The 65,971-nt window shown below is 33.0% G+C and overlaps 6 protein-coding genes across 7 annotated transcripts; 4 read left to right on the plus strand and 2 right to left on the minus strand.

Moving 5' to 3' along the window:
* Positions 1 to 632: 632 nt before the first annotated feature.
* On the plus strand, positions 633 to 4,550 carry LOC134235122 (uncharacterized). Its single transcript, XM_062717232.1, has 7 exons — positions 633 to 672; positions 799 to 849; positions 944 to 1,026; positions 2,491 to 2,553; positions 3,311 to 3,410; positions 3,714 to 3,857; positions 3,999 to 4,550. Exons 1-7 carry the CDS (start codon positions 660 to 662, stop codon positions 4,514 to 4,516), a joined length of 972 nt encoding a protein of 323 aa, XP_062573216.1. The 5' UTR covers positions 633 to 659; the 3' UTR covers positions 4,517 to 4,550.
* A 3,416-nt stretch (positions 4,551 to 7,966) lies between these two features.
* LOC134235124 (uncharacterized) lies at positions 7,967 to 13,734 on the plus strand. The gene is made up of 7 exons (XM_062717233.1): positions 7,967 to 8,034; positions 8,135 to 8,194; positions 8,356 to 8,441; positions 9,627 to 9,689; positions 11,758 to 11,851; positions 12,505 to 12,648; positions 13,133 to 13,734. The coding sequence occupies exons 1-7, from the start codon at positions 8,013 to 8,015 to the stop codon at positions 13,654 to 13,656; spliced, it is 993 nt and encodes a 330-aa protein (XP_062573217.1). The 5' UTR covers positions 7,967 to 8,012; the 3' UTR covers positions 13,657 to 13,734.
* A 1,445-nt stretch (positions 13,735 to 15,179) lies between these two features.
* On the minus strand, positions 15,180 to 18,967 carry LOC134235094 (protein FAM8A1-like). The gene is made up of 5 exons (XM_062717183.1): positions 18,556 to 18,967; positions 17,520 to 17,643; positions 16,519 to 16,672; positions 16,138 to 16,292; positions 15,180 to 15,762 (listed from the first exon to the last, which is right to left on the minus strand). Exons 1-5 carry the CDS (start codon positions 18,875 to 18,877, stop codon positions 15,609 to 15,611), a joined length of 909 nt encoding a protein of 302 aa, XP_062573167.1. The 5' UTR covers positions 18,878 to 18,967; the 3' UTR covers positions 15,180 to 15,608.
* Positions 18,968 to 28,595: 9,628 nt separating this feature from the next.
* LOC134235095 (uncharacterized) lies at positions 28,596 to 32,125 on the minus strand. 2 transcript variants are annotated; one of them, XM_062717184.1, is made up of 2 exons: positions 32,008 to 32,125; positions 28,596 to 29,581 (listed from the first exon to the last, which is right to left on the minus strand). In XM_062717184.1, exons 1-2 carry the CDS (start codon positions 32,035 to 32,037, stop codon positions 28,973 to 28,975), a joined length of 639 nt encoding a protein of 212 aa, XP_062573168.1. In that variant the 5' UTR covers positions 32,038 to 32,125; the 3' UTR covers positions 28,596 to 28,972. The 2 variants fall into 2 exon arrangements, with proteins under 2 accessions (XP_062573168.1, XP_062573169.1); XM_062717185.1 differs by lacking the exon at positions 32,008 to 32,125 and adding an exon at positions 30,289 to 30,371.
* An 8,981-nt stretch (positions 32,126 to 41,106) lies between these two features.
* On the plus strand, positions 41,107 to 43,932 carry LOC134235125 (alpha-(1,3)-fucosyltransferase C-like). The gene is made up of 2 exons (XM_062717234.1): positions 41,107 to 41,354; positions 42,117 to 43,932. The coding sequence occupies exons 1-2, from the start codon at positions 41,301 to 41,303 to the stop codon at positions 43,347 to 43,349; spliced, it is 1,287 nt and encodes a 428-aa protein (XP_062573218.1). The 5' UTR covers positions 41,107 to 41,300; the 3' UTR covers positions 43,350 to 43,932.
* Positions 43,933 to 48,548: 4,616 nt separating this feature from the next.
* On the plus strand, positions 48,549 to 50,207 carry LOC134235116 (alpha-(1,3)-fucosyltransferase C-like; the record flags this gene model as incomplete). Its single annotated transcript, XM_062717226.1, has 1 exon — positions 48,549 to 50,207. A coding segment is annotated over one exon (1,116 nt), but the record flags the coding sequence as incomplete, so codon positions are not given.
* Between the last annotated feature and the right edge of the window lie 15,764 nt (positions 50,208 to 65,971).

Genomic DNA, 65,971 nt, shown 5'->3' on the forward strand with positions numbered 1-65,971 from the left:
TTGTAAATACAGAGATAAATGTACAATTAGTAATTGTAAGTACAGATATAGATGTACAATTAGTAATTGTAAGTACAGATATAGATGTACAATTAGTAATTGTAAGTACAGATATAGATGTACAATTTGTAATTGTAAGTACAGATATAGATGTACAATTAGTAATTGTAAGTACAGATATAGATGTACAATTAGTAATTGTAAGTACAGATATAAATGTATATACCATTAGTAATTATAAGTACAGATATAGATGTACAATTTGTAATTGTAAGTACAGATATAGATGTACAATTAGTAATTGTAAGTACAGATATAGATGTACAATTAGTAATTGTAAGTACAGATATAGATGTACAATTTGTAATTGTAAGTACAGAGATAAATGTACAATTAGTAATCATAAGTACAGATATAGATGTACAATTAGTAATTGTAAGTACATATATAGATGTACAATTTGTAATTGTAGGTACAGATATAGATGTACAATTTGTAATTGTAGGTACAGAAAATTCTAATATATGTTTTTTCCCATCTTTTGATAAAAAAGTTCCATACATTTGACAAATACTAGTAATTTTCATGACCTGGTTAGCCCTGATTGGAACTACATGACTTTTGTAGTATCTTATCAGTTGCTATTGAGTAACTCAAAAATGGTCGGAATCAGTAAGGGTCTATTATTGTTCCATATATTTTTTTCTGACAGCTTTATATAGAATCTTGCTTAGGAAATTTTTGTTTAGTTTTCATGAATTTCGCTCATTGAATTTTATTATTTATATAAATACACAGACTGTCTAATTGTGATTGGTACAATATGGACCCTGACATTGGCAGATCCAGGTGATTATTTTTTTTTCCTTCAATTAAAATTGAATGATAGCGATTTAAACATCACAAATGAGTCAAGATTCTCTTTATTTTTTCGATTACTTAGATCCAATTCTTCACTGTTTGCTGTGCAGAAATGTAAAGAATGGCATGGATCCTTGTGTTTATCTAAGTGAATGTTCCAGTGAGGTTCGTGAAGATATTTTTAAATGTGAACAGTAATTTGTTGTCAGGGGCGGATCCCGAATTTGTCTTTGGGCTTGTTTTCCAGAAGCAATGGGAAGCTTAGTTGTAAATTCTTAGCAATGGGAGAAGCTCAATTTATATGAGGCAATTTATTAACAATTTTATACATGAGAAGAAAACAATTGCTGTGACTTTCAACTCGACATTTTGATAATTATATCGACGACATATTATCAATAAACAAAAGTTATTTCCATTCATATATTGAGATATTATAGCCGAGTGAGCTTGAAATTAAAAACACCACAGAGTCTGACACAACTGGTTCATAGCTTGAAATTAAAAACACCACAGAGTCTGACACAACTGGTTCATATTTGGACGTTAATAGCAACATAACAATGAAGTTTTATGATGGCTTTAACTTTAATTTGTTAACTTATGCAGCAATATACCCTTTCGCCCTACATAAGGGGTCTATATCTCTCATTTATTTCGATATGCAAGAGCATGTCCTGAGTCTGATAATTTTTAAAACGTGGTAAGTTATTGACAAATAAGTTGACTAAACAAGAATATCAACAGTCTCATTTAAAGTCATTATTCCGCAATTTCTATGGTCGATACAATGACCTTGTCAGCAAATACAATCTATCATTAAGCCAAATGCTGACTGAGTTTTTTGTGCGTTTTTAGTCCAATATTTACAGACTGAATTGTCAACGGGTATTTCTGTTTTCTCCCGATAATAACAAGGAGCACACGGCGAGTGTACCATCGACAGGGGATGCTCAATCCTCCATGGCACCTGATCCCATCTTTAATGTTCATAGGGCCGTGTTTGCTCTGCTCGTTATGAATATTGTATTAATGGACTTTTGAACTTGAATACCGTTTGTTATCTCCATACATATTTCACAAATACTATTTGTTTGTCCATTATTAAATTCAGAAAACTTTTTTCTAGAGATACACGTCATAGTTACATTGGTAAACTAAAGTTTAATAGTAATAATATACACAGTTTTTATTCTTAAATGTGCTGTAGGCATTATTTTTTGAATTTTGGAAATTAATTCTTTTATTCACTGAAAAATACTTTGATTGACGCATTGTAGCAACGACTTTGAAATTTTTAATACTATTAAATATTGAATGATTAATATTATGAAACTTTCGGGAAAAGTTAAATATGCTTTAGTTAACAATGTTATTTACAGTATTTTTGTTGGGAAAGTTCTAGGGAAGAGCTCTGGTTTATAAACTTCATGCATGTCTACGGCATGATTACCCAACAGATACAATTTATTTTTTACATCTGAGACTGATTTAAAATATATTTATTCAACATCATTAAAAAAAATTTAACATTATTTTCAAAAGTATTTTTAAAATAGCAGAACCGCATGTAAATTTGAACATTTGATAATAATGAGGTTGCGTGTGTATGTAATATTTATGTTCCAGTGTTACGTGTCGACAACAACTTCGACGGACGGCTCAGTGGTTAGGAATTTTGGATGCGCCCCAGTAAGTATAAAACTTTACCAGATGTCAAACAACTCTAAAGAACAGTATTCCAGTGTTCCCTTTAGAAATTGATACTCTCTATTTGTAAAAATTATATAAAAAAGTCTATATCAGAGTATAAGTTTTACAAATTCTTGGTCAAAGTTAAATAACTTAAAGATGTACCTAATTACTAATTTTGGTGGAGTTTAAGGTTCATCGATACTCTGATAAGAGAGATAACTCTAAATGACAAAAATGTCTATTATTCCATTATAGATTTGCCATGTTCAAGTATCTTTTTTGTTGAATTTTGCCCCGCAAGCTATGTTATAATTGTTTGTATTTTACTTATAAAATATATTTCTTTTGGAAAATCATTAAGGTCCCAGCAACTTTTTATATAAGTGAACAGAGGGTTTACGAACCTTATATTGTTTTCGAGGAACAAGAAATAGATTAATTCATTTTTATCATGGAATGTCAGGTCTCAAATACATACAACTCAAACTTCTCAAACGATGAAATTAAATCCCCATAAACGATCCCATCCCTCCCCTCCCCATCCCACCCCCAAATGGGTCCCATCCCTCCCCCAAAGCTCGGAAATGCAGTTAGTGTATGATCATCATTATTGCCTGCTTAGTGTATAGAATTTGAGGAAATGAGCTATGTCAGAGCAATGACAAGGCAATTACGATATCAAATTATAATATCCAGTTACCCCATTAGTTAATGAGTTTTTTATTCTCACTCTAAAGATTATTTTTACTTCTAGAGACAAGATTGTATGCTGCCGCCCTCTGCTGTGGGAAGAAGACAAGCGACAACCCAAACAACACGGACCACATTCTGTAAAAAGGAACTATGTAACTCAGGTGATACCAGCATTTCTCTCTAAGCACTAGTTTGTAGACATCTGTAGTAACGAGCATCGCTTCAGAAGAACTAAAAAATTCTTAGGAAGGCAAAAGGAAAATGTTATTTTTAACATTTTTAACATGTATTACTTTTAATTAATACCATACGCGAATGTGACTAGTTATTTAAGGTTAAATGGGAAAATATGAAATTTACAGTAGTTAAAATTGGGATACACAGTTGCCTTAAACATCCAGAAGACATAATGTATATCATTTTATAGAGCTCACATTGAGTAGTCAGTATATATAACATTACAGATTTAAGCCGCTTCCAGGAACCCAGCACAGATCCGTGTGTGGATGCTACACCCACGGAGTGTCACGATCATTCCAAGCTCTCAGTCCTTTGTAGTGACTGCGAATATGCTCAGTACTGCAGGAAATCATGCGGAATCTGCCAAAGTAAGAGATGTGGCTTTTTACTGAACATATCTGTGCTATCCATAGTTAATATATGTCTATATCATTACATTGACTGACTAGACATTAAAATATACTTTTTAAAACCAATTTCGTTTATGTTAACTTTCTTCCTTTTTACAGATAATGCACACAATGGCGTGTGGTACGAGAATGTCGTCCTGTTTGATTATGACCCAGTCCACAGGACTTGTCGACACAGTTCTTCAGTTGACCCTACCATCTGCCGAAGCATCACACAAAGTAACCATAAAATAGTACCAGTGATGGAAAATAACACGACCCTGAATCACGCGCACGCCAAACACGACTACCTAATCCTACCCTACCACGACAGTTATATCAATCTCAACTTCCGGACAAATGGAGAACCTCTCACGAGTATTCAGCTCAGTGCATGTCAAACAACTGGACATGGGCGAGTCGACATCTTGCTGAATAACAACGCGATTAAGCAATCATACACGGGGACAGATGTATGGAATCTGAGATGGCAAATCCACAAGCTGAATACATTCAATTTAAATAATACAAGTACCTTCGACTTGAAAATCCAAAAAGACAGCGTTACTCACAGCTATGGTCATTACTGGATAAGCCGTATCAGAGTTGAGAGCATCGTTGCACATCATATTCATTAATTTCAATAAAATTTTATGAAAACTTCATAACAGGTGTTTATTTCATCGCTTTTAATTTTTAATGAGAAAGCAGTGTACATCTCACTGTTGATCTTGCGTCAGGAATAACAGCCACTCTATTAACAAGTACAAAAATAAAAAGATGCTTGTAAGAAACAGTAAAAACACTCCTAAATATACGATATATATAAATCTAAATAAAGAACAATGACATGGAACTACGGAAACACCAGATATAGGATCAGATTCTGGGAGCAGTAAGCATCCCTTCCTTTGAGAAGCTCTTGATTTGCTAAAGTAAGCAAAGTAATCTGCTGTCAAAATTAGTATGAATTAGAATTACCATACCTATACTAACAGAAAAGAGAAAACTGCTAAATTTAGCATAAAATACATGTGTGTTGCCTTCACACACGAATGTAAACCAATTATTTTGATTCGTGATTTGGCAGTTTCAAATCAATCCGCTACGATTATTTTTAGCGACCTAGAGAGAATTCTGTAAAATACTAGTAATACAACAAAATTAATGATCCGTGGGGATTAATATTCACGAGCAAAAGAAAGTCGCAGAACTCGCGAATATTGCTCACAGGCGAATAAAACTGGATTTACAGTACTCTAAAGATTATCTTTAAAAGATGGTTGAGTTTCTGTTTGACTTTTGGTTTTGTTAAGGAGCATTTTAGAATACCTTAATTTTACTCTGACTTCTACAACATATTAATGCAACATACAGACTTGAGCTTAAGATGTTTCATGATCCTGAAGCCAGGTCTTTCGACAATCTGCTAGAATTCACATGGGTATCAATTGCTATCCGTTATTACATGTAGCAGACCTGTTTTTGTTTTCACATGAAGCAGACTTTATTCTAAATCTTAAATATGAGAAGAAAAACTCTTGCTATGACCTTCAACTCAACATTGTATTATAAGTTAACAGTCTGACACACCTGTTTCATAGTTGGAAATTTTACTGGAAAAGAACGTTAATGGTAACTTAACAGCATTTATGATAAACGTGATGACTAACTTTTCAATCGTCAACTCTCTTTACTTATGCAGCAATATACCCTTATCACTTGCACACGGGGTTGATATCTCATTTAATTCGAAACGCAAGAGCATGCTATACGTACGAACAGTTGGAAAAAATATCAACAGTCTCGATTAAATTCATCATTTCGTAAGTTCTATGGTTGAAACACTGAACTTGTCAGCAAATACAATTCTATAAAAGGTCAAATGCTGACTGAATATTTTCAATCTAATTGTCAGTCTTTAACAACATACTGAATTGTCGACGGATTTTTCCTTATTTTCCGACCATAGCAAGAGGCACACAACGGATGTGACCGGTCTGCAGGGTATGCTCACTCTTCTATGGCTGCTGAACCCACCTGTGATGTTTTAGGTGTCTATGTTTGTTATGCTCCTGATTTATGTATTGAAATCGACTTTAGAGTTTGAATGCTGTTCGTTATCTCCATATATTTCATTCCACGGAATAATAACTGGTACGAATCATGACCCAACGCTGGACTGTATTTCGAACAAAGTCATTATTTAATAAACAACCATAAAATTTACCGCGGAAACCCTCCTGATATCCACCATAAGTCTGTAGCATGTCTTGGTTTTGAATGTTCTAATGGAAAGACTATAGATGCTCAAATGCAGATGATAATTGAATGTTGCTGCATCAGGTATAAGAATTGACTATAGAAAAGCTGATGTCAATATTCGATGTTCATTTAATTTGGTTGTTAATTTGCAATTAAGTAATTAATATCAAGTAAAAGATACAAATATGAAACAGACAAATATTTGTGGCAGAATCTGTACATTTGTGATCTTATTTCGAAATCAATGGAAAAATTTTCATCTTCTAATAAAGAAACATATTTTTGCCCATGGACATCCCTATGGATTGCTGAAAGACCTGCTCTCCGAAAACAGTTTGAAACAATTGCGTCCTTCGTCTTTAAATCCATCTTGTTCACGTGTTAACTCATTATTGAAATAAGGCATATACGACCTAACCTTTCAGAGAACACGTCTTTCTTACATATACACATGTACGTATTACTTATATTTTTAGTCAGTTTGAAGGACCTGTCTTAGAGGTATTAATTTCATATATTTAAATGAGTCGTCTTCAGCGATCATCACGTATGTGCAACTAATATCTTTATGTTCTGAGAAACACGACCTTGTTGTCGGCAATAAAAGGACATATCTATCAAACAAAGTCAAATCTATTTCTGACTCATCACGTTTAACATGTTTCAATATCTCTTATTGTGGCAATTTTAGGTATTTACGGTGAGTAAATGTTTCATATTTTCCACATGTCTTATTTTGCAATTGAGGAAAGCAATACCTTTTAATCAAAGTCCATCCTGCATTAATTATTTCGGGAAAATTATTCTGGGGGATCTTTAAAAAATAAACTACAGTAGTATTAAGGTAGGATTCTTCTATGGTTTCTGTTCGGTGAAATATTCAAAGTACATTTGCTGATATGTTTTATATATTTAGGTGTAAGAGATTTAAAAGACCCTACTTCTCTTTCTTCATCACAATTGTACAACTTTAAATAGAAATGGAAAACCGCGTTTGAAAACTTGCAGGGACTATATTTTTGGCGGAAGGGTGGCGTATGAAAATATCTTCTTTTCTCCTCTCAAAATTATTATACAACAATGAATTTAGTTATGATTTTTACACAAAGACTTCAAGAACTTTTCAAATGTAAGTTTAATTAATAATAAGGGACTAAATTTCCTAAACATATCAAATAAATATGATTTTTCAAACAAACTAGAACTGTGTAAGCTTTTACAAGCTTCCAATCTGAGACAAGATTTGAGCCAAAAATCCATAAAAAATATTTTTCTCTCTTAGTAAACGATCAAAACTTTTTGTTTTTGTATCATTTTGTATCTTTATGTGACAACTTTACCATATGTGAAAATCAGAAAAATTGAAATAGAAAAAGCAACTCATTTATTCTAAAAATTTAAGAAAAGTAGAGAAAATTCGGATTAGCCAACAATTTTACTTAAATTATTTATGTCAATTTGGTTAAATCATCTAATAGGCCCTTTATGATGGCATCTTTTCATGCAAAAAATCAATCTTTTGAAATACAGGTAGGGATCGCATAATTGGCAACAGTAATTTTTTACTGAAAATGTCCAGGAAAAAGGTAATGACCTTGACCTGACCTTGTCTCTAATATAAAATAGTTAAATTTAATTTCACTGATACCATCACTAAGTAATATTGTCTTCTTGATTTAAAGAAATGTGTAAATAAGAAATCCAAATATTAATGACCCGTCCTTTGATGAAAAACGAAATAAATGTAAATCTAGAGCAATACTACTTTGTAAGATTTATTTCATCAAGTACTGGTTCCCAAAATAATTATCTTCGACAGGTAACTTTATAGATTAAGTGAACCTGATTCTCGCACTCTTGTGTGGATTTATGAACAGACTGGCTATGAAATGTAAGCTAAATGTTATTTTCCTTTTAATCATCAAATTTGGAGAAAAAATAAAGTAAATGAGAGTTAATGATTGTTTTAAATGTCTAAATTTTCAAACTAGACTGGAGTTACCTTTCCTTGCCTTGCTTTCTTTGGTCAATTGTTTGTGGACAAAACACATGTGAGTAGTTGTTGTTTTTTTTTTCGAACTGCTCTGATCATTCTAGGAAATATACTTAGTAACTTCTTGCATGCATGGACGTACGTTTATTCAGAATTAACGAATACTATACTCCCTTCATATTTATAAAAGTAATGAATTAAAATATATTTTAAATTCAGCTCCCATTCTTCATTGTCTCCGTTGTTCTGGAGTTACACAATCAAACATTGACCGATGTATCAACCTTGTGGAATGCGCACATGAGGTTACTAGTATTTTACTCTCTTATCATTTTCTACAATTAATATAACTACATTAGATAGGGAATTAGAACAATTTAGACAATTTATTTCTTTAACATGCGCGGATCTAGAGGGGGGGGGGGGTCAGGACCCCCCGTGGAATTTACAAGGTTAAAAAATGTATATACTAAAGCAAGGAAAAAGTTACCATGGACCCCCCTTGGAAAACGCTGACCCCCTGGTAAACGGGAATAGGTGTGAAATCGATATGAAAAGTGAAAGATTTGAGGCAATAGAAGTCATAGACTATCCCCACCCCACCCCACCCAACCCCCACGAAATAGGTTTTTGACTTTTGGGCGAGTTTAGATGTTTTTTTTTTGTTTTTTTTTTTTTGTTTTTTTTGGCTTGTCAAGAAATATTGGGATTGGATTTTTTTTTTGACTGGGGTGGACCCCCCCCCTGGAAAAAATTTCTGGATCCGCGCCTGTTTTATATAAACAATTTAAGAGCCTCATGGGCCACATCGCTCAAACTTTATTTTTTACCAGATTTTCTACCTTGTAAAATCTATTGTGGCCCGTCCTACCCGTGAGGATCATGATTTAAACAATTTGAATCTACACTACTCAAGAATGCTTCCACATAAGTTTCAGCTTTTTTGTCACAGCGGCACTTGAGAAGAAGATTTTTATACATTTTTTTCTATATATCTCAATGTAAAGCTTGCATTTCCTACTGAGGTCCTCCTTACGACCGGGGTCATGATTTGAACAATTTTGAACTACCCCAATATGCTTATACATAAGTTTCAGCTTTTCTGGCCCAATGAGATTCTTGAGAAGATTTTTACCCCACTCTATCTTTTATTGATGGATTCCCCTTGTCAGGAGACATGACCCTTCACTTTTATAATTTAAACTCCCCTTCACCCAAGGATGCTTTGTACAAGTTTGGTTATAATTGGCCCAGTGGTTCTTGAGATGTTGAAAATGTGAAAACGTTACAGACGGACGGACACACGACGGGCAATGGGTGATCAGAAAAGCTCACTTGAGCTCTCAGCTCAGGTGAGCTAAAATTCACATTCAGTCAGAATTCAGCTTGGCCATTAAACGATATCTGAAACATGACTTTCTCATTTGATATTTAAATGAACATAGATATTCAAGACTGGCTGTGCGATGAATGAAACTTGTTTATTTTAGTGCTACGTGAATACTACAACTCTTTCAACAGGATCTAAAGTGAAGAACTTTGGCTGTGCTAAGGTATTACTTTGAAAAGTTCTCAAAATATTCTTTAAATATTAGGTGTTAAAAATATGATTACAAGTTAATCTAATCCATTTCGATAAACATTCTATTTCTTGAGCTTTTTCACATGCCCCCTTTTCCACTGAAACAAGCACAAAAGATTTTCTTAATAAGTAAACGTTCACTGCTAAATCAGTTTTCATATTTCTGTCGGGTCTCTTCTAATCACAGGCACCTGAAGTATGGATAATACCCCCCCCCCTTTTTTTAATAAAAAAAAATGTAAGAGTGTATAATATTCAAAAATATAAAATTTCCCCGTCAAAATCTATAGTTATATGCAAGCAGATTGTACTTTTTCTCACGTTTCAAGAATGGCCTTATTCGGTATAATAAAAATACGTGTATTTTTATTATACCGAATGGGGTCATTCTTTAAACGTGAGAAAAAGTACAATCTGCTTGCATATAACGACATATAGATGTGTTTGACGGGGAAATTTTATATTTTTGAGATATTATACATTCTTACATTTTTTTTTCATAAAAAAGGGGGGGGGGTATTATCCATACTTCAGGTGCCTGTGTTCTAATGGCAGTTTATAAATCTAAAAGTATATAAGTTAAACATCTATAGATATGATACATATTTCCATATATTTTCTTAAGTCGTTGTTCAGATGTTGTCTTAATGCTTGATAGATTAACTTTTGATTTAAACGATGATTTCACAAACCTTAACTGAATCTCCAGAATATTATGAATACCTCACTGAGAGTTGTATATCTGATTAGGAAATTTCTTAAGAAATGCTCTTGCGTTTGGTAGCCCTATCAACTTCCTTTCCTTCCATACATGAAGTTTACTTGTATTGTGTTGCCTTTAGTGGCTAAATAGATGTGATCTATTTTTTACTGTGTTGTGTTCTCACAGCAAGTAGTAGCTACATCATTTTTCTACAAATGTCTTGCCATTGTCTGTAGTAGATATATCATCCTTCTAACTGTTTAGTGTTGTCATAGCCTATACCAGCTATATTATGCTTCCTGTACTGTCTTGTATTGTCATTGTCTGTAATAGCTATGTTACACTTCCTTTACTGTGTTGTGTTGTCATTGCCTGTAGTAGCTATATTATACTTCCTTTGCTACCTTGTGTTGTCATTGCCTGTGGTAGCTATATTATACTTCCTTTACTACCTTATGTTGTCATTGCCTGTAATAGCTATATTATACTTCGTTTACTGTCTTATGTTGTCATTGCCTGTAAAAGCTATATACTATAGTATATTATACTTCCTTTACTGTCTTGTGTTGCCGTTGCCTGTAGTAGCTATATTATACTTCCTTTACTGACTTGTTATGACATTGTCTGTAGTAGCTATATTATACTTCCTTTATTGTCTTGTGTTGTCATTGCCTGTACTAGCTATATTATACTTCCTTTACTGTCTTGTGTTGTCATTGCCTGTACTAGCTATATTATACTTCCTTTACTGTGTTGTGTTGTCATTGCCTGTACTAGCTATATTATACTTCCTTTACTGTCTGATGTTGTAATTGCCTTTAGTAGATGTATCATCATTAAGTTACTCATTCTACGATTGATTGTATATTGTTTAACGTCCCTCTCCAGAATTTTTCACTCATATGGAGACGCCACCACTTGCCGGTGGAGACCTGCAAAGTTTGTCCTTTACTCGGCACTTAGGGCCATTGAGCAGGGAGGGATCTTTTTCGTGGCAGCACCTACTGCGACACGGGACCTCGGTTTATGTGGTCTCATCCGAAGGACCGGTCTCCACGTCCCACAATGGGATTCGAACCCGCGACGTAAGGATTGTCTCCTTACTTCGCGACTCTAGATCCATAGCAGACGCTCTAACCACTGCGCCACGCGGGCGACCTCATTCTAAGACAAATTATTGTCGATATTAAATCAGTTTCCAGTTGTTCAAAAGAGTAAAAAATGAATTTTAATATTGTAATTGTTGACTAGAACATTTATGATAATACAATTATGCAGATATCAGAAATAATCGATTGTTAATTATCTATTCAGAAAGTTATATTTTTACCCACAGAAACCAGATTGTTCGTCTGGGCAGGGTGTTCTAGGAAAAAGAGACGTGACGTCTTATAACATAGAATTTTGCCCTAAAGAGATTTGCAACATAGGTATGAAATTAAAATGAAAAAAAATACATTCACAAGTCATAAAAAGCGCTTATTTATGCCCTGTTCACACGGAGAATTTAATTCGCAGTAAATTAATGCGAAGTAAACTAATGCGAATCAAACTAATGCGAATTAAATTGCGTTCACACGAAAGCTAATGCGAAGTAAACTAATGCGAATTAAAATTTTACTTCTGCAGCCTGGCGTCAGCACGGCTATTATGACGTCATTTGCAAATCACGTCACCTTATTCTGAAGCAGATCAATTTGGCATAATGACAAAGTGTCTGAAATTAATGATTCACAATTTTTTTTAGTTTTTCACTCAAAAATAGCACAAGTACCAATAGCTGACCATCGAGAAGTAGCATTTGACTAAATTTTGTCATTAAGCATGCGTCAGAATTTAATTCGAATTAGCTTCGATTATTTTAGCGTTCACACTAATGCGAAGTATATAAACGCGCAGTAAACTAATTCGAAGTAAACTAATTTTAAATTCTCCGTGTGAACGCTAAGCGAAGCTAATTCGCAGTAAACTTACGTTTAATTATTCATGCATTAAAGTAAATCACATTTTTAATAAGGAAATTTTAATTTTTGATTCAATCTTGTATTCTAGTAATTATTCATGGATCACATTTATTTTATAGATGTGGATCATTTTCAAGTGCCGTCGTCCACGCCCTGTGGCGATGTCTCCGCCCCTGATTGTCGTGATCCTGCCGCCCTAGCGGCAATATGCAGTGATTGTGAGACGGCCCAGTACTGTAGAAAGTCGTGTGGCCTCTGTAGAGGTTAGTCCGAAATATCTGACGTTTTCCAGGCTTTTTTTATTTTGATACTTTACGTGCCAGGTAAACATCAGAACAGGCGCCATTACAAAAACTGGAAATTTCGCCGTCTCCAACTGGAGTTAATTTTCGACACTTGCGAACCAAATTAAATGTTGTAATCACAATTTATCAATAGTACAATACATACAGTACTTACCGATATGGATGAAAAGAAAACATCACTAAAATGCATGAAATAAAACAAATCTCGACAGTCATATTAAGTATTTTCATCGGATTTTGTATTTTATAAACGAATCATATAAAACGATGTTGATATGAACCAAAAGTATTGCACTTTTGATAAATAGCAATTTTGTCATTTAATTCGGTTTGCAAGCTGATAAACACTGCCATTTGAACAAAGTACATGTACTTCTATGTTAGGAGGAAAATAACATCGAATACATATAGTGACATCAACTTCTTTATCACTATCCTGTAGATCGATCCAGTACCTGGTATGAGAACGTTGTTCTGTTTGACTACGACCCAGTACACAGGACATGCCGTCACACCGCTGGAGTTAGTCCCTCTATATGTCAAAGTATTAAGGAGCAATACTACCATATACTCCCTGTAGTTAAAAACAATTACACGGTAAATCACGCTCACGCGAGACATGACTACCTCATTCTGGCTGATACAACCAGTTACGTCAGAATCACTTTCCGTACAAATGGAGAACCTCTCACCAACTTACAACTGAGCGCATGTAAAACCTTTAATGGTCTTGGCAGAGTTGATATTTTACTTAACAATCATACCATTGAAGAATCATATGATGGCACCGCTGTTTGGGATTTGAACTGGCAGATTCATAAACTCAACACAAACCAATTTCACAACGATCGCAGTTTTGATCTGCTCATACGAAAGGATGCGAGGGTTCCTAGTAGTGGTCATTATTGGTTAAGTCGTATTCGACTGGAAAGTCTGGTGTCTCATCATGATCACCATGGCAAATGATATTTTGATTTCTCTGTGTACATTAAATAAAACATCCTTTTGAAGTGAGATGATGCGTAATTTTGCGTATATCTTGATTTTTTCTTTACAAACTTAACAGGACTTGTGTGTTTGTTCGCTCAAGGTTGAGATGTGTTAAAAAATTCAAAAATAATTGCAAATGGGAGTAAGGTTTAGAAAATTCTGATTTCTTTAGAGATAAATTCATTATTGTTCTCATTTAAAGTGTGTCATGGAATATGTTCATAATAAATTAACTCTGAGATTACATCAAGACAAAGAATCGTCAACAAAAATTGCTTTGGGGGGGGGGGGGTAAAAAGTAAACTTCTTTGCCGGCCTGTTTTATATTTTAACGACATCTATTTTATTCATAAACGAACTCATGGGCGAGATGAATATTGTACTTCAACGATTGCTATTTCATCGTATTATGCATCCCATTTATGGTGCTTTTATTTTCTGAAGTTTCAGAATTGAGATAAGCAGGTTAAAATGAACATAACAAGCGGCATTTTTTTTTTAATATTAAAAGCTACTTTACATGCATATTAGAATTAATGAATGCTAGACATGTGCATATGGTTGATTGTGAAAAGGGGACATTTCTATGAAAAATATTGACAGTGTACCTAGAAAAAACCTTTGACAAGAACAAAATGAGATTTCTTGAAATTCAGACTTTATTAGGAGGGGGGTCTCTTGAGGGAGACCAAACTTTCAATGAATATTTAAAGTTAAAATTTGCATAGGAAAAAAAAAGGCGTTGGGAGAAGGGCAGGTCGCCTGCACCCCCCTCAAAATCCACACACATACCCTTGTTTTACATGCCTGGATGTTATGTTCACCTGCGTAAAAGTAAAACGCAAGTGAAATAACTTTCCAAAACGGTTTATTTTATATCAGTTTGGAATTTTCTGATCCATTTTTATTTCAATGTTGAAGAAATAAATGCTTATGTTCACCAATAAGGTCAAAGGAGGTGAACATTCAAATAGTATATTTTATCAGAACATCAGAGATATAGGAATTATTCCGTCTTATAAGAATTGTTTTATACCATGACTGACTAAATATTACTACTTCTACCTGATCAATACAGAAAGCTCACAGCTCGTGTGAACACTCAAGAAGGATGTTTGCTTCTCTTAAGCACCTAATCCTACATTGTACCTCTTTTATTTTTAAAACGTCTCTGGTTTGATAATCATGATTCGTATTCTACATTGGATTTAGGCAAATAATTACTATTTTCTATTGAGTGTACTTAAATGCATGCAATAGAATGAATTAACTGATTTATGATTTTTACACTCTCTGCAGATTTTCAAAAGAAAAAATTTCATCTGGTAACCGAAGGCTTGTGATATGAAAATTTACATTTTAGATAAAAGTCATAAAGTTATATCCAATCATACTCCACGAGAGATCCTTATTACTTTCTTATATCAAAAAAATCATTTACTAATACATGTATTACATGTATACCATAGGTCAGTACAACGAATGAATAATTGTTCCACAATTGTTCCACAATTTTAATGGCACTATTGATATCTTAAAAGACAAGACAAAAAATTCTCAACATAATGAACATAATTACCTCTTGTGCAATTTTTGGGCCCTGTTAAAATTATTATTCTTCATTCAATGTGACAAACAAATACCTGAATTATTTTAATAAAATCAATTTTATAACAAGCTTATTTTTTTTCTTAGATGCTCTAACACAAGCATCCCATACCTTTTAATATTATGCATAACATTTGTTGAATAAGGCTTTAAATTCAATAGAATGAACTGTAGGCAAAAACTTTAAAATAAAGTGTGTAACAGTTCCTACAGCAGAGAAGTAATATTTTAATGATCAACTTAATAAAAAACACATCTCAATTTATTCACATTCAAAAAAAAAATAATAAAGTAAACAAAAAATCCTTCAATGAAGCATGTTAGATGAACTGTTGATTTGGCCGTGCATCCACTACTATAGTTTTGGCCAGAATATCATAGGCAGCTCGGTTGTGTTTGAAGATAAAGACAGTCAAACAAGCAGGGAAAAAGAATGCCATTGTAAAGTTCTTGATGACAGATCTTATTAAAGCACTGTAAAAATAGAAACAATTTAATGTTAATAGTGTGCTTATTTTTGAAATGTATCATACAATGAGATATAATTTCTATTTCTCAAAAAAAAAAAAAAAAAAAAAAAGGGAAGTTGTCAGCTATTTTCATGCAAATTTTATTGCTAAAATCCTTTTTTTTCCCCTTTATACTAAATAAATTAATTTATTCCTATTCAACTAATATTGATTCGGAAATCTAAATTAATATTCTGAATATTTAATAACCTCAAGATAACATGAAATTTTATTTGATACTATGTGATACTGTTTACACAAAATTTTCATGATTTTCTCTTAATTTAACGCATACCTATCAATATAAATTTTTCAGTATTTTAAAAAAAGAAATATTTACCTAAAGAATCCAATATCCCGTGCTGGACACACCAATATCTTTCCTTGGGCTTGTGGTGTGACATGTATACAGGAAACAACTTTCAATCCCAGCATCCTCTTGCCTGGTGTAGCTCCGCCCACCATTCCACCCAGGCCTTTACATAAACAAAGGGTCTGGCAGAAAGAAAGGTTATGTTCAAGATTACATCAATAATGATTGAGATCACAGATAAAGCTTTCATTTTAATTTTATACATATCAGTATATGGTTTTAGATGAAAGGTTTTTTAAAGCTTAACATAAAATACCTCTGTTTTCTCTTTCTGTATTTCAGGGATATGTATTTATGTAAATAATTACAGTATAAAAAATACACGTAATAACAGAAGCCAGTCTTCACCTCAAACACAGTGATCATCATCCTGTTGACGACCTCCAGCGCTATCAGTTCTGACGTGATACTGAAGGCTTTCTCCACATCCATCTCCGTTATCTCCAGAAAGTCAAACTTAGGCATTATGTCCGCCGGAAGCTCAATTATATTATCCTCTCTTCTACAATAAAAAACAATAGGCAAAGTTTAATAAAGAACTTAACTTTATAAGATTACTTATACTAATAGCTTTCAATTAAATAAATTCATGAAATAATACACTCTTGTATTGAATAATTTTTTTATCTAAATCTATCTTTGAGTCCCTGGTATAGTGGTTGCACTTGTTAGCAAATTAAATCTATCATTAAGTCAAATGCTGACTTACATTTTTCATACTTATGGTTAGGCCATTATTTACACACTGAATATTTTATACAGATTTTTCTGTGATTTCATGATGAGGAGCACACGGCGGAGATGACCAGTAAGTAGTGGATGTTCACCCTTCCATGGCACCTGATCCCACCTCTGATGTTTCAGAGGTCCGTGTTTGCTCTGCTCCTGAATCCTGATTTGCACTGTTTTATAGATTTTTGAGCTTGAATACTGTTGGTTATCTCCATATATTTCATTCTTAGAGGAGAGATAACTTTAGAACGAAATAACTGAATTATCTATATAAGATTAAGAAATATTTTCATAAAGGACTTCTCAAATGATATCATTAAATTAAGTAACATTTGGGTGCTTTAGTTTACAGTGACATAAATAAAACTTTATTAGACAGATAACACTGGTCCATGACTAGACTGTGATGTGAGGATTTGCCTCGCTGGGTAGCCAAAAATCTTTTATGATTAGATACCTTAGCTAATAAGGTATACATATCCTGAACCATTATATAACACTAAAATTATGAAATATTTCTAAATGATTTTTTGTATATTCATTATTCTGCACTGATAAATATCAATTAATAACCTTTTTAATCACATTTTCAAACTTGAAACTTCAAGAATACTTACAAATAACCCATTTGTCTTAAAACCAGCACTGTCATCATTACTTTTAAATAAAACAATACAATGAAGTCTATTATTTCTGCTGCTACTCTCTTCCATAATGGTGGCAAGGAATATACAGTTCCAACTGAAATAATGAAAATAATTAACATGATTAATTCAAATTAATGTCTTACACATATCTGCGGGTTAATTTATCCTAAAACCATATATTCAATTAAAACATTATATTTTGGGAAAAGACAGTGGAAGATGGGCTGAGTGGGAGTGCCCTCCCCTAAGATAGAACGTTCTATCGTTAAAATGATATTGTCCTACGGACCCGGTTTAACGATAGAATTCGTTCCGTGTATTCGTAATGTAGCAAAAGAAACATGGGTGATAACTCGTACACACTATAACTCAGTGCATTTAAGTCAATCTAGAGAGTTCCGAATGTAAACATGGCAGGTAAATTTGAAGCGAGAGAAAAACATTAAGAAAATTAATTGGATTTTTGTCTTTAGATGGATTATTTTCTGGGATAAAAGGCATAAGCAATCTCAAAAAGGTTTGTTTTGATTAATTTGGTAGTTATTTCTAGTGCAAATCCTTTTATTTTCTTCAAAATCGTTTCGGAGCGAATCCGCTCCGATTTGCTACATTGCAAGTATATGGGACGTATTCTAACTGTGGTGAGGGCTTGTACCGAGACACAGATAGATCATTCTAACTACCCTCCCCTATCCAAACCATTCAGCACAGGCACCTGAATTTTTATCAATAAGTTGCTTAATTAGCCAAATATCGAAAAATTCTACCCCCTCAATATATAAATACATTAAGGGGGTAAAATTTTTCGATATTTGGCTAATTTAGTGACTTATTGATAAAAATTCTGGTGCCTAGCTCAGTAGCTGTGCATTCAGCTACATCAGTCTGGCTGTTTCTCATCTGGAACGCACTTAATAAACAAACTAGGGTAGGGGACTGGACTGATTTCACTTAAACAACAAAATTATTGTCTAATTAGTGGATTTGCATAAGTATTCACGGTTACCTCTTTGAATACGAGCCCCTTGGGAATGGCCTGGTGCCCTGTTATGTGTTGTGGTGTTGCTTGCTGCTGACGTCGAGGTGGTATGTTGAGTATATATAGAGTTACTGTTAGGATTAGAATACTGAGGAATTTGGCAATTATTTAGCATTAATGGGAACATCATTGAAAAAGACTGCACTGAGCTCCACATCCGATACTGATACAGCCATATGTGAAGCTGGTCTGTATATTCCCTCAAATTCCGATAAGGTTTCTCTGGCGCACTGCTAGGTTGTGATAGGATTGTCGTATCTGGACTTGAACCTTTTTCACAACTTTCCATTCTCGAAAAGTTTACACCGAAATCGTTTATTACTTGCGAAATTATCCTGTAGTTTCACCAACTCACGGGAACAGTCACATTTACTGTCACTTCTAGGAAGTTCGACGATGATAGAGCTTTGTTTACTTCCGGTTACAGGGATACTAGTTTAAGGGTAAAACAAATTCTGTTTCCGGATAATGCATCCATAAGATTTTGGGTATGTTTATTGAAATTCGCTATGTGCGATTATTTAACGTTAAATTAAATGGTCTTTAAAATGAAATTTTTTTGACTAAAAGAAGCTGAGTCCAGACACGAAATTTAGCAAGAGGGAGAGGCTGGGTCTCGTTAAAACCCTCCCCAAACTTTTTTTTTTAATTTTTATTAAAATCAGGATAATGTGGCTATGTATGAATAAATGTTGGTTTTGAAATAATTTGGAACACAATAAACAATCTAAGTTAGTCACTTAATTCTTTGCCAGTGAAGAAAAAAAATTTACAAAACGGCATCATGAATTTTTTTTTATTTTCTTTCAAATATGATTACTTTTAATGTCAACAAGAACTGGTCGAAAAGATGAAGATAAGGAATAGTGATCGATCTTTAAAAAATCTATAAACAACCTGTGAACAAGATAAGCATTAACCTACGTAGATGGGATCAGGCGGCTAAGAGGACTCAATGGACCTAGCTCTCACGCCCGGCGTATGACCATGTGTTGTTCAGGTAGGCATAATATTCCGTAGTCAAATTTAGCCTAATAATCATATTTTACATTTGGCATGAAAAATGTCAGCCATAAAATATAATCCATTGATAGGTTATATTTGCCACCAAGGTAATTATACACTGTAACGATCATAAGATTAACAAAATGTTGGCTTTAACGAGGTTATTGAAGTCCCTTCTACATTAATTTATCTGTCATAAGCCTGCCTCGATTTAATAATTGATCATACTGGAACATCCTCTTGAGTATCACTATGTCGAGTTGAAGGGCATAGCAAATGATTTCTTTTTTCTCAGAATTTGTCTGAATACTTTTAATTAAAGTAATATAAAAACAGGTCAGCTTTTAAAACAGCATAGCGCAAGTAGTGCTAGAAGGCCTCGTCCTGTCCTCTAGCATCCTTTAAATATTAACTTCAGAGAACTTCTTTGTAGAATAAGAGCGATTTTTAACCAAGACATTTTGTTGATAAGGAATCACAAGACGAGAAAATTTCCAACTTCAATTTTTTTTTTTAAAAAAAAAGAAGCAGTGTCGATGCTATCAAAAAGCAACTTTTTAAAATATCGTTACATAAAATGTAGAAAAGTCGTTCAAAAGAGTGTTTCAATTGACGTGATTTAATGAAGGGATCTGGTTGACCTATAATATGGCGGCCATAAGTAACAACTCTTGCTTAAATCACCTCAATGGAAAACACTATTGAAGCTGTTAATAAAGGCCTAAGACTAAGTAATATTCTAATCACAAAAGGGTCCAGTCTTGTATTTTTCATATTTCAAGTTAAAGACTACACCTTGTATTTCCTACAAATACACATAGACTATTGCTTCCAAACTTTTTGGCCTGGATATCGAATATCTGAAACATAATCATCCATTGTGTGCATGTTCTTCTTCGCCCTATAACTATAGTCCTAATGGACACGTTATTACAGGTGACGTAAATGTAGTTAATAATGAGGACCTTAGATCACTAATTTTAAAAGGTCCAAAATAAAGGGAACCCCGATCCTCCAACTGGCGTCAGAATTTCATAAATATTATGGATTCTTTTGAAGATTACGCTAGACGATGGGCCAGATAAGAAAAAGAAAACGTTGACATTTTGTCAGAATGGAATAAATGTCAGATCCATGTTACAATCGCATATTAAAAGATTGAGGGGCAATATGAAAATCATCTATCCTTCTGTATTCAATAATCCAGAAGTGGAAAAAGAATTAGATTACATGATCAGTATACGTACTGGTCCCTGCTGACAAAGCAGGTATAACAACATTGTCTTCGTTTGTATGGCTCATTCTGAAAGAACTTAGATTTAATTCTACAAGTGATAATCCAACTTATTCTCATGGTTTCCATTCTAAGAAAGAAATTCATTAAAATCATATTTGAATATTTTTAATATCCCAAAGAACCAAAATGAATTTGAACTACCATCATGATATCTGTATTGGATTCCGAAATTTCATAAAAATTCTTACAAACAAAGATTCATAGCGGGTTCCAGTAAATGTTCAACCAAGCCTCTTTCTTTACTCCCCACTAAGATATTAACAGTAGTGAAGGAGAAACTTCAAGATTACTGTTCAACAATATTTTCAAGAAGTGGTGTAAATCAGATGTGGGTACTTAAAAATTCCAAGGAACTTTTATTCAATTTGAAATCACAGGATTTTACCAAAAATGAACAGCTTAAAAACTAACGACTTTTCAACTTTATACACAACCATTTCCCACGATAAATTAACGTCAAGGCTTTTTGATATCGTTGACGGTTGTTTTTTCAATAAAAAAAGGAAATCGTAAATTTACTAACCTTGTCATTGGTCATTTGCAAAATTATTTTGTTAAAAACATTCTGATTGTACACACAAGTACTCTGAAGTTGATATTTAAAAAATGCTTTAGTTTCTGTTTGACAATTAATATTTATAGTATGTTGCTTTTGGAGATCAGATCTTCCAACATTCTATCTGAATTCCCATGGGTACCAATTGCGCCCCGTTATTAGCAGACCTATTATTGCATTCATATGAAACAGAATTTGTGCAAAATCTTATGCGTGAAAAGAAGAAAACACTTGCTGTGGCCTCAACATTCAGATATATCGACGACGTATTGTCAATTAACGCTAGTAATTTCCATTCTGATGTCGATACGATATATTCTGGTGAGTTTGAGATAAAAGATATTACAGAGTCTGACACATCTAGTTCATATTTAGATAATTTACTTTAAATAGATGTTAATGGTAATCTAACAACCAAACTCTATATTAAACGTGATGACTTTAACTTTTCAACCGTCAACTTTCCTTACTTATGCAGCAATATACCTTCATCACCTGCATCCGTATTTTATATATCTCAGTTGATTCGATACGCAAGAGCATGCTCTACGTATGAAAAATTTCTAAAACGAGGTAAGTTATTGACAAACAAGTTGATGAAACAAGAACATCAGCACTCTCGTTTAAAGTCATCATTTCTTAAGTTCTTTGGTCGATACAATGACCTTGTCAGCAAATACAAGTTATCATTGAGACAAATGCTGACTGACTTTTTCATACTTATTGTTAATCCATTACATTATTGTTAATCCATTTACACACTGAATTGACCATAGATTTTCCCGTTATCTTCCGTTAACATGACAAGGAGCACACGGCGGGTGTGACCGGTCGGCAGGGGATGCCCACTCCTCCATGGCACCTGATCCCACATGTGATGTTTTGGGGGTCCGTGTTTGCTCTGCTCCTATTTTGTATTGTTTATGGACTTTTGATCTTGGATATGTTCGTTGTCTCCATATGACTGACTTTTGAAAAAGAAATTGAAAAGTTTTTGTAAGGATCAAAGAGGCTTGTCTCTGCATTATATCTTTGTTTGCAAGGGACTTTTATGAAGTTTAAGAATCCAGTTTAAGTAGGGTAGACCAAACTCACCTTGGTTGAATGGAATGTTAAAAGCATTTAAAACAATGAAATGTGATTCTGGAGAATTTCATCTTTAGATAGTGATACAACGGCAAGTGAAAATAATCGTTACATAAATTGCACCGTGGCTACATCTCGTAAATGTTGTAACTAGGATAAACCGTATCTATAAGTTACAGACAATGTTCTATAGTTTTGATCGTAAACTATACTTGTGAATTGTGTATAGTTTCACGGGAAAATGTGCATTTCCTATACAAAATTATATATGCAAAGTCTACAACATTAAACCGTGTTTCGCAAATGTACACTTACGATAATCACGATTTTGTGGTTGAAATGTGAAGATAACGAACAGAAATCAAGCTCAATTGAAACGATTCAAACCCAGAACAGAGCAAACACAGACATCTTAAACATCATAGGTCAGATCAGGTGCAATGGAGGAGTGAGTATCTCTTGTCGATCAGTCGCACGCACACTGTGCTCCTTGTCATGATCGGAAAAACGTGAAAATCCGTTGACAACATGTGCAGAGTGTAAAGAATGCAGTGTGTAAATAATGACCTACATTATTAATTATTTCTATTTAGAACATGCTAATGCACATAGAATCAAACGGGAGACAAAAAATACTAATATGCAGATAACAATTATGTACATGCATTCTACATGAAAAAGGGGACGTTAACGTTAGAGAAACTGAATTTATCACGTTTATCAAGTTTTGCTGTTAGTCCATCTTTAAAATAATGTTTGCTTGCCCTCTTTCGACCCAGAGAAAAATTATTGAGTCGATGGGTAGGTGGTAAAAATTTTTCCAGAAAATCTGACCATATTTGTTGACTGGATGAGAGGAATAAAAAGGGGAAAAAATATTGTGTACTTGAATGTAAAATAAAGTTTTCAGTCAGTCGGTCGGGAGATGGCAACCAAACAATTTTTTAAAGTTGGCCCTATCATAAATGTCTTTCTTGTGAAATATAAAAAAAATGACACAGTTGTGTTAGACTCTTTGGTATCTTATCTCGAGACATATACAAATTTACCGGTATATCGAATCAACGTAGGGATGACAAATGACTTCAGTTCCTGAAACAACCGTAAACTATAAAACTCTGTTCACTATCGTTTATGTAAATTAATGTCGTTAACTATTAGTTTTCTGTCCGTAAACTATATACTACTTATATCGTCGACAAATACTATAATACTAGTAAAGTTTATCTAGTATGAAAATACACCAGGCTATCTTTAAAATTAAAAGAAATATGTTCGCCCTTTCCCTACCAAATGACAGGATTAAAAAAAAAACAACAACAAACAGATAACGATCTTTTTTTTCATAACTTTTTCATTTTGCGAACAAGTATGTTGAAATTTGGGGGGGGGGGATTCCCCCCTCCTACTTCCTTTTCATTAATCTGACTTGGGAAAGAACAAAGATTATTTTTAAAGAAGACATTTCGCCCATTTTTGTTCAATTGGCGTGCCATATAAATATATTATATGTAAGTATACGAGTATTTCTTTCATTTACGCTAGTTTGTACTTATGACGGCTATTACCGTTGTCGACACGTGGTTCTGATAAGACTACTAACACTTTACTCCATTGCATTTTTCTTAAAAACAAAAACAACAAACAAGTTAAGTACGAATTATATATTAAGGCTTATTTCTATTTCTTTACAAAAACTAAGGCCATGATATATAGACTTTACAGACAAGTATTGCATATACTCACATAAATGGGATTTTTAGTAACTCGATAATCGAATGTTTTTACTTTCACACAGTCTAAACCTTATCTAAAATGATTTTTGTTTAAATGTGCAATAAAGAAGGATGTCTGCTTACTTTAAAGCTTTATAAGGTTATTGAGGACTTGGGTTTTTTTCTTTTGTTATTGCTATTGTTGCTGTTTAGTGTTAGTGTCCTTAAGGTCAGATATCTGTTTTGTATATCTTCGTAATTATAAAATAAAAATATCTAAAATTATAGTTACCGTGTGATTTCTAAACTGGTTTCTAACTGTCTTTAAAAAAAATTACAACGCTTAATTTTTTGATTTTGACAATTTAAGGTATTTTCAAAAGGGTTATAGTGGCAACATCTTCCTTTGGTATATTGCACAGAGAATCATATATTATTTAGGAACGTTATGAAGATGGCAGGTAGAATTCACACAAATACATGTACTATACAATTTAGACCTACTGGGACCACCTTTAAAAATTGTTTGGTTGCCCTCTCCTGCCCGACTGACCAAAAATGGCTCGACTCAAAAAATATGTTTGTTTTTTCACATTCCATGACACATTTTTTTTCTTTTTAATTCCTTTTATCTCTTCAACAAATATCTTGGAATTTTTGGAAATTTCCCACCTACGTACCCACCGACCTAATAATTTAATCTTGGGTCGGGAGAGGACAAGCAAACATTATTTTAAAGATGTCCTGGACATTGCTTGCATGTGGAATCCACGGAGGACTTGAACTCATCATTGACATTGTTGTTATTTTTAAGAGTTAACTCCCTTTTTTTTAATTTGCCTTGAATAAATTAACCCTATGTTGGATTTTATGGTATTGTATGAATTTTTTAAACTTTCCCTTCTCAAATAATAAAAAAGATCGTTTATAAAAAAGAACAGGTCAAAGGCAAAAAAATATAGCATTGGATCACGTCATGGTTCTGGCTATATAATAACCTGCTATGAAAATTGTACATCATATATATTAGTTTTTCATGTTTATTGAATTATTAAATCTAATTAACCTATTTTTGCGTGCGCGAACTTTGTGAACGAAAGAGATTGACCAAATAACAGAATCAATACACCAATCTTAATCCTAAGAACAAACATAGAATTTTGCATGTTCTACCTCTGCTGAAAAATATAGTCTTGGAGGTGATCAATAGAACCTTTGTCAAAATGAAACAAACAGGGTAATCCCTTAGTGAATTGAATCGGAATTACAGAGTTAGACACATTACTAATTAATATATGGCAAATTTTATATGTTCCTAAGGCTTTCAGAACATCAAAATATTAATTATTAGAAATAAATATTCAATTTTCATCAGCTATAAAAGTCCCTCGTTGTGATAGAGTACACGAAGTGTTGGAAAATAATCGTGACGCTCTCGTAGACAATATCACGCACAGATATGGGATTGGCTGAAACTCAGGTTACAGTCGTGCTCGTCAAGAGAAATCTATGGAGAAAATAATTATTATGGATATTTACCCACAGTTTGTGTAGGAAACCTCCCACAAACATGTTTGTCTTCACAGCAAAATGTTGCAAAAACTCTTTGAAGTGCACAAGTAAACATCATCTAAAATCAATTAGTTCTATATTGACTGCGAACCATTGTAAAAGGATGGCAAGCGAAAGAAAACGAAAAAATAAGTAAGAAAAAATGCAGTTTACTTAGTACTAGGATGCTCCCACGTAAAATACAACTGGTTGAAGAATGAAATCGGATGATAATTACTAGGATAATTGAAACTGAATTGATAGAACAACACATATATAACTTGGTCCAGCAAATGCTCTACCAAGCCCTTATATCGATTTCTTACCAAAATATTTACTACTATGAAGGAGAAACTTTTAAAAAAACATTGCGCTACAGCGTTTTCTAGAAGTAGTGTAAATAAGATGTGATGGGGACCTAAAAAACATTTATTGACTGAGTTCGAGGGCAACATGGGTTTTGTTGGACCCAAGAACCAAACTTTTTGCCTCAGGTCATTAGGCCGGAGGCAGACAGTTTGGTTTGAGGGTCGACAAAACGCATTTTGCCCGAGAATACACTCAATAAATGTGTTGTTATACTTTTTATTTTAATATATTTTTGACATACATGTATCTTGAACTGTTTTCGGAGATGTATACCTCAGGTCCGTCACTGTAAAACACCAAAGAATGCAAATGAGATTAAGTTCAGCCCATTGTGTGACGTAAACGGTCCAACATCTCTTTGAAAGGTCCAACATCGAACTCAGCGGTCAAACATTGATTTCTTTATGTCCGCTCAGTAAAATTCTTATTTTTGTATAGATTTGTATAGGAACAGATTTTTGAAGTAATGACAAAAACTTCTAAAAACGTAAAAATTATACAAGTATAATATAAACAATTATAATTTTTCTACATTTTATACAGCAATTCCTCGCGATAAATTAAAGTTTAGACTTTTTGATATCACAGACAACTGCTTCTTCAACAAAAATGGAACTCGGATATTTCCACGTCTTGTTATTGGTCATTGACAAATTACTTCGTTAAAAACCACTAATTGCACACACAAGTACTCTGAAGTTGATATGAAAAGGATTCTTGAGGTCCGCATTGACAACAATTGTGTAGTCCTCGATGAACAACTTTTCCATCAATTGTTGGAATTCTAATGAACACTATTTGTGCTGCTTTATTTGCTGACCTGTTTTATTTTCCCTTGAAGTGTAATTTATTAGAAAAAAACTTGTACATTAAAAGGAGAAAATACTTGCGGTGGCCTTCAGTTCGACATTAATATATCCACGATGTTTTTTTTTTTCAATTAACATTGAAGTTACTTTCCTGAATATGTGAACTCGATCTATCCTAGTGAACTTGAAATAAAAGACACCACAGAGTTTGCCACAACTGCGTTTTACTGAATAAGGACGATAAAGGCCTACTAACAGCAAAATTATATAATAACCGATAAACGAGATGACTTAGATTTCAATCGTCAACATTCCTTATTTATGCATTGTAATCTCCCAACTTATTCGCTACTCAAGAGCTTGGTCTGAGTACAGTCAGTTCTTAAAACGAAGCATGCTACCAACTGATATGTTGATGTTTCAGGAATTTGAATAACCTCGTTAAAAGTCAGCATTTCCTAAATTCTATGCTCTTTATGATGACCTTGTTAAAACATTGGATCGTATTTGTTTCATACTAAATGTTAAAATATCTTTGTATACTAAAATTGACTATACGCAATGTATCATTGATTGATTGATTGTATACTGTTTAACGTCCCTCTCCAGAATATTTCACTGATATGGAGACGTCACCATTGCCGGTGAAGGGCTGCAAATTTAGGCCTAATCTCAAAAATCCTATAGGGCTCAGAGCAGGTGTGAGCGGTCAGCTAGAGAAGCTCTCACCTCCTGGACACCTGATCCCACCTCTGTCATTTCCAGGGGGTCGTGTTTTATGCCTTCTTCGCATAAATTTGTATTGTTATAGATTTTTCAGATTCATCACAGTGACTGTTCGTGCATGGTCTTCACTTTTAGATAGAACTGGTAGAAATTAGAAAATGTAGATTAGCAGACTCTCTTCTTTCAAATTTGCAAAACAGTATACCATTATACTTGTTTCCGGAATGTTTCATCTAGCGATGCTTAAGTATTTTCTAAATAGTAATAAAAAACATTAAGGTTTTCTTTTAAAAGTCATTTCTTTTAGTTGTGTACAAGTAATAGGTAAAAGACATTTTGAATATTTCTTTCCGATTATAAAAGCATCTTCATAGAAAACGTAAAAATGTAACATTTTTAACTATTTTTCCCTTCTTTTAACAAAACAAAGAGTGATATTTCTTGTGAGTTTTCTAAGAAAGAAAAAGAGAAAAATTTCAAATATATCAAAGGATAACTGGAATCGATACACTGTTTTAAAAATCGGAGAGGGCTACATTATTGCAGCTAGGTAAATTCATCCGGTGAAATCATTACAGTCGCTAAGGCCGAGGACCGTAAATAGCATCTAATCAAATAAAAATTTTATTATTCATATAGCCTTATTTAGAACCTGATCGATATGATGAGTATGAATTTAGTCTATTCTATTCATTTATTTCTAGATATGAATGTTTTATGTAGTTCACCATTCCTATATCATGCTTATACAGTGTTATATGAAAATTAGCAACATTTTTATGTCTAGGAGATTAATGACCTGGAACTTTTAATTTAACCATGTTTGGCAACAGATTTATGAATATCACACAGGTATTGGGCAATGCAGTAAAGTAAAACTGTAAAACAAAAAAGAAGAATGGAACAAGATTTATTGTAAGAATATATAGTTTTTAAAAATCTTGCTTTAAAAATAGTGCTCTAAAATCTTAATAATAAAATTATAGTAGTGCATCCCTGCCATTTATACTAAGTTGGTCACAGAACAATCGAAGATAGTATCATGCTTTTTTTACTTTGAAACATGATAATATTATCGTCAATCAGATTATAACGGTGTACATACTGTACATGTCAGTCTATTCAGATGCAGAAAAGGAATACGCCCCTTTAGCATCGTTGGGTATAAGAGGGCCGAGCTATTGGAATCACTGATAGTTCTTCACCTGCAAAAAGCTCGATTCCTTTCACAAAATATTTTTCTGTTCTTATTTTTACCTAATGGGTATCATCAACCATTGGAGTAGTTCGTAAGATCACGGAAGAATATCAGAGAAGCAATGATGTTTCCGTTTTTCAGTTTTCCTCCCATGGGAAGGCAGCCACATTTCATGAAACCACCCAGTTTCGCAAGGATTTTCTGCATCCCTGTATTGTTACAAAAGGTATCCACATACATTCCTTGGTATCCAAGAATTTCAGAGAATTCCAAAACTTTTCTCATACAAAATTCGCCAATTCCCTTTTGGCGGTCATGAGGTCTGACGATAATATACGGGTCCACAGCGTCCGGAGAACCGCGATAAAACTTGCTTGACGTCATAATGAATGATGCAAGCATTTCTTTTGTTGATCTGTCCATAACCACGAAACAAAATGATTCCCGTATTTCCTCACGAAAATCTTCTTCGTTTTCGAATTCATCCACACCAAATCCATGTCCATCTTCAGCGCACTGCTGAATAAGGTCATACGTTTGAGTCACATGGTCATCTGACATCCAATCAATGATGATTTCTCGATTGTTTGGTAATTGTGACGTCAGGGGAAGATGGGGAAGCAATCGTTGATGGCGATCCTCTCTAAGCATCATCCCGATATGTGAAATTTTGGCAGCAATCTGTAAAAAATAAAATTATACAATTTTTATTCAATATTCAATGCAAAAATGTTTCTTCAAAATCTTCTGGCCGATGATATATTTTTATAGAAACAATGAGTAGATAAAAAATTTAACAACTAGATAAAATAAAAAATACTAATCAGCTGTAACATGTTCACATAAGAACAAGATCAAGAAGTCGGGTGATAAAATTCAGTTAGAAAAAGGAGGTAATATTATTATGCTACATGTTGGCTAAAATTGGGTCAAAATTGAAGCTCTAGAATACTGTACGTTATTGTGTTTTTATCTATTATGATTATAATCTAAAAAGTCTAGTAAAATCTTCAGTAGCGTTTTCCATCCCGCTGATATGAATTACATACATGTACTTACAATACTGCCTATTATTCAGGGCTCTGTGATATGACACAAATTACTTTTTTTTTTAGTCATATCATTATCATATACTGGAAAAAAAATTGAATTTGAATAAAGAACTATTTTCAAAAATTGAATTTGATTGCCGGTAAGGCACGTAGTGAGGATCGGGTTATCCCTTTTTTCGGTTGCCTGTGGCGCTGAAAATTTATGTATGGTTTTAAAAAGGTCAAAAAATTATTTTTTTTTTGTTAATATTTTTATTTCAAACAATGAATACACTTCTGGAACGTGGAGAAATAGAGTTCAAAACACATTTAAGAGAAAGTATTTGTCAAGCTTACCATAGAGAGTGAACATCCCCGGTGCACACAATAAATGGGAATGGGACATATGTATATAATTATCGTTCAAAACATAAACAAGATATCATGAATCCGACCAATATCCAATAAACTATCCAACGTCCACGACCAGTGACGTACCACTCAATATTGTTAGTGTCGATCTTATATTGGGGAACAGGCAACTTTTTCGTAAACAAGTTTACAATTAACACCTTAAACAAATTAATAACACACCATCGGCTTTAGGCTTTATTATGATTCCACTTAAAGGCACGTACAATGCACTCAAAAAATAGCAACCATTCAAATTGAGCTATTTATAAAGGTTGTCCTTGTGACAAAGTGCGTTAAGCTTGTTAAGTGGCTATTATTTAAAGATTTCAAGTACATGTGTTTACTAAACATTGTAAACACAGATGGTGCAGGATATGTATCTATGTCATCTTCATCTCAACTTTATGTCATAATGAAAATAGGGCCCCAGTAATCTTTAGTAATATAAGGTCATATGCATTTCCGGTAAGCAAAGTACAGTATTTTCAACGAACCCATACAAGATTTTTATAAGCCTGCTAACTTACTAACGTGAATAAAGAAGTGACTGCCATATCTTTCAACAAATCTGCCGAATTTGTAACCTGACCCAACAGGCATTGAATTTGCATGTCATTTAAGTTACTGCACAAATGAAAGATATCTAATAATGTAATTTAAAATAACTGCGTCAATGTTCTCTCTTTATATACAAAAGATTTAAATGATAGAAGAATGGAATCTCATGTAATCTGTCATTGACGAATGAGAAAACGTGCTTGAAATTATCAGTTGCTTTCATATAATTTGTTTTCAACTATTGTAACAAACTGACACACATATGTCTTCTTCACCATCACTACCAAGAATTACTTGGCAAGCTACAGAATTATTCTGAGCGTTGCAGCAGAACCTCGAAAAGTATGTTTTACTGGACGAACGAGAAAGACAGTTATGTCTTGAACATGACAGATGTTTGTCTTAAAAGCCCATCAAGTGTATCACTAATCCAATATGAGACAGGTGATAAAACGGTACTTCTGTAAGTACTATTGATTCAGTGGGGGAAGTCAACCGCCGGATAACGTATGGTGACTAATTAGGGTTTCTGACGTAGACGGAATGGTCGAGCATTTTAAAAGTTGTGAAAATCTAGAGACCAATCTGTTCTTAAGTGTCTGCATTCTCTCTAGGGCTTCATGTGAAAAATTATCAAGTAAAACGCACATCCAGAGGCTATCAACTTGTTCAGATAAGACCAATAGGCAGCATTGGAAATATGATGAAATAAAAACAAGAATATGCCAAAAATGCTAGAAGAACTGTTTGGAAAACCAGACTGAATTTCTAAATGAAATTATGACAAGAATTTCAATTCTAGACTAAGCATTTAAACAGTACACATGACATGTAGATGGTTGCATGATTTCAGGTTCTAGAAAAAACCTATGTTCATTTGTTTGTTTACATTTCAAAAGAGTATTGTTTCCAATATACTGATTACGCAGATTCTATGGTTCATAAGGACAAATACATGTAACGGTGTGATAACTGAATATTATGAACCTGATTAATCCAAAACATATTGTAAAACGTATTTTTAAGTATATATTTTTATACCCAAAAAATCATGACTCTTAATAAGAAAATAATTGTCAGAAGTGTAGAACATTTTTCCCTTACCTTGCAATTGGTACGATGACAACCCCGCATCTGATATTAAATGGTTTCGCTTCTCTGTCCCTCTCACATTGTTGAGGATGTAAACAAGAGCTCGGGGATCAAGGCCACTTACTTCTCTATCGATCCCCAACAGAATGACTAACCGCCCTGTTTACGATGCGCTCAGTGGGAGCTGCTGCTTCACTCAATACAAATCTGGTCGATCACAGGAACTGGGTTAACGTGTTACTTTTGGGGCGGATCTAGAACTCCGTGTCACGATTCTGAAATAAAGGAAGTCATCTTTATTATACACTGTATCTAAATGACCTTGAAGATTTCATGAATTTAAATAATGTAAAAGGTTTATCATTTATAACGTCTAAATTAGAATCGGAGTTTAATTTGTATCTTCGATTGTTTGTTTTGCTATACGCAGATGACACGATCCTTTTGTCAGAAACACCAGAAGACTTACAATACCATTTGGATGTATTTAACAAATATTGCAAACAATGGCATCTCAAGGTTAACACCAATAAAACTAAAATTGTAATCTTTGGAAAGGGCAATCCAAGAATTGAAAAACCAATTACATTAAATGGAATAACATTAGAAATCGTAGATAATTTTAAATATTTAGGAGTAAGTTTTTGTAAAAATGGTTCATTTAACACAAATGTCAAAGAATTATCTCAGAAAGCAACAAAAGCTATGTATAGTGTTATTGGAAAATGTAGAAAACACAACCTTAATATAGAATGCACATTGGATTTGTTTGACAAAATTGTAAATCCTATAATTTTATATGGATGCGAAGTGTGGGGTTTTAATCAGTCACCATTGATTGAAAAATTGCACTTAAAATTTTGTAAGCATATTTTGCATGTAAAGTCATCAACACCAAATTTTATGGTATATGGTGAATTAGGTAGATACCCTATTTCAATTAATATAAAGGTTAGAATGATAAGTTTTTGGTGTAAACTATCTTTTTTACAAAGGGATAAATTATCATCGAATTTGTTAAGTGTTTTAAAGAACTACAATAATCCATGGTGTAACTTTGTCAAATCTATATTGAATGAATGTGGACTTTCTTATATTTGGCATACTTGTCAACCTGTAAATGTATCATGGCTGAAGAAAATAGTGTTTAACACTCTGTATGATCAGTTTAAACAGAAGTGGTATAGTGAAATGTTTAACTCGTCTAAAGGTCTTAATTATAGAATATACAAAACTTCTTTTTGTCTAGAAAAGTATTTAGTATCTCTGCCTTTTAAGTACTGGATAATATTTTGTAAGTTTAGAACTTGTAATAATAAATTACCAATAGAAGTTGGAAGATGGCATAATGTACTAAGAGAAAACCGAATTTGTAAATTGTGTTCCAAAAATGAAATTGGTGATGAATTTCATTACTTATTTAATTGTAATGATTCACTTATTTTGAATTCAAGGTTATTATTATTATCAAAATATTACTATTCACATCCAAATGTGTATAAGTTTGATCAACTTTTTAATACAAAAAATACAGTTAAATTGACAAAACTGTGTAAATTTATAAAAATTATTTTTGAGAGAGTTGGCTCTCCTGGTTAGCTCATTGTTAGTTTTGTTACTTTGTACTTTTTTCTTTTTCATGCATGCACATATGTTTAACTATACTTGTAATCTTTCTCAACACTGTACTTATGTCAGTTCATGAGAATAAATTCATTGTCATTGTCATTGTAGCACATTGCTTCTGATTGGTCATTTTTAAACAAGCAGATGCTGGATTATCGATGGATACTGATTTTATACATGTGACTAAACATAAGTAGAGGGCACATATTGATTGGATTATTTTTGTCGTCTTTGTTTGAGTATATCGAGTAAATATGCTGGTAAATACGACTATTTCATTACTATTTTAATATTACGTATTATTCTATGACAATGGCACTCCTTTACATACAGGTATTACTGAATACTTTTGAATATTAGAACTAGTGTATACGTTTTAAGTTTACATGTCACATTTTATATTCATTTTCCATTTTTTTCCTTATTCAAAAATAAATAATTTTTGTCATGCATAAGCTATGGGACATTTACCATTTGTATATACAGTGTACATAATATACTACCTGATTTCTCAACCACTGCTTACCATTCTCAAAACATTGATTATACTGTTTAAACTATGTCGCTCCATAAAACAAATTTAAAAAGGAAAAAAGAATTAAAATGGAAATTCACACTTACGTTTTAGCAATATATAACTTCTCTTTCTCCTCCAACTTGCCAATTAGAAAGTAGGTTTTACCATGGCTTCTCAATTTTCACTTCTGTGAAATCATTGTGCAGAATGTGTATTGTGTGTGTTTTAAACAAACCCGGATATGTGTATTGGAATTATTCACGGTTCATTGGCATTGTCACTTGGCGATCGGGTTATTCAAAGGTCACTGGAATATTTGCTGCGGCCGACATTATAGATATTTTTCTAATCCATTAACCAGAGTGTTCAAGGTCTTCCAAGTTGTTTTGATATGGGCCAGCTACTTTCTTTAATCCGCATGTTGTTTTGTTACAAGACTACAAGGAAGGCAAAGTTTAAAGCGCACTAGTCGAAGAGAACAATTTGTATCTTTGATATACATGCATTTCAATAATTCAATGCATAGACCAATGAATAAGAAAAAATAAATAAATAAAGGATCTTTGAAGTTTTAAATGAAATACATGTATATGGAGATAACGAACAGTATTCAAACTCCAAAGTCCATTGACCATTACAAAATAGGAGCAGAGCAAACACGGACCTCCGAAACATTATAGGTGGGATCAGATGTTATGGAGGAATGAGCATCCCCTGCCGACCGGTCATACCCGCCTTAAGCTTGTTCCCCTGACCATGATCGGGAAAATCTGTCAACAATTCAGTGTACACGTATATAATGACTTACAATTAGTAAGAAAAACGTCAGTCAGCATTTCCTTTGATAATAAATTGTATTTGCTTTAAAGGTAATTTTATCGACCGTACGTAGAACTTACGAAATGATGACTTTAAACGAGATATTGATATTCCTGTTCCAGCAACTTTGTCAATAACTTCCCTCGTTTTAAAAAGTGTTCATACGTAGGGCATGTCCTTGCGTATCGAATCAAATGAGAGATATACACCCTGTTTTTTGCATAAAGAAGGGAAGTTGACGACTGAAAAGTTAAAGTCATCTCGTTTGTTATAAAACTTGATTGTTAGATTATTATCAACGTCTTTTCAAGTATAGTATGTAATAGTTACATGATGACACGAGATGATGCATACAAAATATCGTTGAGTTATTGCACGCGAGGAGGCGTTAGCCTCCGAGTTTGCAATAACGAAACGATATTTTGTATGCATCATCGAGCTGTCAATCATGTAACTGATTTATCCCATGACCCTTCATTTGACCTTTTCCCATATTTGGTATTTTCTTTACATCAACTAATAAAGACTCTGAAACAGAACCACGTGATAGTCTTAACGCGAAGGGTTTTTTGGTATCTAAGTAACGGATTTACAAATTTGGTAATTTTCATAGTACTGTAACACGTGATCAATTTCTTGAGATAATCAATTCATTTGTTCCATGATCTGGCGAAAATGGCAGAAGGGGTTCAGCGTAAAGAATCGTCGTTTTTCAGCAAGCCTACGACGAGGGTAATTTTCAATCGAGTCAAGCAGTATGAACTCGGGCGATCGGATTTAAAAGGCCCATGGGGCCAGGACTTTATGAATTTCGATTTACAGTTTCCGGGATTGAACGGGAAAATTTTACGGAATGGACTGAAAATACTAGATTCGGAAAACATGTGTCGGCCATTGAAATAAGTGCGCTTAAAAAATCAAGAAAGTAAATTCACGAGCCGTAACACTTCATGGGCAGTCAACATGGTTCAAGTGTTCAACGACTGGAAATCTCAGCAAAACAGCAACTTGGTGAGTTTAAAACCATTCCCGAAATACTCGCTAGTAAATACCAAGAACTTGTGTACTTTATATGTCACGTTTTGTACACTGTAATTGAAGCCAGGTGCGCATATGGTTTCCCCTACCCCGAGGACTTTATATCCGATTTGTTCCGATATTCTACGGTACATGAGAGCAAGGTGTTCATTATATGAACTTTTCAGAGGATGCCGGGAAGGAAAATGCTACTATTGAATGTGCGAATTTCTATCATGGGAGATGAAGTTATCCGCTTCGAGAATTATGCTCCGCCTGACAGTGTCGATGTCTTTTTTGTAAAGATTTGTGCATTTTGATTTAAACTGTGTTATCTGTTTTGTTTTGTTTTTCTCTTGTTTTTGTTAGTTCATTAAAATCTAGTTCTAAACGAATTTTTGTCTCATTTGCATAGCTCCTCCTACATCCGGAGTATAACCGTTGGATATCACTAGCTTTATATCACATATGTGATATTTAATATATCACCACACTTATGTTGATATGAGAAATACACCCTTGCGAAGATCAAAGAAAAATTTGTCGGTCATGGGATAATTATTTTTATTATAGTCAATCAGAAACTCAAGCATCTTTTTAATATCAACTTCAGAGTGCTTGTGTGCTCAATCATAGTGTTTTTAACAAAATAATTTGCAAATGACCAATGACAAGATAAGTAAATTTACGAGTTCCACTTTTATTGAAAAGGCAGCTGTCAATGATATAAAAAAGCTTGGACTTTAATTTATCGGGGGATGGGGGTGGTTAAATATAAAGTTTAAAAGTCACAAGTTTTAAATGCCGTTGATTTTGATAAAATTTTGTGATTTCAAATTTTTAAACAAGCTCTTAAAATTTTTTAAAAAGAATTTTTAAGTACATGTATCCACGTTGTCACCTTATTTAAATCACCTCTCGAGTAAGTAGTAAAATTAATTGAGCAGTACTTATATGATGTTTCTCCTTCACTACTGTTATCATTTTAGTGGTGAGTAAAGAAAGAGGCTTGGTAGAACATCTAATATCATTTTTACCGGTGGTACAGTGTATGTTTTTGTATCAAGAAAAATAGTCTCTATTCATGTTAGATTACAAAACCAATTTTTTTTATTTAAAAAAAAATTCAAAACATCAATTTACATGTATGTCTGATCTCTGAATAGGTTGAAATGCTCTCATTTAAAGAGTTGTATGAATTTAACCAAGACTGCATTGCAAAAACCAAGATTTGATATGGAAATACGAACGTTTAAAATTTATTTCTTAGCATTTATTTACTCTGTGTGTCTTTATCGATTATTATCAAATTTTATGCGCCCGGATCGATAGATCCGAGGTGTATATTGTTTTTGTCCTGTCTGTCTGTCTGTCTGCCCGTCTGTCTGTCTGATTGTTTGTCCCCAAACTTTAACCTTCGCCATAACTTTTGAACCATGAAAGATAGAGACTTAATATTTGATATGCATACTCCACTAATTAAGCTCTTTCAAATGACACCAAGGTCAATGACCTTGTGACCTTGACTATGGCCTATATGCTAAAAATAGTTTTTTTCTGCAAAATTTAACCTTCGCCATTACTTTTGAACCATAAAAGATAGAGACTTCATATTTAGTATGCATATTCTACTAATCAAGTTCTTTGAAATGACACCAAGGTCAATGACCTTGGGACCTTGACTGTGACCTATATGCTAATAATAGCTTTTTTCGAACTTTGTTGCTGCCGGGCGCATAGTGTTTCACAAACACATCTTGTTTTTATTTATAACATTAGGCATATTTTACCCTATCTTTGGACTTTCAGTAGGCGTGACTTTCTCGGCGCTACGTAACGGAGAATACAAGTAGATTCTCATTGGTTACGAAATTAATAAAATAGGAACTTAAAATTGTTGTTGATGACGATCAGACGACTTATGCCCCACCTCTGTGCCGTGAGAGAACTTTTAATTGGCTATTTACTACACCAGTTGACATTCTGCCGCATTCCTATCACATTTTATTTCAACAGTGAAGGGAAGCTGTGTAAATTTCAGAAGCTAATTAGGTAACGTCGAGAATGCCACGCCTTACTGAAAGTCCAAACTAAGCGTGTAATTCTTCTAAAAAGGTGTTTAAAGTATTGTATTGATGTCTGTGTTAAATTATTTTTAAGAAACCTTCCTTCCTATTTGAGTTTGTTTTATTTGGTCATTTCAGTTGCCAACAACTGCACGCGCTTGTATTGTATATAAAGAAATATGATTTTTTTTTTCGAGACTCTATCAGAACTCTTTCTTTTGAAAAGACTCTTCATGAAAAATAAAAATGAAGAACGTCAATCTTGCTCAAAAGATCATTGGAACAAAACAAATAGAGAGCAAACACGGACCTTAGAACATCAGGGTGGGATCAGAAGCCATGGAGGAGTAGAGATCCCCTGTCGACCGATCACACCTATGTGTCCTTGTCATAATCTAGTAAACAGAAAAATCCATGGATAATTAAGTGTGAAAATAATGACCAGACGACTTAGCAATAGGTCATATGTGGACCACAAAATTTACAAACCTTTGACTTAAAACAGACCATTGATATCCTTGTTTCATTAATTTGTAAATACATGTATCTCAGAGCGTATGCATTTGCGTACTGGACCATTTGGAAGACATTTCCTTCATATGCAGGCGAGAATGGAACATTAAATATTGTTACTTGAGAAGACGTCATCGCTATATCGAAATTCTAAACGACCGTCAAAACAAAATACTCCTTCTTTTTATATAGAGGCTGAATAAATTCTGCTTCATATGGATACAGACATAGGTCTGCTAATAAAGGGGCGGCGCAACTAGTAACTATGGGAATTTCAAGAGAATATTGGAAGACTTTATCTCCAAAAGCTTCATACATGTAAATAAAAATCAATCAAAGACTCAAGTATCTTTTTACTTACAACTCAAGTGTACATTTTTTAAATGATTTTGCATAAAAATGTACATGAATATAACTTGGGGTATGGTTGTATAAAAAATTTCCAAAGCTGCATTTTGTGATGTGACTGATTTTGCTAAAAATTTGTAATAATATTATCTTGATTTTTTTCTTAGAGTTTTAAAATGCTTTACGCACTTGAACATGCCCCCCTCCCATTATTTTAAAGAACATGGGACAAGATAGTATACAACAAATATAGCTTTTCATGAGGTCGATTCATAAATATATCGACTTGACAGAAAAGCATATCGACCGAGTACAAAATAATTTGCTAAATTTATGTGCATGCATTTTGATTACAAACAGATTTTTGGATATGAATCTGAAGCGTTAAGAAAAAAATTTGAGTGAGCAAATGGACAAAGAACCTATCACTATATTTGTTGGTACAGCGTCGGAAGCAAATTGAAAGTGGGGGGCTAATTGAAAGTTGGGTAGGGGTTGGGCTAAACAAAAAAAAAGATAAACCCCAATTTTCAATGCCTATTTTATGTATATCTTTGCAAAAAAGGGGGTGGCTAAGCCCCCTAGCCCCCCCCCCCCCCCCCCCCCCCCCCCCCCCGGCTCCGAAAAAGAAAGTGGACTTATACGAGGGTTGATCCAAAAGTTCGTGGAATTTCTTTCTAAAATTTTATCGTGATTTTAAAAAAGCAAACAATAGGCATATTTATAATATATAGTCATAATGCAACAATACTGGACAATTTCACCACGTTCCAATTACCAATAAGGTCACACGAGCTTTCTGAAAATGGAAAGTTGTGAAACCCAGGGGAGACTTCGACGTAACGTCAAGTTAGGTATGTCACCTCACGTTTTAGAAGCATCTCACCCTACTGTCCAATTAGAATACGTAATTCTACAAAATGCTGCCCTTTTGTCCATTTTTTTCTCAAGAAAAGCCTGGGTATCCTCTCGTACCAACTTATCTTCATTTTTCACTCATATTTCAAAATACTCCCCATCTTACCATACTGATGTTTCAATTTCAGTAGCAATGTCAAGAACAGTACATCAGCCGACAATGTCCATAAACGCTTTCAATTTGTCTAGGGGGGTAAACACTTAAAACAGAGCCTCCAAAAGGCGGTCACACCTTTAATCATTATCCATGGAAGTTCTATTTTCTTAAATTCCTTACGTCACTGGAACCCAGTAGCTAACTGCATTTTCCCAATCCTATGTCAATAATATACGCATTTAAGATAGAGTGATCCCGGGATTTTCATAAAACTTATGACTTGACCAAAATTTGACGTTGACTAACAACCTAAAGATGAACAATAAATCTTCAACTAATGAACTAAATATCCAGTAAAATCAGTAAAAATCTCACACAAAGGTTTATAAAAGATCAAGCAATCGTAATAATGACATAATTTTCGTTTTCTATAACACATAGGACGGTTTTATTCTCATTTCAAGAATTAAGAATTAAATTGATAATAAACGTGTTGATGTCTCCCCCGCATTTCCAAACATCCGTTTCTATGGCAACTGCCATAGAGTAACTATCACAAATATTTAAAATATTTTTTTTATTTTAAATATTCAACAAGTGTCTATATTCTCATTTGTAATTTTCAATCAATTTCACTTGTAAATCAATAAAATATGAAGAAGTTCCACGAACTTTTGGATCAACCCTCGTATATGTACATGTTTCGATCAATATAAGTATTCTGGTTCTAGAATGGTTTTTTTTTTTTTTTTTTTTTTTTTTTTACATTTATCTGGACATGTGCTAATTACGAAAGCATCTCACCCAAATGCTATTTTTTAAATATATTCAAACAAGATATAGTATATGATAATATAATAAGGCAAAAGGCTGTCATACAAGCTCCTTTGAATGTTGTTATACTTGTGTATATGATCTCACGGTATATGATGAGCCTTGATCAGATATTAAACTGTGACTTGTGGACCGTGACAGGATTTACTCAATGGATTTTAAATGATTGAGGTTCTACAAGGGATTTCGCTGTTTGTTTTTTTCAACCGTAAATAAACAAATAATTCTTTTATATTGAAAACGAAGTCTAAAAAGGTAGAAAACACTATATTAAATATTAACAATTTTACTTTAATCCACTTTTCTCTATATTTTTGGTGTTTCTGTATTCGTTAACAGTTTTCCCGATGTTTCCCGTTTACAGGCAGTGTGCAAAATAAATTCAGCAATATTTGATTCGGGGTATTTTTAAGCACCACCATTATATCAAACTAGCAAATACAACTGTCAAACAGATCCGGTTAATTGGCAGCAGGCATGCCGAGGAAATAATCGATATTTTGCAATGTAATTATTCTGTGTATTTTACATATGAAAGGCTTGATGATACATGTACTCCCCAAAAAATAATGGCAGAGTTCGTGAATGTTTTTCACCTGAAAAGGTAAGTAAATGTGTTCTTTTCTACATAATACAGAACCGCATGTTTATGAATGCGGGGATTAATCCCATAAATATACAGCTGTTTATAGATTGATTCAGGAACGCGAGTGTGTACAAATCATAATAGTTAATTTCCTGCTTTTCAACTGTACCAATGAAACACTCCGTATTAATCATTAAAAGCTAGTTATACATGTGTGTGATCTTTCCTCGATGTACTGTATATTAGAGATCGATATATAACGCATTATTATACATTTTGTCGCAGTAAACTTTAATAGTCTCTACCTTCAGTAACTACATACCCTATCTCATTAAAACATGTATGGATAAAGCAATGGAATCAAAAGTTAGTGACCAGATGAGGCCCATTTGGATCTGTCTTGTCCAAATGCAGCAAATCTCTAAGTACACGACCAAGTGAAAATGTCCAGAGCATGTCCATTTGCCCCAGTCTTGCTTCAATTACTGTAAAACTTAAAGTAAATGACCGAGTGAAAATATTCATAGCATGCCCATTTGTCTCAGGCTTGCTTCTATTACTGTAAATCTTTGCGTTTGTTCAAAAGATAAAACTCCATTTTTAAAATAGATTTCCATTGATGTAGTTGTTTGTTTCCATTAGCGTCGTAAAGTCGAATTAAATATATTATAACTACGTTATAACTGAATGCAATTTAGCAAAATCTTTTTTCTTAAATTTTACGAAGTCAAAGCATCGTCAAATTAAGATTATATTTACTAATTATAATTTATTTTTCAGATGAAAAATCTCAGAAAAAATTCAACCTTCAGAGGATTTTCATTGAAGTGTTATCAATGCTTATTCGGAGGATTCACTATTATTGTGATTTTACTTTTTGTCTTTCATCAAAATCATAACTTGACGTACTATTTTATCTATAACAATAAAAACATATTTCCAAACATCCCCAGGGTATCAAAAGCAAATAATTCCACTAATCCAATCAAAACAGTGCTTCTTTACAATCCCAAGCACTGGGAAATACAAATACTGAACAAGTTCACAAAAGGAGGACTTTGGGAAAATTGCCCATATTCCTGTCAAATTACAACTGATATTAAATCATATGATAACAGTGATGCGGTGATATTTGTGATCGACTTGTTGGGAGGAGGTGAATTACCTGTTAAAAAGACTCACCAAGTTTGGATATTTGCTCAATATGAATCGACCGATTATTTGACGAAAGAAGTTGGTACCCAATTCGTAACGCAGAGGAGTATGAAAAAGTATAATCAGAAGGTGAACTGGACAATAAGCTACAGAAGGGATGCAGACCTTCCATTTATTCATGGGTCTTATAGTGTCAAGAGAAATAACGATAGAGGAAGAAAGAAAGACTCGAATACTAAACGTGGCATCGCTTGGTTTGTATCCCACTGCGAGACCTCTTCTAGAAGAGAAATCTTTGTTAATTTACTGAAGAAAACCACGGCAATAGATATATATGGTCATTGTGGCTCTTTAAAAGCCCAGAATTGCCCGAAATCAAGAACAGATGCCATCAGGGAATGCTGGGGCTTAAAAGAAAGTAAATGTTTCGACATTCTTGATACAAAGTATATGTTTTATTTGTCATTTGAAAACGCAATGTGTCGTGATTACATCACAGAAAAAGGCCTTCATCACGTGACTCAACATGACATCATCCCAATCATGAGAGGAAGTGCAAATTATTCTATTTTTAGTCCGCCAAAATCATACATAGACACAAAAGACTTTTCCTCTGTACAACAGTTGTCAAAATACCTTACAAAGGTGGAGAAAAACAAAGATATGCAAGAAGAATTCTTACACTGGAAGAAACATTATGAATCCCAGTATCCAATAGAAAACTGGCGCAGTAATATGTGCAATATTTGTCAGCGACTAAATAATCCCACAAAATATACAAGAATATATAATGATATATACAAATGGATTGTTACACCAAATAATCGAGATGGATGCTCTGTATCCAGGGACTTGTAGATGTTGAAATGGATGTGATAATAAAAAAAGGTTATAAACGTGTACATATTTATATGCACGTGTATATGTATAAAAATTTCTTCTATGATCAGCTGTTTAATGTTAAAATTGCGTTTGTGCTGCATATGAGTATTGTTTGCTTCAAAAGGCCCGTACGTGTTCTTTCATATGATTGTTATAATTACATACCTCACAACCTTTATCTTTTTATTATTAATGTGTTTCAGTAATTTTAACTTGAATGGATTTGATAAGCACGAATGTGACCACTTATAGGATAATGAATTGATAATGAATCTTTTAGAAATTATTTTAGTCATAGATTACACAGACCTGCGTTTGACCAATGAAGATTGTTTCAAGACCCAAGATTTTAACAACACTTAAACAATTTCTTACAGGTCTGACACATAATACATAATGTAAAAACTCGTATTGTTTGCTGAATTCTTGTTGATATTGTAAATTATACATGTAGTAAGGTGGAGTTCCAAATTACCAAGATCGTTTAGTACAAAATCTAATAGTATCATTTTTGTAATAAAATACCGGTAAATTATGCTTTTTTTTATCATACTAAATACATCAGAAGTAGTTTCCTTGCTCGGCCTACACAACTTGCATTTTTCTGATCTTTAATTACAAATTTCTTTTTGCTGAGGATTGAAGAGACCATGATCAGAAATATAGTACAATGTGCGTGTTTTGGGAAATTTCGTCTCGTATCCGACGTTTATGTTGGCGGCTTCCATTTTTGTGATTTTTTTTTCGAGACTCATGCGCTATTAGAAATCGTTCATTTGAAAAGACTCTGCGTGAAAATTAAAAACGAAGAACGTCAATCTAGCTCAAAAGATCATTGGAACAAAACAAATAGAGACCAAACACAGACCTCAAAAACACCAGAAGTTGGGACCATGTGCTATAAAGGGGTAAATATCCCCTATCGACCGACTACACCTGCTATGTGTCCTTGTCATAATCTAGTAAACAGAAAAATCCATGGATAATCTAAAGTGTGAAAATAATGACCTAACTTTGTATGAAAAGAGACTTAGCAATAGGTCATATGTGGACCACAAAATTTACAAACCTTTGACTTAAAACAGACCATTGATATCCTTGAATCATTAATTTATTAATTAAGTTGACGTCAGAAAAAATTCAAGTCATTACATTTATAATTAAAATATATTTGGGGCGGGTGTGGGGGTGGGTGGGTCGGTTACCAATATAATATTTTTTCATGTAAAAAATCCAGATATAAAATCCTAGACTCTGTAGTGATTTTAATTTTGAGCTTAGAAAATATATCGAATCAACGTTAGAATAACAAGAGGCCCAGGGGCCACAGCGCTCACCTGAGCACATCGGGCTTGAATTTAACCCACCCCCCCCCCCCCCCCCGGCGTTCATCATTTGAACAAACTAGAATCTACACTATCTGAGGATGATTCCATATAAATAACACTAATCATAGCTTTGAAGTGCTTGAAAAGAAGATTTTAAAAGGTTTCCCGATATATCCCTATGTAAAACTTGGGTGGGCCATTTTGGCCCCACCCTAGCCCCAGGGGTCATGATTTGAACAAACTTGAATCTACACTACCTGAGGATGATTCCACATGAATTTCATCTTTCCTGGCCCAGTGGTTCTGGAGCAGAAGATTTTTAAAGATATTTTCCTATATATTCCTATGTAAAACTTGGGTCGGCCATTTTGGCCCCACCCTAGCCCCGGGGGTCATCATTTGAACAAATTTGAATCTACACTACCTGAGGATGATTCCACATGAGTTTCATCTTTCCTGGCCAAGTGGTTCTGGAGAAGAAGATTTTTAAAGATTTTTCCTATGTATTCCTATGTAAAACTTGGGTCGGCCATTTTGGCCCCATCCTTGCCCCAGGGGTCATCATTTGAACAAACTTGAATCTACACTACCTGAGGATGATTCAACATGAGTTTCATATTTCCTGGCCCAGTGGTTCTTGAGAAGAAGATTTTTCCTATATATTCCTATGTAAAACTTGGGTCGGCCATTTTGGCCCCACCCTTGCCCCGGGGGTCATCATTTGAACAAACTTGAATCTACACTACCTGAGGATAATTCCACATGAGTTTCACCTTTCCTGGCCCAGTGGTTCTTGAGAAGAAGATTTTTTAAAAATGCCATTAATTTTTCTCTAATTCATAATTATCTCCCCTTGGAAAAGGGCGTGGCCCTTCATTTGAACAAACTTGATTCCCCTTCACCCAAGGATACTTTGTGCCAAGTTTGGTTAAAATTGGCCCAGTGGTTCTTGAGAAGAAGATGAAAATGTGAAAAGTTTACGACAACGACGACAACGACAACGACCACGACAACGACAGACAACGGACAAATTTTGATCAGAAAAGCTCACTTGAGCCTTCGGCTCAGGTGAGCTAAAAATGTATATTGTTAATTGAGAAGATGTCGTCGATATAATTATCGAAAACAAAAGACTCCTTTTTATATAGAGTTTGAAAGAATTCTGCTTCATATGGATACAGAAATAGGCCTGGTAAGAAAAGGGCCGCATAACAAGTAGCAATGGGAATTTCAGGAGATGACTTTATCTCCAAAAACTTCACAGATATCATCAATATTTTTTAATAAAATTCAAGAGACATTACATTTCGTGTACAGTTTTTATAACTGACTTTGCTAAAAATTTTGCAATAATATTATTTGGATTTTTCTTTTAAAAAAAATCATAGAGTATTCCTTAAGTTTTGAAATGCTTTATGCTTGAGCATGCCCGTTATTTTAATGAACAGTAGACAAGATAGTATACCACAAATATAGTCTTTCATGAGGTCGATTCATAAATATATCGACTTTACAGAAAAGCATATCGACCGAGTACAAAATAATTTGCAAAATTTATGTGCATGTTGATAAAAAAATAAAAGAAAAGATTTTTGGAGATAATTCTGAAGCGTTAATTAAAGAAATATAGTAAGCAAATAGACAAAGAACCTTTCACTACATTGTGTTGGTACAGTGTAATGATATCGACTTATGAATTCTCTCCTTGGTTATGGATAAAAAGATAGTGGACTTTTATGTGTACATGATTGTGTCGATCAATATAAGTATTTTTGTTCTAAAATGTTTTTTTTCCATTGATCTGGACATGCGCTATAATTACGTGAGCAGCTCACCCAAATGATATATTTTTTTTAAATAATGAAATGAGATAGTATATAATAATATGATAAGCCAAACGGCTGTCATAAAAGCTCTTTTGAATGTGGTAAAAGGTCGACCTGTAAATTGGATTTGTAGACCGTGACGGGAATTACTCCGATGGATTTTAAATGATTGAGGTTCGACGAGGGATTTCGCTGTTTGTTTTTTCAATAGCAAATAAACAAATAAGTCTTTTGTATTGAAAAAGAAGTCTAAAAAGGTAGAAAAACACTGTATTAAATATTAACAATTTTACGTTGATCCACTTTTCTCTAAATTATAGGTGTTTCTTTATTTGTTAACAGTTTTCCCGATGTTTCCCTTTTACAGGATCGAGTGTGCAAAATAAATTCAGCAATATTTGATTCGGGGTATTTTTGAGCAACACGGTTATATCATACTAGCAAATACAACTGTAAAATAGATCCGGTTAATTGCCAGCAGGCATGTGGAGGAAATAATCTATATTTTGCAATGTAATTATTCTGTGTAATTTACATATAAAAGGCTTGATGATACATGTACTCCTCCCAAAAAATAATGGCAGAGGTCGTGAAGGTTTTTCACCTGAAAAGGTAAGTAATTGTGTTCTTTTCTACATAATACATAACCGCATGTTTATGAAGGCGGGAATAAATCCCGTAAATATACAATAGCTGTTTATAGATTGATTCAGGAACGTGAGTATGTAGAATTTATAATAGATAATTTCCTGCTTTTCAACTGTACAAATGAACCTCTCCGTATATATATTAATCATTAAACAGTTATACACGTGTGTGATCTTTCCTCGATGTACTGTATATTAGAGATCGATATATTACGAGTTATTAGATATTTTGTCGCAGTAAACTTTGATAGTCTCTACCCTCAGTAACCTGATAACTACATATCCTACCTCATTAAAACTTGTGTGACCAAGGAAATTAGTGTAAAAATGTATATATGTAATCCGGGACAATGATCAAAGCGCCAAGGGCAGATTAAATTTAACAGGTGTCAAGGACTTCAGAGTGAAAGACTTGGGTAAACATTTATCTCTGGACAATACAAGTAATTAATTAATCGAGTGTTAAATAACTCTATTGTAAATATTATGCTATTGTATGTAATTTGCTGTTTTGTACTTTTGTTCAGTTATCGACTGGCTTTCGCCAAGACAGCCACGCTGGACAGCGCTCTCGTCCGCTATATGGCGGAGCCTGTCCCCTTTTTTAAATAAATCTGTTAAAGCTGCATATTTGGAGTTCCGTCTTATACATCAGAATTTAGACGGTTATATTTGCATGGCACCTGATCCCACCTCTGATGTTTTGGAGGTCCATGTTTGCTCTGTACCAGTTTTGTATTGTATTATGGACTTTTGGTCTTGTATACTGTTCGTTATCTCTATACGTTTCATGGATAATGCACTGGGATGCATACTATTAGACTTGCTTTGAATGATGCAAATTCTAAAGTTAGTAACCAGATGAGGCCCATTTGCCCCAGTCTTGCTTCTATTGCTGTAAACGTCTAAACAAATAACCAAGTGAAAATGTTCAGAGCCTGCCCATTTGCCCCAGTCTTGCTTCAATTTCTGTAAATGTCCAAACAAATATTCAAATGACAATGTTCAGAGCATGCCCATTTGTCACAGTCTTGCTTGTAAATCTTTCAGTTTCTTCAAAAAATAAAACTTCATTTAATAGATTTCCATTGAAATAGTTGTTTGTTTCCATTTATGCTCGTTAAGTCAAATTAAATATATTATAACTACATTATAACTGAATACAATTTAGCAACATCTTTATCCTTAAATTTAACGAAGTCAAAGCATCGTCAGATTTTAGATTATATTCACTAAATATAATTTATTTTTCAGATGAAAAATCTCAGAAAGAATTCAACCTTCAGAGGATTTTCATTGAAGTCTTATCAATGCTTATTCGGAGGATTCATTATTATTGTGGTTTTACTTTTTGTCTTTTATCAAAATCCTTGCTTGACGTACTCTTTTATATATAACAATAAAGACAAATTTCCAAACATCCTCAGGGTATCAAAAAATGCAAATAATTCCACTCATCCAATCAAAACAGTGCTTCTTTACAATCCAAAACACTGGGAAATACAAATACTGAACAAGTTCAAAAAAGGAGGACTTTGGGAAAATTGCCCACACTCCTGTCAAATTACAACTGATATTAAAGCTTATGATAACAGTGATGCGGTGATATTCGTGATCGACTTGTTGGGAGGAGGTGAATTACCTGTTAAAAGGACTCACCAAGTTTGGATATTTGCTCAATATGAATCGACCGATTATTTGACGAAAGAAGTTGGTACCCAATTCGTAACGCAGAGGAGTATGAAAAAGTATAATCAGAAGGTGAACTGGACAATAAGTTACAGAAGGGATGCAGACATTCCATTTATTCATGGGTCTTATAGTGTCAAGAGAAATAGCGATAGAGGAAGAAAGAAAGACTCGAATACTAAACGTGGCATCGCTTGGTTTGTATCTCACTGCAAGACCTCATCTAGAAGAGAAATCTTTGTTAATTTACTGAAGAAAACCACGGCAATAGATATATATGGTCATTGTGGCTCTTTAAAAGCCCAGAATTGCCCGAAATCAAGAATAGATGCCATCAGGGAATGCTGGGGCTTAAAAGAAAGTAAATGTTTCGACATTCTTGATACAAAGTATATGTTTTATTTGTCATTTGAAAACGCAATGTGTCGTGATTACATCACAGAAAAAGGCCTTCATCACGTGACTCAACATGATATCATCCCAATCATGAGAGGAAGTGCAAATTATTCTATTTTTAGTCCGCCAAAATCATACATAGACACGAAAGACTTTTCCTCTGTACAACAGTTGTCAAAATACCTTACAGAGGTGGAGAAAAACAAAGATATGCAAGAAGAATTCTTACACTGGAAGAAACATTATGAATCCCAGTATCCAATAGAAAACTGGCGCAGTAATATGTGCAATATTTGTCAGCGACTAAATAATCCCACAAAATATACAAGAATATATAATGATATATACAAATGGATTGTTACACCAAATAATCGAGATGGATGCTCTGTATCAAGGGATTTGTAGATGTTGAAATGGATGTGATAATAAAAAAAGGTTATAAACGTGTACATATTTATATGCACGTGTATATGTATAAAAAAATTTCTTCTATGATCAGCTGTTTAATGTTAAAATTGCGTTTGTGCTGCATGTGAGTATTGTTTGCTTCAAAAGGCCCGTACGTGTTCTTTCATATGATTGTTATAATTACATACCTCACAACCTTTATCTTTTTATTATTAATGTGTTTCAGTAATTTTAACTTGAATGGATTTGATAAGCACGAATGTGACCACTTATAGGATAATGAATTGATAATGAATCTTTTAGAAATTATTTTAGTCATAGATTAAACAGACTTGCGTTTGACCAATGAAGATTGTTTCAAGACCCAAGATTTTAACAACACTTAAACAATTTCTTACAGGTCTGACACATAATACATAATGTAAAAACTCGTATTGTTTGCTGAATTCTTGTTGATATTGTAAATTATACATGTAGTAAGGTGGAGTTCCAAATTACCAAGATCGTTTAGTACAAAATCTAATAGTATCATTTTTGTAATAAAATACCGGTAAATTATGCTTTTTTTATCATACTAAATACATAAAAAGTAATTTCCTTGCTCGGCCTACACAACTTGCATTTTTCTGATCTTTAATTACAAATTTCTTTTTGCTGAGGATTGAACAGACCATGATCAGAAATATAGTACAATGTGCGTGTTTTGGGAAATTTCGTCTCGTATCCGACGTTTATGTCTCATAGCTATTTAATTTTTCAAGACAAATCTAGGCCCGTAAAAGACATACATTTTCTTTACCAAATAATTAGAATTTTTTAAAAAGCGAAAAAATAACGCACACAAACATTTTACAAAATCACTCTAGTATGGAATAGAAATGTTCTTTATAAGCGAATTTGATTTCTTTTTTAAGCTTAAGGGGAATTTTGAAATTTATTTTCCTTTAATTCGAATTCAGGGATATTGATTAACATATCTGAGAAATAATGACAAACTGTTGTATTTCCAATTTTCAGTATTCTTTAATTGCTTGTATTAGATTTGTCATACCTGCTGGAGAGAATGAGTGCTATTTTCATAAACTCTTCATTAATCCTCGTTTTACTTCATTTTTGTTATTTTATATATTTAAATATTTTATATTCCCTTATATCTTTATTTTTTAATGCCTAGGCGAATGTGCAAAAAGTTTTCATGTACTTTTTTGATAAGATTAACTCGACCAAAATACAAGTTTTTTCCAGCTTTATTTTGTATAAGCTCAGGGATTTTATTGATTTATGTTTAATATTCATTATTTTTTATTTATTCATTCATTCATTCTTTATTTTTTTTTTATTTCTTTCAAATTTCTCTCTATATGATAAAAGATGGTGAGAATTTACTAGCCAAACCAACATATTCTGAAATTTGTGTTTTCATCTGTAAATATTTACTGAGTATGATTTGTCCATATGTGTTAGTTTATTGAAGTATGAACTAATATTTTTCAAGTCTATTTTATTTTCCAAAACTTAGGAGAAGAAAATCAAAGAATTATCATTGTTCTAAGCCTGTCAGATAAAATTAAGTCTCCTCCAAAGAAAAAAATTGTTTCTTTCATCTGTCCTTAAAAGGAGATAATATTTCTTGGTTTCTTGAGTTAATATCAATATTAATATCAATATTATTTGACAAAACACAACAGGCAATCAAGGTTAAAAATGATTAGAATCAACTCGAAATGTTTAAATTTAACGTGTATATATATAATTTTCTTTATATCAACTTCAGAGTACTTGTGTGTAGACTCACAAAGTAATTTTAGCCAAGTAATATTGTTGATGATCTATCAACCTGTGAAAATTCCCGAGTTTTTATTTAAAAATCAGTTTTCTATAACTTCAAAAAGTATAAATTTCAGTTGATTTGGAGGAATGAATGTCGTACATTTTGATGTTATAAACTTCTTTTTAAAAGTCTTAAGAGTTTTTGAGGATCTACATCTGATTTACACCACTTCTAGAATATCCTGTAGCACGGTAACTCTGAGAAACTGACCACAGAAAATTTGATGTCATCACGCCATACAGTTAAGTTGCTAGTTTCTACAAAGTATCAATTTTACAGCATAATACCACAACCTTTTTGATAATCCATCCTAATGAAACATATAGATATAACGAACAGTATTCAACATACATGTAAGGTCATTAAAACAATAAAAGTTAGGAGCAGAGCAAACACGGACCTCCAAGACATCAGAGTTGGGATCAGTTGCCATGGAGGAGTGAGCATCCCCTGCCGACGGTCACACCCGCCGTGTGCTCCTTGTCATGATTGGGAAAAGCACTGGATGGTTTGAAAAGTTATCACTTTTTGTTTTAAGTTTGCTACTCATGGGTAATTAAGGACACTTTCATGGTTTTTATAGTCGATAAAAGTGTGCTCGACTTTGAAAGTACAGGGATTGAAAAATAGTACTGTATATTGACGAACTTTTCAAATACATGTAAATTTAGGTGGTTTTAAAGCAGTTTTTTACACATTAATACACCTCGAAAACATTTATCTGAACGATAATGTAAAACAACAATAAAAATAATGGATTTTTTGGATGAATGAACTTCTATACATTTAACGTTATGGATATTAGTGATGGTTGAGGTAACTCTATCGAGCAACATAAGTTAAAATATAATTCATGATCAAAGCTCTTGTAAAAATTGCCTACACTTTAAACAATTATTTATGACGAGAAGGGAAAAATACTGATTGTCTTTTGTTATGCAGTGTATTTGGTTTTTAAATTCAAAAATAGATACATTTACAACATGGCATAGTGCTCAGGTTGTTCTTGTGTTTCATTCAACAGGCAGTTTGAGGAGCTTTTTTTTTTTTTACAGGACCACTGATACAACTGATAGCTCGGAAGCATCATTGATATTAAATGATTCAATGCAGGACCCTCTCACTCCTCTTTAAAATCATTTTTTCTTCAAATACAACTATATATAGTTACATTCTTAGTCATTTAAAGAAAGTAAAAAGTGAATGCCATGAAATGTACTGTATAAAAGCGTGGACGAAAACTTCCATCTTTTGAGGACAGATGATACAAACATTTTTTTCTTTGGAAGAGACTTAATTTCATAGATCTCTCAGGCTTAGAACAAAGGATAATTCTTTGATTTTTTTTTTCTTCTTAGCCTTGGAAGATGAAATAGATTTGGAATATTATTTAAAACTTCAATAAAATAACAAGTATGGACAAATCATACTCAGTAAAGGTTTACAGATGAAAACAAATTTCAGAATATGTTAGCTTAGTGCTAAAAGTGTAATATAAACTTTACAAAAATATACCAAGCTAGGTGAATTTTATGAAGAAAAGCAAAATGGTAAAAAATCAGTACAATCACATAGGCTGATTTTTACCGTTTTGCTTTTCCTCATAAAACGAACCTGGCTTGGTAACTATATATTTCTTTTTAAGTTATTATCACATGTTAATTAGCACTAAGCTAACATACCGGTATTCTGAAATTTGTGTTTTCATCTGTAAGTATTTACTGAGTATGATTTGTCCATATGTGTTAGTTTATTGAAGTATGAACTAATATTTTTCAAGTCTATTTTATTTTCCAAGACTAAGGAGAGAAAAAATCAAAGAATTATCCTCTAAACCTATTAGATGATACTAAGTCTCCTCCAAAGAAAAAAATTGTTTGTATCATCTGTCCTGAAGAATACAAAGAAAAACTATGGAAATGAAAATATTAAACAGTACATTAAGAAACCCCAGAACTTTTTTTCATATCAATTTAGAAAACCTGAAAATTTTCTAACAATTTTATTCTGTTGATAAAAAACAAGGAACATTTACAAAGTTTAATTTATATGATTTGATTTAAACATATTTTATTGAAACATGATGGACACAAGTTATTCCAACTTAGATTGTCCTCTTCAACACAAATTAAATGACAAAAATAGATACATGTAATATACATTTAAATAATATGATGATTAAATAGATAATTACTTCAATAGCATATTTTTTAAAGAAAATCGTATAAGAGATAAACATTGCATTTGTTTCCATTAGTTGGCCAAATAGAAAAAGAGTCGCCTCGATTATGAAATAACTGACTGTTTTAAAAAGTTTCTTTTTCGTCCTCTCTGGTCGTCTTGGGATGAAAAACTTGAGGCGGTAGGCAGGCTTGACTTTTTCCCCCCAGAAAAGTTCAACATCAATGCTGATTGTTACTATTTTCCGGAGTGCATAAAAACAACTGTTTCCTGAGGGTTAAAAACCCCTTCGAGTCAGGTTAGTTTAGCCAGTAGGTCGGGAGAGTATACCCAAACAATGTTTAGAGATGAAGGATATGGTTTTAAAAAAGTTTTTAAAAAACTAATATATCAAACGTGCTCATACTTTTCATTCACTTAATATATAACAACTTATTCATGCAGTTATTATTATTTAATTAAATAGTGTAATGTTTCTTTGATGAAAGTCATATGAGAAAAACAACAAAAAATCCAAATCAAAAAAACAAAAAGACGACAAAGCCATTTGTGAATCGTGGAAATGCGATGTGTCTTGATTTGTACACATTTCTCGATTTCTTTTACCCAGAGTGAAATATCACCATAGGTAGGTGCAACAAGACGTAACGAATCAAAGTACGACACACGCAATAGAGAGGACTACACTATTCCTAGATGTAGACTTGAAATATTTAAGAAATCTTTTGTTCCTGATACAATAAACCAATGGAATAGTCTGAGTATCACCACTAGAAACAGCACGTCTTTTAGCAGCTTTAAAAATAACATACATAAAAACCCAGCAGACCCCCTTCTTATTTCTCCCATGGTAATAGACGACTTAATATCATACATACTAAACTACGACACAATTGCATTTAAAATTATGATCTTTATAAAAGAAACATTATCGAGAGTCCTAACTGTTCATGTGGTACACCAGAAGACCCATATCATTTTTTCTTTGTCTGCAATAAGTACCAATATGCTAGAGAAAAGCTATTCAGAGATTTACTGTGTCTTACGAAACCAAATATTAAATTGAACATTATTGATTGCCACTTACTTCTGTGGGGAGATGAGTCACAACATGTAGAAATCAATAAACATATTTTTCAGTCAGTTCAAAAATTTATAAGATATTCTGGTAGATTTAATTAATTATTACTGCCTAACACTTACACTCTATATAGTTATATATTTATCATATGTAACAAATGTATGTTTCAATTTAACAAACATGTTTGTACATCAATATTCCTTTTTCACTTATTTTCCCTATGTATATATATTGACAGTTGTATGAAGAGAACCTAGTAAGTTGTTAGAACTTGTGTTCAAACCATTTGTATAGTATTTATACAATAAAATATGTTCAAACCAACCAAACCTAAAGTTACAAGATATTTTAAAACAGATAACAACCACCACAGTTAAACTAGGACTAACAATCCAAGCTATACGTTCTCCATAGCTACGTTACACTTAGTTATAATCACAGGAGTTCGCGTACCTATCAATTTTACCGAAATTTTCAGCAAATTTAAAAAAAATAACACTATAGGTATTACGTTTTTTTTAATTTACTGATAATTTCGGTAAAATTAATAGGTACGCGAACTCCTGTGGTTAAAAATATATAGCAACAACAACAACAAAAATCATGACCAACAAGTTATCAGAAGTAAGTCAATATCCCTCCAGGACTTCCGTAATCATTATATTTCAAACGAGTTTCAAAGAAAAACGTCATAATGCCGTCAGCACATTCTTACCCTGCGGCGATATGAGTTCCGACATTGTGTTTATTTCAGTACAATTTATAAAGTGTTGCATATATTACATATAAATTTCTACAGCAAAATTCAAAAATATTGGTAATAGTTTATCAGTTACTAGAAGGAAGGGATTTATATTGGGTCATGATTTTTTAAACTAACGATTTAAATAATACTACAGATTGCATAAAAAAATAATACACGAATCAATTACTCAGAGGGCAAAATTACAATAAATAAATAAATACACTTTTAAAACAAAAATACTGTGTACTGTAATAAAACAAGGCTATTTTGAATCCATCAGTATAACTTTACATTGAATCGAATAGAATGGTCGTATGGCTGATATCATCTCATCAGTATCACTTTATACTCGGAGTAAATGATAGCACCTACTAGTATTTGTTGCAAGAAGGTGATTTCAGCGATTTAATTTTGAAAAAAGGTGATATTGTTACATTAATGTTTTGCAATTTAAGAAATTCAAAACCATCTATAACAATTGTTATAGATAGTTTTGAATTTCTTAAATTGCAAAACTTTAATGTAACAATATCACCTACACATGCATTAATTTATATGAGTCGCAGTTTGGTAATTTTGGTATTCATTGCAGTATAGTGATACATGATTCGAATAAGTGATATCACAAATTCAAGAGAGTGATATTACCAATTCATGCATCAACATTTCAACTAGATGACATAACCTTTTTAATACTAGTCCATGTAGTAGCGTCGCCCGCGTGGCGCAGTGGTTAGAGTGTCTGCTCTAGAGTCGCGAATTAATGAGTTGAATGGGTTCGAATCCCACTGTGGGACGATGAGACCGGTCCTTCGGATGAGACCGTTTTAAAAACCGAGGTCCCGTGTCGTAGTAGGTGCTGGCACGAAAAATATCCCTCCCTGCTCAATGGTCCTGAGTCCCGATTATAGGACAAAATGTAGCTCTCCACCGGCAAGTGGTGGCGTCTCCATATGAGTGAAAAATTCTCGAGAGGGACGTTTAACAACATACAATCAATTAAATCAATCCATGTAGTAGGTGATATACGGTGGTATATTTAGGACACGTAATTATTTTTTTAAGATACCAGGAAAAATTTATCTTGTGAAAACGAGTTATTTATATTGTGAAAACGAGATATATTATCTTGTGAAAACGAGAAATTACCTTGTGAAAACGAGAAATTACCTTGTGAAAACGAGAAATTATCTTGTGAAAACAAGATATTACTTTGTGATAAACGAGAAAATACCTTGTGAAAACGTGGTATTATCTTGTGAAACGGAGAAATTATCTTATGAAAACGAGATAATATCTCGTGAAAACGACTTATCTGTGAAAACGAGATAATATCTCGTGAAAACGACTTATCATCTTTTGAAATAGTGATAATATCTCGTGAGAAGGACATATTGACGTCGTGGAAATAAAAGGTCGGGTGGGGATTGTTGGTACTTTGCAGGCGGCAGTAAAACTGTTTTTCAAAGAATATATTACATGACTTTGGACATAAAGTTTCAGGGTGTTTTAATTTCGTTTTAGGGCCCAATAAAGCACATTTTTAATCCAATTAATATATGAAAATAATTGAGACAAGCAGATATTTTGCAGATACGACCATTTTGAGATTCCCATTTTATTTGAATGAAATACGATCGGATATTTGTAAATGTAAAAATAAAATGTACATTTGCATCTTTAGCATGCATTTACATCGAAGGGACGTACATGAAGAACATAATTAATTAATCTGAAAACAGAAATGAATATGCTTGATAGAAATATATAGAGAATAATACATACCCTTTTCCATATCACATCCTGTATCAGCCCGAGACACCAATATCAGCCAGAGGGCCGAAGGCCCGAGGGCTGATATTGGTCGAGGGCTGATACAGGATGTGATGTGGAAAAGGGTATGTTTTATTATATTTATTACATACTTGGTAATAAAATACAGCATGCATTAAGTTGAGAAGAAAATAAGTTAGTATAAACCATGCAAGGACTTCTTACATACATGTACATGGTCTATTGTCTCATACAATTTGGGTTTGTTTCTACTTCTATTTCACTGCATTCGATCCGTAATTTGAAAATAATCTATTACATGTATTTGTAAATTAAGATAAACCTTATTTTCAAAAAGTTAAAATTAAGAGAATATGAACACAACCAAAAATTGTGTATGATCACAAGTACTGTTTTTGTAGCTTAATTTACTAAGGGTGTGATATTGACGTCACAACAGCCGTATCAGCCCTGCAGGGCTGATATGGATTTGCAGGGCTGATATAGGTTATCAGCCCCGCAAATCCATATCAGCCCTGCAGGGCTGATACGGCTATTGTGACGTCAGCCATATCGCATATGCAAAAAACCTGTATTTATTACTAAGTGTGTAATAAATCCTAATAACATCATTGTAAGTTGTGGAATATTTATGTCATTTCAAGCATTCCTTAATGATATCATCTCATATACTTTTCATCCATTTTTGACAACGAATAGCAAAATATTAAATTATGTTGTTTAATGAATGTAAGAAAATTTAAAGTCGGAAAAATATGTCGTTTTCACAAGATAATAAGTCGATTTCACAAGATATCGGTAATAAGTCGTTTACACAAGATAATATCTCGTTTTCGCAAGATATTAAGTCGTTTCACAAGGTAATATTTCGTTATATCATACTTTCATGTAAATTACTTGAATCTGATTCGTAGAGAAACAATTGATAAAAAAACACTACTACCCGCTGAATAATGAAGCCACCCCTCCTGCGTAGCAACAGTCAACATTGCTTGACGACGGGTGGTATTCCAAGAAATAGCGACTGCCCGGAATTTATGCGCGCACGGTTAACTTTAATATGTATTTGTATAAAACATTCAGTATGATATAATAAATATTGCATGTAGTTGAGTGTAACATTGAAAATTTTCACCCCAAGAAAACCATTGTCAACCGAGGCGTAGCCTTGAAAATTTTCACCCCAAGAAAACCATTGTCAACCGAGGCGTACGCCTCGGTTGACAATGGTTTTCTTGGGGTGAAAATTTTCAATGTTACACTCAACTACATGCAATATTTATATATTCATAAGATGATTTCTCGTTTTCACAAGATAATATCTCGCTTTCACAAGATAATTTCTCGTTTTCACAAGATAATTTCTCGTTTTCACAAGATAATATCTCGTTTTCGCAAGATAATTCCTCGTTTTCACGAGATAATACCTCGTTTTCACAAGATAATTTCTCGTTTTCACAATATAACATGTCGTTTTCACGAGATAAAATATAATATAATATGATATCTTGAAAAAGAAATACTTACGTGTCCTCAATATACCACCGTAGTGATATCTATGGCACGCCAAATTCACAAAAATGAGCTAAACATAGTTTCACAGTCGATAAACTACGTTTACGGACGGTAAACTTTAGATAACAACGTTTATCTATATTTTACATCTGTAAACCATAGCTAACAAGTAATATATGTTTCAGAACCGTAAACTATACTTAACACCGAAAACAATCATTTGCGATTGCAAAACATAGATTATCTGATAAATACAGTTTCACGATTTGTAAACTATGGTTTACAACTCTATAGTTAGCGATCTGATAAATATAGTTTCACGATTTGTGAAACTATGATTAACAACTCTTAACTATAGTTTACGATTGTAAATTATAGTTTACAAACGTGAATCTATGTTTATCAACAAAATCTATTGTTAACGCTTTATTACAGACAGATAAACTTAGATTAGCATTCGTAAACTATAGTTAACAAGCGTTAAATATAGTTTTATAGATGAAAACTATAGTTAACGAATTGTTAACTATAGTTCACGGTTTGTAAACTATAGTTTACAGTCGAAAAACCTATTTTATCAACTGTGAAACTATGTTTAGCTCATTTCCGTGAATTAGGCGTGCCATAGATATCACCTATACGAATAGTTGATTTCACTAAACCGTAATAAATACTGAAAATGTCAAACGGCGCCTCACTTAAATTACTTTAAAGCACATTTTTAAGTGTAATTTTAGTTTTTTATTTAAAATAACTTAATGTTGAATTTGGCATTAAAATATTTTTTCTTGTAGTTTTACAATATGCTCTGTTACAAAGCACTTTGAAAAAGTACACACTTTGGTTAAAAAAAAAATCAAAGTTCGTTGAATTTGGGATCAAGTTAACGCACTTTGAAGAAACATATTTCTTTTCAATGTGCGTTAATATCGTACTTAAACGTTCAATATTCTTGCAGATTTTAGGTATGTCAAATAATTTTTTGAACCAGGTCGAAAACCTTTTTTGTGATGACGTCTATGGCACGCCAAATTCACAAAAATGAGATAAACATAGTTTCACAGTTGTTAAACTAGGTTTATCGGTTGTAAACTATAGTTTACGGACTGTAAACTATAGTTAACAACGTTGATATATATTTTACATCCGTAAACCATAGTTAACGCGATAATCTATGTCTCACAACCGTAAACTATACTTAACACTGAAAACAATCATTTGCGATAGCAAAACATACATTATCTGATATATACAGATTCACGATTTGTAAACTATAGTTTACAAACCGTTAACTATAGTTAACGATCTGATAAATATAGTTTCACGATTTGTGAAACTATGATTAACAACTCTTAACTATAGTTTACGATTGTAAACTATTGTTTACAAACGTGAATCTATGTTTATCAACAACATCTATTGTTAACGCTTATTACAGACAGTTAAACTTAGATTATCATTCGTAAACTATAGTTAACAACCGTTAAATATAGTTTTACAGATGAAAACTATACTTAACGAATCGTTAGCTATAGTTTACGGTTTGTAAACTATAGTTTACAGTCGATAAACCTAGTTTATCAATTGTGAAACTAGGTTTATCTCATTTTTGTGAATTTGGCATGCCATAGACGTCACCTCACAAAATACAAGTATAAGATATCTTTTATAGATGTTTTAATGATTTTAAGGGGTTTGTTTTTTTACCAACGGTTTTCGTAAGTGCGTTGAGTGTCTCCATGTTAAAAAATGTTGATGTACACTCTTAATACACTTTGAAAAAAAATTCAACATGCGTTGATTTTGTCCCAATTTTAAGGTACTTTGCATTTTTTTTTTCAAAGTGCGCAATTTTTTCAAAGTAAGTAGCTACAATGCTATGTTTGATAAAATTCGTATTTGTATCACAGAATTAAAAAAATGTTTGATAACGCGTAAAAAAAAATCTCCTACCTTTTTCCAACACCATTAGGATCTAACAATAGGTTCATATTATTCAGTAAATCTCCTTTCTCTTTTTCTTGATATTTCCTTTCATCTCACAATTTATTTCTAGCCCTGTATCCTTACCCAGTAGTACTCTTTCAATACTCAAGCATTCTGTGATGGTCATCCCTGTAGTGTTGTGAACATATTGGTACATATTTCTCTGGTTCAGCAGTTCCATGGGTTACAGTACCCTCCTTTACTTATACATTAAACAACAACATAAAGAGTGGGTTCTGGTGTATCACTTAACAAACCTTATCGCCAAGCAGAAGAGCACTAGATCAATTTGAATGTTTAATTGTAACAAGGACCTTTCAGTCTGTGTCAACAATATAATGCTCCGGAGCCGTATGGAAAAACCACTAGCATCTTAGGATTAAGATCTGTCTCAAAACAGAAAATTATTTGCACCATTGCCTCAGCCCGCGGACTGACTAGTTACGTTGAGATGAAACTGCAAGTGTGCTTGCGTAAAAGGTTCCAAAACAGTGAAAAACTTTCAAAAATATCACTAAAATGGATGCTTAAACTTAGACTTGAAATTGATTGATTGGCCTCTGGTTTGTAGATATTATTTCAAATGGAAATACTACTCTTTCCTAGAAGTAACAAATCTCAGTCCCTCTGTGTTCTTCTTTGGCTTTTTTGATACCTTTCTCCAAGGTGTCAGCTATACGGCTAGGAATCTACCGGGCATTATGTCTACAAGTGTATCTTCCATCTCTTAAAGCCTCTGAGTAAGCTGATAATATGTGCTCCAAGTTTGCTAGTTTACCACAGAGGACATACTTTGGATCATCTATCACTCCCCATGTTACCAGATTAGTTAGGCTGGGAAGAACATCATATATTGATTTCAGCTTAAACTGAGGTCTGAACCGTTCCATCTTCCAAATATCATTCCACTATGCATTGTAAAATAATCGAAGTAAATAGAAGAAACTTAAGTACCTTATATGTAAAAAAAAAAATATGCAATTTTCCTCGAAAAGCCTCGATACCTATGATTTTGATTTGTAAAATGTGTTTGTTGATCAAATTTGAATTGGAAAATTCATAGTAGGTGTTGTTATTCGCATTTTCTGAAAATTAATTTGAGATTTACTAATGTTCCATAAATAATATGATTAACTTTAAAGATGAAGTTAGAAGAATTATCGTGGGTAAACACACGTTACTCTAAGAATTCAGAGACATTTTTGTGAGCATTTTCAATTAGTCAATGCCTGATTTTCAGAACCTGAGGATCGGGGTACCTTAAGTTTAAACTGAGTACCCAGTGTGTCCATAAATATTTATAAGGATGCCTCCTTTTAAATGTTTTTTTTTTTCTGTTACTTTTAAAAAATAAAATAACCTGCTTTCTGACGTAGTAGAGAAATGAAAGATCAAGCATGAATCAGAATTTAACAGTTGCAAATTAACCCCTTCACTTCCGTATCGGTCAATTTGACCGTGGGCGCGTTAAAACGCGACTTCGCGAAAATAAGATCTCCGTATAGATTATTTTATGATAGCATAAAGGTATATAAACATTATATCATCTTTTTGGAAATTTTCTCTACTTTTAAACTATCTAAAAAGTTTATGAATTACCGTCGGTATTGAGTAGATTTTGCGTTTTGAAGACAAACATGACTTTTTGAAAATCGCGTAATTTTCCAAAGCAATGCCGATTTTCCCGACGATTGACAATTTTTTCCTGGTTAGTTAAATAAAGAAATTATGATATCTTCTTAAAAGCAGAGATTTTAAGCACCGCCTTCAAAAATACCTGGTCTGGGTAGCCCTGTCAATCAAGTGTGTGAAGGTCCATCATTGGATGCTGGAACTTGATTGACATTTACTTACTGATCCCTGTGTATACCCTGTACACCTTGTTTGGGACTCGTGGTGACCTTCTAATTAACTTTTGATCCTTTGATGTTTACTGAACATTGTATACAGAAACTGTATTACTATGAACATTTTTAGATTGATAATATATAAATTAAATATTCCTGAATATATTTGAAAGGATTATAATATAATATACATTTTTTCAAAATTAACCTTTGGTACATAATTTTTTTTTTCAAATGAAATTTCGCTATTAATTTCAATATGCTAAATCATTATGGTAACCCTCAAGTGGAAATGTTGTTGATAAAGTTCAGAGCAGCACTAAGTGAAGTAATTAAATTTTAAAATATAATGTTTCTAATCATGGGTCACTTATATTTTCCTTTTTTAATCAGATAAGAATTTACAAGCAGTCTTTTCAGCATGTTTCATGGTGAAAAAGCTTTATTAAGGTTAGGATAAATCTAGATATTTTTTTTAGTGAAATGTACTTAACACGACTCTCTTTTTGTTTAATTAATAGAGGGAATCCTGTGGATGAATAAATTTTAAAGTCGAATTGGGTTGTTACAGGAGTTTTTTTTTAAATTAAAACATACACTCAAATCTAAAATAATCTTTGTTTTAATATTTGAATTTATAGTATTATATCATATTTTTTTAAGTGGTTAGGGGTGTTCTCAAAAAGTCAAAAATTAATCAATATAATTAAAAAACCCTTTTACTACTAATTTTAAAATTGTCTCAAAATCCTCAACACAGGTAAAGTTTGACACTTGGTGTATTTCACTGTGTATTAAATCACTTCCTGTGTATAGGGATTAAGAGACAGATGACCAGAGGTAGACTGCTAGCCCCCAAGGCATTCACACCTGTACAAAATAAGCCCCTCCCTCACCTGGAATTTACCACCCGGTAAAAAATCTCTGCCTTTAAACACCCAATTTTATGTTAACGCCCCCAAAATCTACCTGATTCAAGATCAATAATTTACCGCCTGTCAATCATTAAAAAAACAATAGCTTCTGATTTGATTGACAGGTCAGCTACCGATAGTCTGAGTTTATGTCCTTTGAAAACGATTGCCTGGTCACGCGTCAAACACTTTTATGTAGCCGCCTTGTATACACGGGGGTTAAAAAAGAATCTTGGTAAAATTTTATTTTAAAAACAATTGAGAGTAGTTAAAACATGACTTCATAAAATATTTGCTTTTAATCTCAACGGCTATATTGTATTTTAGGCGATATGTCGTCCAAGATATCTGCTCTGTAGAATTTAGACCAGTCCGTGCACAGAAACGCTAATTGCCGATTAAAATTGAAATATGATAAATAAGAAAAGATATTTAGCACAAACGGCACGGATAAAAAAATCATTTATCCCATGTTTTATCTACGTATATATGAATACAATTTATACCATGTTCCGTTGTAAAGTTCTGAAATGAAAATAGCTAGGAGTTTCGAGATTGTAACTTTTAGTTCAAATTTCCTTACATCTGTAAATACCCAATATTCGAAATTAAAAAGTGTATATATACAGCCAAATATCAATTCTTAAAAGTATAAAAGAAATCTTGCAAACAATAAAAAAAAATTAAACACACGAACACCCGGAAATGGGGAATATTTTCGACACTATTGTTGATCAGAACGTAGGCAATATTCCTATCGTAGTACGGTACATTGTATATGTTCACACGACGGATAGGCCTACCTATGAATGGAATATTTAATTATATAATTTTTTTTAAAATTTTGATATTTACACAAGTTTAATTTAAAAAGATATGTTTACTTTGTAGTTTTACACTGTGTTCTTTTCTTTAATTTGTCATTTTTTTTAAATATAAAAACGATATTTCTGTATATATTTTTTTTCTTCATTATATATCACTGAAAGTATTTATAAATTTTTTTTTTATTGAAATATTTCAATTATTTCAAGTAGTTTCACTCAAATTTAGACATGAAACACGGAATATTGACCCTGATCACCAGACACAGACTTCCTGTGTAATGCTACGTGTATATAGATTTTTGACATCTTGTATTGGGGGTCTCCAGGTAAATAACACCACTGTTACCTAGACCACTCCCCCTCCTTAGGTAACCGTACGGTAAAAAAATTGGGTCTTTAAGCAAATACTGAGCGTAAGAAGACATGTAATGGCTTGTTGGAAAGGAAAGACTCTTTTCTCTACGTTTACAGCTTTATTTTGTTTTCCCTATTTCGGTACAGAAATACACGTAAAATTGAGCTTTGTTTAGATATCACGAATAAAAACGAGAAAAAAACACATAAATGCAAGAAAATTCTTGTATAAAAAATATTTTAAAGTAATAACAATAATTTTTACACATTTTAAAGCAGAGAAAATATGCTTTAAAGGCAGAGATTTTTTACCGGGTGGTAAATTCCAGGTGAGGGAGGGGCTTATTTTGTACAGGTGTGAATGCCTTGGGGGCTAGCAGTCTACCTCTGGTCATCTGTCTCTTAATCCCTATACACAGGAAGTGATTTAATACACAGATAAATACACCAAGTGTCAAACTTTACCTGTGTTGAGGATTTTGAGACAATTTTAAAATTAGTAGTAAAAGGGTTTTTCAATTATATTGATTAATTTTTGACTTTTTGAGAACACCCCTAACCACTTAAAAAAATATGATATAATACTATAAATTCAAATATTAAAACAAAGATTATTTTAGATTTGAGTGTATGTTTTAATTGAAAAAAAAACTCCTGTAACAACCCAATTCGACTTTAAAAATTTATTCATCCACAGGATTCCCTCTATTAATTAAATAAAAAGAGAGTCGTGTTAAGTACATTTCACTAAAAAAAATATCTAGATTTATCCTAACCTTAATAAAGCTTTTTCACCATGAAACATGCTGAAAAGACTGCTTGTAAATTCTTATCTGATTAAAAAAGGAAAATATAAGTGACCCATGATTAGAAACATTATATTTTAAAATTTAATTACTTCACTTAGTGCTGCTCTGAACTTTATCAACAACATTTCCACTTGAGGGTTACCATAATGATTTAGCATATTGAAATTAATAGCGAAATTTCATTTGAAAAAAAAAATTATGTACCAAAGGTTAATTTTGAAAAAATGTATATTATATTATAATCCTTTCAAATATATTCAGGAATATTTAATTTATATATTATCAATCTAAAAATGTTCATAGTAATACAGTTTCTGTATACAATGTTCAGTAAACATCAAAGGATCAAAAGTTAATTAGAAGGTCACCACGAGTCCCAAACAAGGTGTACAGGGTATACACAGAGACCAGTAAGTAACT

The sequence above is a fragment of the Saccostrea cucullata genome, unplaced genomic scaffold (assembly GCF_032062105.1).
Source record: "Saccostrea cucullata isolate Sc308-1 unplaced genomic scaffold, CSIRO_AGI_Scuc_v1 ctg1201, whole genome shotgun sequence".
NCBI classification, from domain to species: domain Eukaryota; kingdom Metazoa; phylum Mollusca; class Bivalvia; order Ostreida; family Ostreidae; genus Saccostrea; species Saccostrea cuccullata.

Excerpts from the sequence above, each read along its gene's own strand:
- LOC134235125 (XM_062717234.1), top strand. The coding sequence starts at position 41,301 with ATGTACTCCCCAAAAAATAATGGCAGAGTTCGTGAATGTTTTTCACCT. Across the intron at positions 41,355-42,116 it reads AATGTTTTTCACCTGAAAAG|ATGAAAAATCTCAGAAAAAA; the intron begins GTAAGTAAATGT and ends TTTATTTTTCAG.
- LOC134235094 (XM_062717183.1), bottom strand. The coding sequence starts at position 18,877 with ATGGAAAGTTGTGAAAAAGGTTCAAGTCCAGATACGACAATCCTATCA. Across the intron at positions 17,644-18,555 it reads AGGGGCTCGTATTCAAAGAG|TTGGAACTGTATATTCCTTG; the intron begins GTAACCGTGAAT and ends TCATTATTTCAG. Across the intron at positions 16,293-16,518 it reads TGATGATCACTGTGTTTGAG|ACCCTTTGTTTATGTAAAGG; the intron begins GTGAAGACTGGC and ends TCTTTCTGCCAG.
- LOC134235124 (XM_062717233.1), top strand. The coding sequence starts at position 8,013 with ATGAACAGACTGGCTATGAAAT. Across the intron at positions 8,035-8,134 it reads GAACAGACTGGCTATGAAAT|ACTGGAGTTACCTTTCCTTG; the intron begins GTAAGCTAAATG and ends TTTTCAAACTAG. Across the intron at positions 11,852-12,504 it reads TAAAGAGATTTGCAACATAG|ATGTGGATCATTTTCAAGTG; the intron begins GTATGAAATTAA and ends TTTATTTTATAG.
- LOC134235122 (XM_062717232.1), top strand. Across the intron at positions 850-943 it reads CCTGACATTGGCAGATCCAG|ATCCAATTCTTCACTGTTTG; the intron begins GTGATTATTTTT and ends TCGATTACTTAG. Across the intron at positions 2,554-3,310 it reads GGAATTTTGGATGCGCCCCA|AGACAAGATTGTATGCTGCC; the intron begins GTAAGTATAAAA and ends TTTTACTTCTAG.
- LOC134235095 (XM_062717184.1), bottom strand. The coding sequence starts at position 32,037 with ATGCGGGGTTGTCATCGTACCAATTGCAAG. Across the intron at positions 29,582-32,007 it reads GTCATCGTACCAATTGCAAG|ATTGCTGCCAAAATTTCACA; the intron begins GTAAGGGAAAAA and ends TATTTTTTACAG.